General features: G+C 45.6%; 4 protein-coding genes across 5 annotated transcripts; 2 read left to right on the top strand and 2 right to left on the bottom strand.

Moving 5' to 3' along the window:
* The first annotated feature begins 8281 nt into the window (after positions 1 to 8281).
* KCNE2 (potassium voltage-gated channel subfamily E regulatory subunit 2) lies at positions 8282 to 20084 on the top strand. The gene is made up of 2 exons (XM_049858067.1): positions 8282 to 8400; positions 19418 to 20084. The coding sequence occupies exons 1-2, from the start codon at positions 8308 to 8310 to the stop codon at positions 19799 to 19801; spliced, it is 477 nt and encodes a 158-aa protein (XP_049714024.1). The 5' UTR covers positions 8282 to 8307; the 3' UTR covers positions 19802 to 20084.
* A 5574-nt stretch (positions 20085 to 25658) lies between these two features.
* On the top strand, positions 25659 to 45211 carry SMIM11 (small integral membrane protein 11). 2 transcript variants are annotated; one of them, XM_049858114.1, is made up of 4 exons: positions 25659 to 25739; positions 32908 to 33008; positions 38813 to 38991; positions 39939 to 45211. In XM_049858114.1, the coding sequence occupies exons 2-3, from the start codon at positions 32997 to 32999 to the stop codon at positions 38975 to 38977; spliced, it is 177 nt and encodes a 58-aa protein (XP_049714071.1). In that variant the 5' UTR covers positions 25659 to 25739; positions 32908 to 32996; the 3' UTR covers positions 38978 to 38991; positions 39939 to 45211. The 2 variants fall into 2 exon arrangements, with proteins under 2 accessions (XP_049714071.1, XP_049714070.1); XM_049858113.1 differs by lacking the exon at positions 25659 to 25739 and adding an exon at positions 32640 to 32761.
* Positions 45212 to 51601: 6390 nt separating this feature from the next.
* C18H21orf140 (chromosome 18 C21orf140 homolog) lies at positions 51602 to 52357 on the bottom strand. The gene has a single exon (XM_049858188.1). The coding sequence runs from the start codon at positions 52355 to 52357 to the stop codon at positions 51602 to 51604; it is 756 nt and encodes a 251-aa protein (XP_049714145.1).
* Positions 52358 to 59404: 7047 nt separating this feature from the next.
* Positions 59405 to 66016, bottom strand: SMIM34 (small integral membrane protein 34). The gene is made up of 4 exons (XM_049858488.1): positions 66000 to 66016; positions 64273 to 64495; positions 63910 to 63967; positions 59405 to 59880 (listed from the first exon to the last, which is right to left on the bottom strand). Exons 1-4 carry the CDS (start codon positions 66014 to 66016, stop codon positions 59405 to 59407), a joined length of 774 nt encoding a protein of 257 aa, XP_049714445.1.
* Between the last annotated feature and the right edge of the window lie 4684 nt (positions 66017 to 70700).

Raw genomic sequence — 70700 nt, 5'->3', positions numbered from 1 at the left:
TAATGGTAGTAGATCTCTCTCTTCTCTGTTCGATTTTCTCTTATATCTCAAAAGAGATTGACTCAAGATACAGCCCAATCCTGTAGATTGAGTCCTGCCTCATTAACATAACTGCCTCTAATCCTGCCTCATTAACATACCAAAAAACCAAACCCATTGCGGTCAAGTCGATTCCAACTCACAGTGACCCTATGAGACAGAGTAGAACTGCCCCATAGGGTCTTCCTTATTCAATGTCTAGCTTTCACATGCACATGAGGTGAGAGAAAACACCAGGGCTTGGATCAGGAACATCCTCATTCCCGAAGTGACATCTTTGCTTTTCAATACTTTAAAGAGGTCTTTCGTAGCAGATTTCCCCAATGCAGTATGTCATTTGATTTCTTGACTGCTGCTTTCATAGATGTTGATTGTGGATCCAAGTACAATGAAATCCTTCACAACTTCAATCTTTTCTCCATTTATCATGATGTTGCTCATTGGTCCAGTGAGGATTTTTGTTTTCTTTATGTTGTGGTGTAATCCACACTGAAGGCTGTGGTCTTTGATCTTCATCAGTAAATTCTTCAAGTCCTCTTCGCTTTCAGCAAGCAAGTTTTCGTCATCTGCGTATCACAGGTTGTTAACGAGTCTCCCTCCAATCCTGATGCTGCATTCTTTTTCATACAGTTCAGCTCCTTGGATTATTTGCTCAGCATATACATTGAGTAAGTACGGTGAAAGGATACAACCCTTATGCACATCTTTCTTGACTTTCTCCAAGTTGGAGGAACTTATTCAAGCAAAATGACAGAGCCTTCCCTTTGAAATCAGATTTTTGGGCAGATAAAGTTTACTTTTTTATTATTTGCCCAACGTTTTTTCATTTTAACTAATTCGTGAAGCAGCGGTCGTTCAGCAGTAGAATCCTCGCCTTCCATGCAGGACACCTGGGCTCTATTCCTGGCAATGCACCTGTCTTAGTCATCTAGTGCTGCTATAACAGAAATACCACAAGGGCATGGCTTTGACAAAGAGAAGTATATTCTCTCACAGTCTAGTAGGTTACAAGTCCAAATTCAGGGTGTCAGCTCCAGGAGAAGACTTTCTCTCTCTGTCGGCTCCGGAGGAAGGTCCTTGTCCTCAATCTTCCCCTGGTTGAGGAGCTTCTCAGGTTCAGGGACCCTATGTCCAAAGGACATGCTCTGCTCCTGGTGCTGCCTTCTTGGTGGTATGAGGTCCCCATTCTCTGCTTGCTTCCCTTTCCTTTTATCTCTTAAGAGGTAAAAGGTAGTGCAGTCCACACCCCAGGGAAATTCCCTTTACATTAGATCAGGAATGTGACCTGGTAAGGGTGTTACAATCCCACCTCAATCCTCTTTAACATAAAATTACAATCACAAAATGGAGGACAACCACAGAATACTGGGAATCACGGTCTAGCCAAGCTGATGCACACATTTTTGGGAGGACATATTTCAACCCATGACAGCACCTGAAGTGCAGCCACCACCCGTCTGTCAGTGGAGGCTTGCATGTTGCTGTGATGCTGAACAGGCTTCAGCAGAGCTTCCAGACTAAGACAGACTAGGAAGAAAGGCCTGGAGATCTACTTCTGAAATGCAGCCAATGAAGGCCTTGTGGTTAGCAATGGTCTGATCCAAAGTCAGTCATGGGAATGGTGCAGAACCAGGCAGCACTTAGTTCTGTTGTTATGGGGTCATCATGAGTCCCGTGGGGCTGACTTGATGGCAGCTGACAACAGCACAACTCATTTTTAAGGAAACATTACATTTTGCATGAAAAATAGAGATCATTTTTATATTTTGCTGATATGAACAAAACGCATTTGTAATGCAATAAAGTGAAATTGATTTCAAATTTGTGAGTCTATGTTTATGCGCATTTTCCTGCAGACTGTTTATTAGCCTGCTTCAAGCTCTCAGAGGAACTCAGGACTTCAAAATGGGTAAGAACCACCAGCTCAGATCTGTATTCTGGGAAACAGCAGGGTGAGGGCCAGTGGTCCTGAGTATGCTTTGCACAAAGAGACACTTGCAATATTCAAATTATATTAAAGACTTAAAAACTTCTACGGCAGAAGAAAGGAGCCCTGGTGACACAATGGTTAAGCGCTCAGCTGCTAAATGAAAGGTTGGCAGTTCAAACCCACCCAGTAGCTGTATGGGAGAAAGTCCTGGTCATCTGCTTCCGTAAAGATGAGTCTAGAAAACTCTACGGAGCTGATCTACTCTGTCGCACGGGCTTACCTCCTCGGCCCCCAACAATAGTAAAGGAGCTTCTTTAAAAGTCAAAGTCACCAAGTTGATTTGACTCCAGAATCCTTGCTTCCAGTATTGCTTCTTAGCCTTCCTCTAAACATGGTAGGAAACGCTGCTCTAGAACGTTCTCCACCTCTGGATTAAGCCAGACTTCAGGGAAGTGTCTTGTAAAACTGCTTCTACTGAACCGCACGTTGGCTTTGCAGCACCAGTCAATTTGCAGGGACTTCACAAGAAACAGGTCAGTCTCTTGTTCCCAAATGGCAGGTGTTCAGGTCCCCTCTTCTTCACGAAAGAGGGAGAGAAGCATTCCAGCCAAGGAGAAGGGTGAAGAGAATTCTCATGATGGTGGTGGCGAGCAACACAAGATGACAGCTCTGTAGCAGGTCTGGCAGTAACGGTTCCAGGACAGAGAAGATGGAACCTCTAAGATGTCTCTCAGGAAAAAAAGGAAACTGATAGACTATTTGACAAGTTTGACCACATAGAAAATTACATTAAAAGGCATGTAACACAGTCATTGATGGGTGTGCAAATAAGTTAAAAACAGCTAAGTAAAAAAATTTTCAGTGAAATAATTATTAACCTCAAGAAAAAGAAAACCTCATATGGGAGGGAAAATGTAATTACAGTTCAAGACTTTGTACATCACAGAACACTATATAATCATAAGAATGTAAATTCTAAAATGGAGCCTAGCCCTAAATTTTGATGTAACTGTATTGGGAGTCCAACACCTGTCTGTCAGTTTGTTGTACTGAGGTGGCTTGAGTGTTGCTGTGATGCTGGAAGCTATGCGACCAGTATTTCAAACACCAGCAGGGTCACCCGTGGTGGACAGGTTTCAGCAGAGCTTCCAGACTAAGACAGACTAGGAAGAAAGTCCTAACAATCTACTTCTGAAAATCAGCCAATGAAAACCCTATGGATCACAACAGAATATTGTTTGATATGGTTCTGGAAGATGAGCCCCCAGGCTGGAAGGCAACATGGACTCAAGCATGATCATAAGGGTGGTGAGCAGCGTTTCATTCTGTTGTGCATTGGGGTCACCATGAATCAGAGCCAATCCAATGGCCACAACAATATTGGAAGCATGTGGGAAGGGAAGAGGGTGCACATACAGAGAGCTGAAATCCTCACCCGCCATAACAGGAAGTCAATAAATGAAGCCTGAGCTTCAGGGTAGATCCTAGCAGGACCACCTTTAGGTAAGGCCTTAATTGCCTGGGGCTTTCTTAACAAACTACCAAAAAGTGGGTGGCTTTAAAGAACAAAAGTTCACCTTCTCACAGTTCTGGAGCATAAGAGTTCAAATTCAGGGTGTCAGCAGGGCCATGCTCACCCTGTCTGCTCTAAAAGGGGGTGCTTCCTTGTCCCTCCCAGCATCTGGTAGACGCAGGCATCCTTTGACTATTAGAGACAACTCACAGGGAGCCTGTCTTCCGTCTGTGTGACGCTGTCTTTTGTTCTTATCTGTTATAAGACATGACTCAGAGGGGAGTAGGCCCCACACTATTTCTGTATGAGCTCCTTAACTGATAACATCTTTAGGAAAAAAAAAAGAAAACCTCTTTCCAAAGTGACATGCACAGGTACAGAGATCAGGACTCCAACATTATCTTTTGGGAGACGCAATTCAATTCATAACTTTGCGCGTTCCCCATTATCTGTCTTTAGCAGTCGTGTTCTGTTTAAGGCATCTTGTTAGCCTGTAGGTTTTGTATCCACAGCAGTGTCCAAAGCTCAGAGCTGTGAGATAGAAAGGCAGACTCGATACTAAACAAAGCCTCCTCTAGCTCTTCTCTTCTCAAAGAGTCTTGGTTTTTGTTAATGCTGGGTGTGGGAATCAATAATATCCAATTTTAAATCCAAATGCAGACTCAGCTCCCCAGGTTTTAAAAACATGTGTCACGTGTAGGCAGAGGAGCTCTTTAAGGGCGTGGGCTACAAACGATTTTCAGAGAGAACACTTGCTTTTATGTTCCTTGTTTTGCGGGAAGACGCTGTCTTGCTCTGTTGTTAGGGAACCATTCAGAATGAACCTATTGAAAGCCTTTTGGGAGATCAGACAGCTGACGCCAGTCAGGGGGAAACATCAAACAACTTCCCTCCCTTCTGTTTTCTTCTAAGAAAGCCAGAATGCTTCTTAGAAGTGAGGATGGAGAGACTTTGTCTCACGCATTTTGGGCATGTTCTCAGGAGGGACCACTCCCTGGAGAAGGACACCATGCTTGGTAAAGTAGAGGGTCAGAGAAAAAGAGGAAGACCCTCAGAGAGATGGATTGACACAGTGGCTGCAACAATGGGCTCAAGCATAGCAGTGATTGTGAGGATGGTACAGGACCAGGCGGTACGGTCGCTATGAGTCGGAACTGACTTGACAGCACCTAACAACAACAACATTTTCTTCTTCCCCACTCTGAAACTGATGCTTGGATCCTATTTCCACTCTGCTTCTGCGTCCATTTCTTCAAGTCTCCATCGCATTCAAGCTGTGTGAATTGTGTAGTGGAGGCATGGGCAAGAGTTGTCTAAAAATAAACCATTAAGGAGCTACTCTTCACCTGGTTCTAGAATGCTCTTTCCCTTGGTGAAGTCTGGCCAAGCTCTGTTTTTCACTGCCATGTCCTCTTATTTCTTTTAAGAATAAAAAAAAAAAAGCCAAGGTTAACATGTATGGGGCATTTACTACACGCTAGGTTCTGTACGAAGTGCTTCATTTAGCTTCTGTGACGACCCAGTGAGGTAGGTATTCTTTTTATCTCCATCTTACAGATCAGGGAGGGTAAAGGTCCAACTGATTTGTTCATTGTTTTGGTAGTTTCGCAGTATATTCAATATTCTTTGCCAACACCACCTTTTGATTCTTCTTCTAGCTTCCTTTTTCATTATCCACCTTTCACATACATACGAAGTAACTGAAAAGGCCCTGGCTTGGATCAGACACACCTTAGTCATCAAAGTGACATCTTGTCTTTTTAAAACTTGAAGATGCCTTCTGCTGCAGATTTGCACAACGTAATGTGTCATTTGATTTCTTGACTGCTGCTTCCATTGGCATTGGTTGTTGGTCCACAAAAAAATCAGTCTTAGAAGAAATACAACCAGAATGTTCCTTAGAAGTGAGAATGGCAACACTTCAACTTGCCTACTTTAGACACATCATCAAAAAAGACCAATTGCTAGAAAAGGACATCACGCTTGGCAAAGTAGAGGGCCAGCAAAGACGAAACTCTCGGTGCGATGGGCTGACACAATAACCGCAGCAGCGGACTCTAGCACACTAGCGATTGCGAAGATGGCGCAGGACTGGACCACATCTTGTTCTGTTATACGTAAGGTCACCACGAGTCAGAGCTGACTCGGTGGCAGCTAACACGGGTCCACGGATCAGAGACGGTAAGTCATTTGCTCAAGGTCATGCAGCGGAACAGGTACCCAACCGAGGCCGTTAGCATATAAAGCCCTTCTCTTAGCCTCCATGATAGACTGCCTCCCTGTTCTGCCTTTAATTACCAAAGTATAGACTTTCGGACTGTTTCGATTCTCCTCGCTTGAACGCTAGAAGAATTCAAGACGCAAAGTTAAACATCAAGAGCTGGTTTTTTGTCAGCTGCTGTCGAGTCAGTTCTGACTCACAGTGACCCATGTATAACAGAACAAAACACTGCCCGGTCTTGCACCATCCTCACAATCATTGCTATATTTGAGCCCATTGTTGCAGCCACTGTGTCAGTCCATCTCGTTGAGGGCCTTCTTCTTTTTCACTGACCCTCTACGTTACCAAGCATGATGTCCTTCTCCAGGGACTGATCCCTCCTGATAACATGTCCATTGAATGTGAGGGCTGCTGTAGAAGTGAGGAAAAAGATTGACGTCTGTTCCTTGTTTCTACCAGCAGGTGGCGTAGTTCCCCAGTGGAATTTCCCAGGGAGCCATTTGGCTCTGTCTTGCTTCCCTCTCTCTGGAGGTACTTTCTGCCCAATTGGACCATCAAACTATTCCTTTCACATTGGGTTTGACTTGTCTTGTTCACTGAGGCCTGTTCACAAGACGAATAGTGTAATAAGAAGTGGGTACAGATTTATAAAGATCTGTGTTTCTTTAAACCAGTTGCCTAAACTATTATTGGTTTTAAGAAGGCTTCAGGAAATATTTTTGTTTTAAGGTTTAAAGATTATCTCAAGGCCACAGTTTCAGGGGTCCATCTAGCATCCATGAATTGAGAAAATCTGGATTTCATGAGAATTTTAAATTCTTTTCTACATTTTTCCCCCTTTTGATCAAGATTCTGCTACAGAATCTTTGATCAAAATGTTCTGTAACAGTAGCTAGGCATCTCCAGTTCTCCTGGTCCCAAAGCGGGCAATTGTTCATGGAGGCACTCCACAGGGTCTTCAGTGTCTGATTTTTCTGAAATAGATTGCCGGGTCTTTCTTCTGTGGTGACTCTATGTTTGGACCACCAACTTTTCAGTTAGCAGCCAAGTGCTTAAGTATTTGTACCACCCAGGGACTCCTTGTATCTCTTTAGAACACACTTTACTATAATTTGTAAATAATTTTAAGTCCTAACCATCTTCCCCCTGCTGTCCAATGTACTTCAAACCACACTGTTGAGAGCACCATTTAATGAGAAAACCCAATTGTAAATCAAAGTTAACCTTCCTTTGTAGCTACAACAGAAGCTTCAGAGTAATGGCCGGTTCTGCGAGCCGTGAGTGATTTTGGTTGGGTGCAGCCTCTGCAGTGGCCATTCAGATGGGATTCAAATTCTGGGTCTACCTCTATGTAGTCCTGACCTCTTGATCTCTCTGTGCCTGGGTTTTCTCAACTGTGAAGTTCATAGTACCTTCTACATTGAGTTGTGGCAGCGATTACTTGATGTTAATATATAAAAGCACCTGGCAAAGAATCCAGCATGTGACAAGTACCTCATGCCTGTTAGCTCTGATTAGCCCCCGTTCCACCCAATTCCAAGGACTCCAACCATGATAGAAAAGGGTCTTTGAGCAAATAGACTTTGTTCTCTTCATAGGTCTTTACAGACCTTGTTGGACTTGCTTCCATCTCCTCTATATGGTAGCTTGTGGCCAGTTTCCATTTTACAAGACAACGTTGGTGTAAAGCTTATGGAGAGGTCATCAGAACAGAGGCGTGTGCCGGGAATCATACCGGCCTCAACGGACAGCAGCCATGCAGAAACGGCTGAGTTCACCTCTGGGCGGACAGAGTTCCAGCGGGGGATAGTGCCTGTCCAGTGAGGCTGCCCTGCTGGGAAGACTTTTCCTGAGGAGACATGCTCCTTGTGCCCTGGCTGGAACTGGTATCATGGGGCCTGTGATGGTTAATGTTATGTGTCAACTCAGCTGGGCCGTGATTCTCAGAAGTATGGCAGATATTATGTAATCATCCTCCATTTTGTGATCTGATGTGAGCAGTCAGTCGAAAGGGAACCTTCCTGTGTCCAATATATATGGATGTTCTTGCAAATCTCGCTCTCTCTCAATCCAGCATCAGACTCGTCATCCTCTGATCCCTGGTTCCTGGGACGTGATCCAGCAGCCTGCTGCCTGCCCTACCAGTTTTGGGGTTCTCCAGCTCCTGCAGCCCTGTGATCCAGCAGCCTGCCATCTGACCTGCCGATTTTGGGTTCGTCAGCCCTGGCAACCACATGAGTCAGGAGAAGCCTCCAGCCTGATGTCTGACCCACGGATTTGGGACTAGCCAACTTCTACAACTGTGTGAGCCATTTCCTTGAAATAAATCTCTCTCTATATATTTATATATACTCCTCACTGGTTTTTATCCTCTAGAGAACCCAGCCTAAGACAGGGCCCAACACAGGCTGCCTCTGTCCAATGCCAGAGTCCAAGCAGGCGCACCCCACCAGGCCCCAAGGTTACTTCTAACTGCCAATCAGTATTTAACTTTCCACTAAGATTAGATTAAACGTTTGTGTTCATAAAAGCCTAGAGCTGCAGACTGCGGTTAGCAACGGTTTAGTTGGCCCCAGGCTGAAGGTGCCCAGCAGGCTGAGATTTATGTACAGTCCTGAAGAGCTTGCTAGCACCAAGGAGAAAACTTCCACACAGCCTGGCTTTGTAGCAAGGAATTTCATACTGCTGACACACCAAGTAAGTTCTAACTGCAAGTTCCTTTGTCTTCCTTCCTCCCCTCCCCCCCCCTTTTTTTTTTTGAGAACATAAGTAACAAATTTATTTTCATTTTCCAGAAAATCATAAAAGGAGTGATTCTGTGATTTGCCTGGTGTATTGCCTAGGGCCCCCTACCTTTTTTTTTCTTGGTATTGTTTTTCTTACTTCTTTCTTCAGTAACTGGCTTTGGATGAAAAATTTGGAAGTTTTTTAAATGAGATAGTCATGCTAAATGTAAGTAATCATATCTTTTTCTATTGATTAAAAAAATGAAAGACTTTTCTGCCTTTTATAGGCCTAGGTGATTTCAACGATCCATTGTCTTTCAAGGAAAAGAGAACTTTGGGCTTTGGGATCAAAAGGGTGTCACTCTCCCTAGGGTCCAAATTACCCTTGCCATGAATTATGGACATTTGTGACAGGGACAGCTGGAATTAGGGGATCACTCTGTAGCCTGGTATCTTAGTTATCTAGTGCTGCTATAACAGAAATACTACAAGTGGTGGCTTTAACAAAGAGAAATTTATTCTCTCAGAGTCTAGTAGGTTACAAGTCCAAATTCAGGGCGTCAGCTCCAGGGGAAGGCTTTCTCTCTCTGTCGTCTCTGGAGCAAGATCCTTGTCATCAATCTTCCCCTGGTCGAGGAGCTTCTCCTCACAGGAACCCCAGGTCCTAAGGACACACTCTGCTCCTGGTGCTGCTTTCTTGATGGTATGAGGTCCCCCGTCTTTGCTCACTTCCCTTTCCTTTTTATCTCTTGAGAGATAAAAGGTGGTGCAGGCCATATCCAGTGAAACTCCCTTTGCTTTGAATCAGAGATGTGACCTGGGTAAGGGTGGTGTTACAATCCTATCCTAATCTTCTTTAACATAAAGTTACAATCACAAAATGGAGGATAACCACACAATACTGTGAATTATGGCCTAACGAAGTCAACGCATGTTTTGGGGGGACACAACTCAATCCATGACACCTGGTGAGGGGGCACAACGAATTGAGGTGTGTGAGTTCAAGCCATAGCCTTGGTCTTTTTTCTTTTGCTCTGTTGAGACTCCCAGCCACAGGCCATGGAAACGGGGTGGGGTTCGGGGATATTAATCAGGGTGTATGAAATCTGCTGGGCAGAGCTGGGCACTGCCCTGGGCGACAAGGCTGTAGTCCCTGCATAGCAGCCAACCCGTGAGCCAGGGCAGATGACTTGAGCTCTCTGGGCTATCGCTGCTGCACCCGTCAAGGAAGCCAGCCAGCCTAATAATCTTTAGGGGCCCATCCAGTTATTTGCCTGAGCAAGAGCCGTGGGTTGAAACTGTAGCCCCGTATGTAGGTTGAACCACAGAAAATTGCCACTATTTGACCATTTTAACCTACACGAATGGCAATTTCATAAGCTTCAACAGAACGTAAATCATAGTTGGCTAAGCACAGTTAAAGGACCCCTGGTGGCGCAGTGGTTAAGCCCTGTGCTCCTAACTGCAAGGTCAGCAGTTCGAATCCACCAGCTGCTCCTCAGAAGAAAGATGTGTCAGTCTGCTTCCATAAAGATTACAGCTTTGGGAACCCTATGGAGCAGTTCTACACTGTCCTGTAGGGTTGCTGTGAGTCGGAATCGACTCCATGGCAACGGGTTTCTTGTTTTTGGTAAGTACAACTAAAAGAGGCATCAGTGGTTCAGTGGTAGAATTCTTGCCTTTCATGCTAGAGACCTGGGTTCAATTCCTGGGCAGTACCCTTCGTGCACAGCCACCGCCCATCTGTGCAGGTGTTGCTGGGATGCCGAACAGGTTCCAGTGGAGCTTCCAGACTAAGATGGACTAAGAAGAAAGGCCTGGCAATCTACTTCCAAAAGCCAATGAAAACCCTATGGCTCACAGCAAAACATTGTCCTATCCACAACCGATCATGAACCAGGCAGCAGTTCTTTCTGTTGTGTTTGGGGTTGCTCTGAGTCAGGGACCAACTCAATGTCAGCTAACAACAGCCAAAAGTACAACTAAAACAAATGTCTATTATGGTATTGTGCTTAAAACGGGGATCTGTTTGTATACCAGATACAGTCAGTGTCTATCAGTTAAATAGTTGTTCTGGGAGTCAGAAATCTCAATCAACTAAATCTAAAACGTATGCTTTAAATATGTTTTAGCATAAGGTTCTTTAAGGAGATTTCTATAATGCTGTAATTCATTTTTCTCCTGGGGTTATGGGACAGAAAGCTGGCTGGTCAACCATGTCTTATACATCAGAGTATTCAATTCCTCTTGGATCCAGCCTTCTCAGCCTGGCAACGGTCAACGCTTAGCTATGTAATCCACATTGGCTTTTTCATCTTTATGATTAAATCTTATCAGAAAAGTACGTCCTGATCTGATTAGCAGTAGGGCTTTGTCCAGGTTAGAAGAGCTGAACAAATAAATATTAGGACTGGCCACTTAGCTCTAAAGATTGTTGGCCGCTGCCATGCCTACACCTTAAAACAAACCCAAAGAGCTGCAGAGGAACTCAGCAGCAGCTCCCTAATCCCAGAGACATTGGTTAGCATAGGTTCTTGGGCGGACTTCAGACTATTCCCTGAAACTGAATAGAGAGCTTGTCTGTGCGTGTGTACACTTTCCTGGGAAAAATGAAATAAAATAGTTTTATTTTTCATGGTACCTATGAAGCGTCTTCCCCGAATAAGCTAAAATCACTGTCCTGATAGTTTCCAGCTGAGCTCTGCAGTACACAGGAGAGGAACTTTCATTCATTCGTCAAACATTCAGGAAAAATATTCGCGTGCCTGTTGCTGGGTCCCTGGGAATTCAGAGACAAGCAACCTAATCCCCACCCTCCAGCGTCTCACACTCTCGTGTAATTATGATTTAAATTACCTGTTACCTCCATTTTACATACTGGAAAGCCGATGTCTAGAGGGAAATTTTTTTTTTTTTTTAATCCCTCTAGACATCGGCTCTCCTGTATGTAAAATGGAGGTAACAATGCAGTTTCCTAGAGTGGTTTTGAGAATCACATGAATGAACACACGGTATAAATGATTAATTGGAGAAAGGTAGGGTAGTTCGCAGAGGGAGCAGAAAAAGAAGGTCTGCAGCCCAGACTTGGGGGGGTTCCGAGGGAAAGCAACGGACAAGGTGACCAACCTGTGTTTCTACAACTGGAAGAGAATGCCACCCGGAGACTGGAGACACTGAGCCCCTTTGTCCTTTGCAGGGCAATTCAGAAAAAAATCGTTTGGAAGATTCAGGTGATTTTAGTGCTCTCTCCTCTCTCCTCTGGCCCCATGTCCCCCTTGTCGTTGTTACATTTTTAGTTGCTGTTAAGTCGGCGACTCCATGTGTGCAGAGTAGAACTGTGCTCCATACAGTTCTCAAGGCCGTGACCTTTCAGAAGCAGGTAGCCAGGTCTATCTGTGTGGGTGCCTCTGCGTGGGCACTGCAGAAGCAGGTAGCCAGGCCTGTCTTCTGGGGTGCCTCTGGGTGGGTACTGCAGAAGCAGGTAGCCAGGCCTGTCTTCCGGGGTGCCTCTGCGTGGGTACTGTAGAAGCAGGTAGCCAGGCCTGTCTTCCGGAGTGCCTCTGCGTGGGCACTGCAGAAGCAGGTAGCCAGGCCTGTCTTCTGGGGTGCCTCTGCGTGGGCACTGCAGAAGCAGGTAGCCAGGTCTGTCTTCCAGAGTGCCTCTGCGTGGGCACTGCAGAAGCAGGTAGCCAGGCCTGTCTTCCGGGGTGCCTCTGCGTGGGCACTGCAGAAGCAGGTAGCCAGGCCTGTCTTCCGGGGTGCCTCTGCATGGGTACTGTAGAAGCAGGTAGCCAGGCCTGTCTTCTGGGGTGCCTCTGGGTGGGTACTGCAGAAGCAGGTAGCCAGGCCTGTCTTCCGGGGTGCCTCTGCATGGGTACTGTAGAAGCAGGTAGCCAGGCCTGTCTTCTGGGGTGCCTCTGCGTGGATAGTGCAGAAGCAGGTAGCCAGGTCTGTCTTCTGGAGTGCCTCTGCGTGGGTACTGCAGAAGCAGGTAGCCAGGCCTGTCTTCTGGGGTGCCTCTGCATGGATAGTGCAGAAGCAGGTAGCCAGGTCTGTCTTCCGGAGTGCCTCTGCGTGGGTACTGCAGAAGCAGGTAGCCAGGCCTGTCTTCTGGGGTGCCTCTGCATGGATAGTGCAGAAGCAGGTAGCCAGGTCTGTCTTCCGGGGTGCCTCTGCGTGGGTACTGCAGAAGCAGGTAGCCAGGCCTGTCTTCCGGGGTGCCTCTGTGTGGGCACTGCAGAAGCAGGTAGCCAGGCCTGTCTTCCGGGGTGCCTCTGCATGGGTACTGTAGAAGCAGGTAGCCAGGCCTGTCTTCTGGGGTGCCTCTGGGTGGGTACTGCAGAAGCAGGTAGCCAGGCCTGTCTTCCGGGGTGCCTCTGCATGGGTACTGTAGAAGCAGGTAGCCAGGCCTGTCTTCTGGGGTGCCTCTGCGTGGATAGTGCAGAAGCAGGTAGCCAGGTCTGTCTTCCGGAGTGCCTCTGCGTGGGTACTGCAGAAGCAGGTAGCCAGGCCTGTCTTCTGGGGTGCCTCTGCATGGATAGTGCAGAAGCAGGTAGCCAGGTCTGTCTTCCGGAGTGCCTCTGCGTGGGCACTGCAGAAGCAGGTAGCCAGGCCTGTCTTCCAGGGTGCCTCTGGGTGGGTACTGCAGAAGCAGGTAGCCAGGCCTGTCTTCCGGGGTGCCTCTGCATGGGTACTGTAGAAGCAGGTAGCCAGGCCTGTCTTCTGGGGTGCCTCTGGGTGGGTACTGCAGAAGCAGGTAGCCAGGCCTGTCTTCCGGGGTGCCTCTGCATGGGTACTGTAGAAGCAGGTAGCCAGGCCTGTCTTCTGGGGTGCCTCTGCGTGGATAGTGCAGAAGCAGGTAGCCAGGTCTGTCTTCCGGAGTGCCTCTGCATGGGTACTGCAGAAGCAGGTAGCCAGGCCTGTCTTCTGGGGTGCCTCTGCATGGATAGTGCAGAAGCAGGTAGCCAGGTCTGTCTTCCGGAGTGCCTCTGCGTGGGCACTGCAGAAGCAGGTAGCCAGGCCTGTCTTCCGGGGTGCCTCTGCATGGGCACTGCAGAAGCAGGTAGCCAGGCCTGTCTTCCGGGGTGCCTCTGCATGGGTACTGTAGAAGCAGGTAGCCAGGCCTGTCTTCCGGGGTGCCTCTGGGTGGGTACTGCAGAAGCAGGTAGCCAGGCCTGTCTTCTGGGGTGCCTCTGGGTGGGCACTGCAGAAGCAGGTAGCCAGGCCTGTCTTCCGGGGTGCCTCCGCGTGGGCACTGCAGAAGCAGGTAGCCAGGCCTGTCTTCCGGGGTGCCTCCGCGTGGGCACTGCAGAAGCAGGTAGCCAGGCCTGCCTTCCGGGGTGCCTCTGCGTGGGTAGTGCAGAAGCAGGTAGCCAGGCCTGTCTTCCGGGGTGCCTCTGCATGGGTACGAACCTCCAACCTTTCAGCTAGTAGTCAAACATTTCACCATTTGTGCCACCCAGTCCTGCACTATCTTCATGAGAGTGGGTGTGTTTGAGTCCATTGTGCGGCCATTGTGTCAGTCCATCTCATGGAGGGTTTCCCTCATTTCCCTGACCCTCTACCTTAGCAAAAATGAAGTCCTTTTCTAAAGATTGGTCTTTTCTCGAGGACATGTCCAAAGTCTCACCATCCTTGCTTCTAAGGAGCGTTCTGATTGTATTTCTTCTAAGATTGATTTGGTTGTTCTTCTGGCAGTCTGCAATATATTCGATATTTTTCACCAACACCATAATTTAAATGTGTCAATTCTTCTTCAATCTTTTTTTTTATTGCTTAGCTTTCCCAGGCATGTGACGTGATTAAAAATACCCTGGCTTGGATCAGATGTGCGGTAGTCATCAAAGCTATATCTTTGCTATTTAGAACTTTAAAGAGGTCTTTTGTGGCAGATTTGAATCCTCCCTTAATATTGAACTGACCCATTCCCATTCCAGCTCTGGAATCTTAAGGCTTTCCTTGAGGCACCCTGCTCCCCAAATGGCTGTGCTAAACATTAACACACACCTTTCCTAGGCCCCTTTCTCTTAAAGCTCTGTAGGAAGGAACTAACCATTAAACATTTCTTATGAGTCAGGCACTGGCCCGGATTATTCACGTGTGGTAAAAAGCTAACTTTGATGAAAATATTCACAGAAAGATGTTGACAGTGAGTGTAGCTATATTAGTTTCCTATGGCTGCCCTTACAAATTACCACAAACTGGTTGGCTTAAAACCACAGAAATACATTCTTTCATAGTTCTGGAGGCTAGAAGTTCAAAGCCGAGGTGTCAGCAGGGCTGTGCTTGCTCTTAAGCTTCTAGGAAAGAATCTGTCCCAGGCCTCTCTTAGCTTCTGATGTAGACAGCAATCCATGGTGTGCAATATTTTCTTTGTTTATCATGACGCTGCTTATTTGTCTAGTTGTGAGGATTTTTGTTTTCTTTATGTTAAGGTGTAATCCCTACTGAAGGCTGTAGGCTTTGATCTTCATCAGTAAGTCCTTCTCCTCTTCACTTTCAGCAAGCAAGTTTGTGTCAGCTCCATATCCCAGGTTGTTAATGAGCCTTCCTCCAATCCTGATGCCACATTCTTCTTCGTATAGTCCAACAGGTTATTTGCTCAGCATACAGATTGAATAAGTATGGTGAAAGGATACAACCCTGACGCACACCTTTCCTGACTTTAATCCATGCAGTATCCCCTTGTTCTGTCTGAACTGCCTCTTGGTCTACATACTGGTTCTGTGTGAGCACAATTAAGTGTTCTGAAATTCCCATTCTTCACAATGTTATCTGTAATTTTTTATGATCCACACAATCAAATGCCTTTGCAAAGTCAATAAAACACAGGTAAACATCTTTTTGGTGTTCTGTGCTTTCAGCCATGATCCATCTGATATCAGCAATGATATCCCTCATTCCATATCCTCTTCGGAATTCGGCTTGAATTTCTGGCAGTTCCCTGAAGATGTACCACTGCAACTACCTTTGAGTTCTCTTCAGCATAATTTTACTTGCATGTGATATTAATGATACTGTTCGATAATGTCTGCATGCCATTGGATCAACTTTCTTTGGAATAGGCACGTATATGGATCTCTTCCAGTTGGCTGGCCAGGTAGCTGTCTTTAAAATTTCTTGGCATAGATGAGTTGAGTGCTTCCAGCATTGCATGCATTTGTTGAAACATCTCAATTCATGTTCCGTGAATTCCTAGAGCCTTGTTTTTCACCAATGGCTTCAGTACAGATTGGACTTCTTCTTTCAATACCATTGGTTCTGGATCATATGCTACCTCCTGAAACAGCTGAATGTCAACTAATTCCTTTTGGTACAGTGACTGTGTGTATTCCTTCTATCCATGTGAATATTAATGACATTTTTTGATAATTCCACAGTAGGACAAACTGACAGACCAGTGGTGGTCCACAGGTGTAGGAGTTAGGATTCCAACACATATTTTGGAGGGACACAATTCAATCCATGACAGACACTGTTTCCAAATAAGGTCACGTTCACAACTAGGGTGGGGGGCACAATTCAGTCTATAAGTGGCCTATCCTGTTGCCTTTCCCATATAACATTAGGACTTTTATTTCCTTCACACAGAGGGAATTCCAAGCACAGCAGCACAGTCAGGAAGGAGATAAATGGGAGGGAGGGTGAGTAAAGGACCTAAATTCACTCTGGAGTTTGCAAGCTACTGTTTCTTTGGGGAACCCAGATACAGGGTAGGCTTCATGTGGCTCAGTTCATACATGAATTTGCTTCCCAGAAGCACTGTCCAACAACCAAAAAAAAAAAAAACTAAAATAATCCTAACCTTGACAGCCCCTCAGAAAGAACATTAAAGGGAGACTAATTCTCTGGGTGGTCCAAAGAGTTAGCATGCTTGGCTGCTAAGCCAAATGTTGGAGGTTCAAGTCCATGCAAGTTGCCGTGGAGGAAAGGCCTGGTGATCTAATTCCAAAAACCCAGCCATTGAAAACCCTGTGGAGCACAGTTTACTCTGACACACATTGGCTCAGCATGAGTCAGAATCGACTTTTGGCAACTGAAATTCTCTACCCAGAAGAAGCCCTTTTCTTCCCCTTCTCCATTTTCTTCTGCTCAACAGTTGCTCAGGACCTCCCATGTACCCAGCATCCCTCAACACCCACTCCTATGATTTCTATGCATCCCATGGCTGGCCCTTTATTTTGTAAACTTAACTTTAAAGGTTCTTTTTTAGTTGTCTCCATGTTCTACCCATTTTCCGATTTGTCTTTTACAAAAAGAAGCTGAATTCTCTCTAGAGGGTGCCCAGGAGTGCAGAAGAGCTGGCAAAACCAGTTTTATTATTGGCTGAAGATGTGAAGAAGGGTTGGAAGGGCAGAAGTTGAGAACCTCACATGTGAAGTGATCCTGCCCAATCACATTTTTAAGAGTACACCTGACATAGCTTGGGGCTGTGTGCAAGGGTGTCATTTGATGGGTGAAACACCTCTGCCCCCCTCCACCCAAATGAGTAGACCTAGTCTACTCAGAGGGTTCAGGAGCCAGTGGCAAAGTCTAGAATAGGATTAAATCCAGTCAAGCTACACTCTTTCATAACGAACTGTATTATTTTAAGGAGAGAAAAGCATATCTCTGTGACATTGCTTGGGAAATGTGTTTGGTGTGTGCTTTGGGACAATCTTGTCTATTTCTGAAATTTCTCTCCAATCCACTAGGTTTCATGGAGGGTAGATTCTAGAACGCCTTGAATAATAGGATTTGAAACATCAGATTGAGGAGAATATATTATCTTTATTTAAATCCATTCTTACTGGAGAAAATGTTGGGAAGGCGTATTTTGTGGGAGAAAGAACTCTAAGTTTATTTGTGCCCCTTTCCTGTGGGAAGATTGGAAATCTCTTTTCCCACAGGAGGAGAGGGAAGATACACGTGAGAGAGAAGGTGTATTAGTCTTATAGGGCTGCTACAACAAAATACCACAAACTGGGTGGCTTAAAATAACAGAAATGTATTTTCTCACAGTTCTGGAGACTAGAAGTCCTAAATCGTGGTGTCAACAGGGCCATGCTCCCTCTGAAGGCTCTAGGGGAGGATCCTTCCTTGCCTTCCCCAGCTTCTGGTGGTTGCCGGCAAACCTGGGCATTCCTTGGCTTGTGGATGCATCACTCCAATCTCTGCCTCCATCCTCACATGTTGCCTGTTTCTGTATCTCTTTGTCGTTTTATAAGGACCAGTCATGGGATTAGGACCCACGCTATTCTAGTATGACCTCATGTTAACATAACTGATAACACCTTCAAAGATCCTATTTCCAAGCTAGGCTACATTCACAGGTACTGGGACAAAATTCATCCATAACAGAAGGGGGCATTGCATTCAGAATGGTAGTAGCAAACCCACTGTTTTGTCATTTGGGTTTTTATTGACTGGGAAGACCTATAGCTTCCTTCTAATCATAGGTTTATTCACTGGCTATATTCCATTCAGTTTGGTTTACTCTTAGTTTTCTGCTCCATGTTCTGAGCTCCCTTATCACTTTGTTTGTGCCCGTTACAACTCTTTGCCCATTGCATTGTCATTTTTTTGCTTCTTTCCCACTAAACTGAGATTCTCACAGGCAGACTTCCCAGGCAGTATTCATCATCTCTTCATTTCCTATGCCTAGCATAGTGCCTGGCACGTTAATTCATTCACCAAACATCCACTGAGTGCCTAGTATGTGTGAGTGTCAGCCATTAGTGATATGGACCTGCCTTCAAAGAGATTACAGTCTAGCAGGAAAGATGAGACCATACACCAAACCAAAAACCCAACCCATTGTCATCAAGTCAATTCCAACTCATAGTGACCCTATAGGACAGAGTAGAACTCCCCCATAGGGTTGCCAAGGAGCAGCTGGTGGGTTCAGACTGTCAACATTTTTGGTTATCAGCTGAGCTTTTAACCACTGTGGCACCAGGGCTCCCAGACCATACATACCAAAAACAGTGCCATCGAGTTGATTCTGACTAATAGCGGCCCTATCGGACAGAGTAGAACTGCCCCATAGAGTTTCCAAGGAGCGCCTGGCGGATTCGAACTGCTGACCCTTTGGTTAGCAGCTGTAGCACTTTACCACTACACCACCAGGGTTTCCAGACCATACATAAAAAAAAAAAAAAAAACCAGGGTTTCAAGACCATACATACACACACATAAATAAAGGGCTCTGGGTAGCGCAAACATTTGCACTCAACTTCTAACCGAAAAGTTGGCTTGAACTCACCCAGTGGTACCTCAGAAGAAAGGTCTGACCACCTTCTTCTGTAAAGATAACAAGAAAACCCTGTAGAGCAGTCCTACTCTGTAACACGTGGGGGTGTCATGAGTCAGAATTGACTTGACGACAACGGGTTTTACATATACAGGTAGTCCCCGGATTATGACATATTTGAGTTATGATGAATCACACTTTCCACCATCCGTGGGGTTTTTTTTTTGTAATCTTATTATCAGTAATATGTGGTACATACAGTGTTGCAGTGCGTAATTTGCTGATGTTATCATTCTTAGATGTAGTGTTTCCAGCCCCCAAAGACAAAGATCAGATTTATAAAGACACTGATATTAAAGGCAGTAATAATGAAAACTGAAAAAAAAGAGAGAGAGAGATTGGACTTACATCAGCATCGATGTACGATGGAGTAGTCGTCAGAGCAGAGCCCCATCACAGGTCAGGGACTACCTATATATAAAATAAAACTGACATTGTATTATACATAGTTTTATGTTCTCTATTAAAATTTTATTGCAAAACGTAACATGCACGCAAAAAAGACATGAAAATGTGTATGATCAGTTTAAAGAATAGCAAAGTATGTATCCAGTCAATCATCAGCCAGGCTAAGAAGAAATACTATTACTTTCCCCCTCAAGCCCCTCTCCCTCCCTTCCTTAAGGTAGCCAAAGGAGGGAAGGATCTGTATTCTTAACATGGTTCGTCTATTTTATCGTTTAATTTTTAATTGCAGCAAGAGGGAAACATGCCTTCCTTATCCAATCTGACGCAGACCCTGGAAGATGCCTTCAAAAGGATTTTTACTACTTACATGGACGGCTGGCGCAGGAACACCACAGCCGAACAAGAGGCTCTGCAAGCCAGGGTCGATGCTGAGAACTTCTACTATGTCATCCTGTACCTCATGGTGATGATTGGGATGTTCTCTTTCATCATTGTAGCCATTCTGGTGAGCACGGTGAAATCCAAGAGACAAGAGCACTCCCATGACCCCTACCACCAGTACATTGTGGACGACTGGGGCGAAAAGTACAAAAGCCAAATTCTGAATCTAGAAAATTCGAGGGCCACCATCCACGAGAACATTGGTGCAACAGGGTTCACAACGTCTCCTTGAGAAGCAAGAAAGACCCAAAGCCAACATCTGACATCCAAGTGTGAAGAGATGCCAATGTAATGAAGGAAATCTAAATTGCTATTGCTTATAAGAAAGTAAGTTCCTTGCTCTCTGTTGAGAGTTTTCGTGGGGACCATGTGGTAGGTCAACTAAAAGAGATATTTCAATCTCAGTGATTTATGCTTGCCCCTGGGAGCAATGTTTCATGCTGAAGACCTCTCTTACTTTCTGTGCAATGTACATGTCATTTTAATCAATGTCAATAATGAAAATAAAGTCAAATGTGAAGTAAAGTGCCTAGGATACAGTGATTTACAAATCATTAAATCTTGTTTCTCATGAAACATTATTGTTTCTGTGACTAAGTCAGTTTTACACAAAACCCAACTGTTTTATCCAGAAGTCAAGGTTCGAAATCCATCAGTTGCTCACCAAATTGATATGGGAGCATTTATTTATTAATTCATTAATTCAGACCCCGAAGTGAGGAGTGAACAGAACCATGGGGTTACTTTAGATGTTATTGTTTTCCCAGCATTTCACTTATTTGGGAGTCTTATCTTAAAACAGAGCAAAAATTTCATAAGGGAAATACTCCCCAGCAGAGAAGTAGAATATTTAAGAACTACCCAACACAATAGCCCTGGTGGCATAGTGGCTAACAGCTCGGCTACTGATCAAAAGGTCAGCAGTTCAAGCCCACCAGCCACTCCTTGGAAACTCTATGGGGCAGTTCTACACTGTCCTCCTATAGGGTTGCTATGAGTTGGAATCAACTCAATGGCAACGGGTTTGTTTTTTCTGTTTACTCAGCACTACGGAGTCCCTGGGTGGTTCAAATGGCTAGCCTAAAGGTTGGAGGATTGGGTTCACCCAGAGGCACCTCACAAGAAAGGCCTGGTGATCTACTTTGAAAAATCAGCCATTCAAAACTCTATGGAGCACAATTCTACTCTGACTCTCATGGGGTCACCTTGAGGCAAAGTCAACTCCATGGCAACTAGTTACTGGTTATCCAACACAACAGAACCATAGCTTTCCATAACTTTTAAACTTCTGCAGAAAACTAACCTTTTAAAGCCCTTGCTATTATAGGAGGAAATAGCACTGCTTTATAACATCTTATTTTTTTCACTCATTTTATTTCCTACTATTTACAATTACTCATTTTCATTTATGTTTGAAGAGCCTAATGGTATAGGAGTCTGAATTGCTGATGTCTGCTGAAAAACTAGAGAATGAGTAATTGCTTAATACTTTGCACCTTGGGGTTCATGATGTCATAGAATGTCAGGACTGGAAGGCAACTCAGAGATTATCCTCTTCTTGTCACACCACTTCATTTACAGACGATGGAACTGCAGTCCACAAAGGTTAGATGATTTCACTCGCTAATTCAAACAAGCAACGTTTATCCACTTGAGTCACTGGCCTAGGCCCTAGGAATACAGAGAGGAATGAGATGCCCTGTACTGGAGGGGCTCACCTAGTAGAGAAGGAGTCAGATATGTAGACAATATGACAATAAAATGTGGCAAGGTTTTAACAGAGATCAACATGAAGTGGGCCAGCCACGGCAGGGACAGGAGGGCAGACCTCAGGCCAAGGTCTCCTCTGTTAGGGCAGCTGAGAGTAGGAAGTCAATGGTGAAAGATAGATGTATGGGGCTGTAGCATCAAGCAGCATTCATGCTTCCTTGTTTATCCTTTCTCACATCCCCCACCCCTCTCTCAGGGTAGAGCAATTGTGAGCAGGACCTCAAGCTCCAGGAAACTAAGAAATAAAACAAACAAGGTGCTCTTCTTCAAAGCATGCTTGTAGGACTCCTTATACCAACTACAAGACCTGCTTCTTTAGAGTTATAGAGTGAGAGATATACAAGGTATCTGTTTCCTAATGGCAGGCTTGCAATTAGGCTAATGGATGCATTAAATACACGCTGGGGAAGTCAATCATATTCCAAGAGGAGAGGTGGCAAGAGTGGCTTCCTTCCTCAGATCATTGTTGTTGTTTTTTGCTGCCACTGAGTGGGCTCCCAACTCATTGGGACCCCATATACTATGGAACAAAACACTACCCAGTCCTATGCCATCCCCCATGATCAGCTGGGGATTGAGCTGTTGTGATCCATAAGATTTTCATTAGCTGGTATTTAGAAGAAGATTGCCAGGCCTTTCTTTCTAGCCTGTCTTAGTCTGGAAGCTGAAACCTGTTCAGCATCACAGCAACACACAAGCCTCCACTGACGGATGGATGGGGGCTGTCCACGAGGTGCGTTGGCTGGGAATTGTACCTGGGTTTCCTGCATGGAAGACACGAGTTCTACCAATAAACACCAATGCCTCCAACTACCACTTTCTTCTCATTAAAGCATACCTCAGAAGCTGTTTGAAAAGAAATTTACTGTGGTGGCTGCCCTGATAGGCTCTAGATCCAGACTGTTGTTGTTGTTAGGTGTCATTTAGCTGACTCTGACTCAAAGGCGACCCTGTGTACTACAGAACAAAACACTGGCCGGTACTGCTACGTCCTCACAATCTTTGCAATGTTTGAGACCATTCTTGTGGCCACGGTGTCAGTTCATTTCATTGAGGGTCTGCCTCTTTTTTGCTGACCCTTTACTCTACCAAGTATGATGTCCTTCTCCAGCGATTGGTCCCTCCTAATAACATCTCCAAAGTAAGTGAGACTGAGTCTCGCCATCCTCATTTCTAAGCAGCATTCTGGCTGTGCTTCTTCCAAGGCAGATTTGTTTGTTCTTCTGGCAGTCCATGGTATATTCAATATTCTTCACCAACAAAATAATTCAAAGGCATCAGTTCTTCTTCGGTCTTCCTATTCATTGTACAGCTTTTAAATGCATGTGAAACGATTGAAAATCTCCTGGCTTGGCTCAGGCACATCTTAGTCCTCAAAACGACATCTTTGCTTTTGAACACTTGAAAGAGGTCTTTTGCAGCAGATTTGCCTGATGTAGTATGTCTTTTGATTTCTTGACTGCTGCTTTCATGGGCTTTGATTATGGATCCAAGTAAAATGAAATCCTTGACAACTTCAATCTTTGCTGCCTTTATCGTGATGCTGCTTATTAGTCAGTTGTGAGGACTTTTGTTTTCTTTATGTTGAGGTGTAATCCATACTAAAGGCTGTAGTCTTTGATCTTTGACAGTAAGTGCTTCAAGTCCTCTTCACTTCAGCAAGCAAGGCTGTGTCATCGGCATATTGCAGGTTGTTAATGAGTCTTCCTCCAATCCTGATACCATGTTCTTCTTCTTACAGTCCAGTTTCCCAGATTATTTGCTCAGTATTGTATACAGATTGAATAAGTATGGTGAAAGGTTAAAATCCTGACGTACACCCTTTCCTGATTTTGAATCACGCAGTATTCCCTCGGTTGAATGACTGCCTCTTGGTCTATGTATAGGTTCCTCATGAGCACACTTAAGTGCTCTGGGATTCCCATTCTTCACAATGTTATCATAATTTGTTATGACCCACACAGTCGAATGCCTTTGCATGGTCAATAAAACACAGGTAAACATCTTTCTGGTATTCTCTGTTTTCAGCCAAGATCTATCTGGCATCAGCAATGATATCCCACATTCGAAGTCTTCTGAATCTGGCTTGAATTTCTGGTAGTTTCATGTAGATGTACTGCTGCAACCATTTTTGAATTATCATCAGCAAAATTTTGCTTGTGTGTGATATTAATGACATTGTTTGATAATTTTGTCATTCTATTAGGATCACCTTTCTTTAGAATGGGCACAAATATGTATCTCTTCCAGTCAGTTGACCAGGTAGCTGTCTTCCAAATTTGTTGGCATAGATGGGTGTGTGCTTCCAGCACTGCATCTGTTTGTTGAAACTTCTCAAGTGATATTCCAACAACTCCTTGTTTTTTGCCAATGCCTTCAGTGCATCTTGGATTTTTTCCTTCGGTACCATCAGTTCTTGATCATATGCTGCCTCCTGAAATGGTTGAACATCGACCAATTCTTTTTGGTAGAGTGATGGGGTATTCCTTCCATCATCTCTTAATGCTTCGTGCATTGTTCGATATTTTGCCCATAGAATTCTTCAATATTGCAACTCAGGGCTTGAATTTTTCTTCAGTTCTTTCGGCTTGAGAAAAGCCAAGTGTGTTCCTCCATTTTTGTTTTCTAACTGCAGGTCCTTTATAGCGTTGTGTCAAATATTAAAAAAAAAAAATCTGGACTGTAAAGAGATTTTATTCAAAAGGATTACTCCAAGTGAGGGAGGAGGACTACTGCAAAAGAGGAGGTGGACTATTGCTATAGAGAGAATGCGCTGAACCTAAGATCCAGAAAGTGTCTCAAAACCAAAACCAAATATGTAGTTGTTGATTCACTTCTGACTCATGGCAACCCCACATGTCTCAGAGTAGAACTACTTTCTGTAGGGTTTTGGATAGCTGTAATCTTAGGTAGACCACCAGCCCTTTTTTCCATGATCCTCCTGGGTATATTCAAACTGCCAACCTTTCAGTTAGTAGGCCAGCACAAACCATTTGCACTATGCAGGGACCTCAATGGTTAGACAAAAAGAGTTTTTTCTTGTACAGAGGAGTGGACAGGTTAGAAAGAACAGGGTGTGGGGAAGTCGGATGAAAGTGTGGTGTGATCAGTCTATTTTTCAAGAAGAACTCTTATGGGGGGGTGATATACTGGCTCAGACTCAGGATGGGCCAAAGTTCAGGGACCAAGGGGAAGGGAATAGCTTAACCAAAGTTTGGTTAATACACTTTTGTTCCAAATGATTAGTGGGGACAAGCAGTTCAACTAATACTTTGTGAGGCCAAAAACGGGATATCTGGAGGGTCTTTGTCTGGCCTTGTCCTAGGCAAACCCGGGGGGACATCCTCCAGTTTTACCTAAGTCATGGGGAAAGGTGATTCTTTTCAATAAGCCTTTTTCTGGAACATAAAAAGTGTTGGGGGTAGCAGAAATTTCTTTAAGTTGTTTTCCAGGGTCACAGGACACAGGTAAAAGACAACATTGTCTTTTGTTATGAGACTTAAATTAGACAATAACCTCAAAGTGCTTAGAACAAAGCTGTTTTTGTTAACTTTCTCCAGGAAAGCTTTCCTTACTAACAGTACCTTGCACCCAGTTTGGTCTCTCCTCTGCCTTCCCCTAACATTTTGTACTATCACCACAAAAAGACACAATGGGCTTGGGAATCAGATCGCCTGGGTTCAAATCCCAATTCTGCCATTGCCCCTTAATCCTTGGTTTTCTTGGTCGAGTCAATCTCTCCGCGCCTCAGTTGCCTCATCTATAGAAGGGTGAGCCAGCCCGTACAAAGAGCTAAGTGAACATTCTACCTCGTTATCCTTGCATGTGTGTGCCCAGTCTGTGCTCAAACTCTGCACGTGTTTACTGTTTGCTGAATGAATGAATCTGGGACCCTAGGACTGGGGCACCTTACCGTTATCTCATAGGAAACGGTATGCATTTTAAAGAGAAGATGAATGCTAAATTTGGAGACTTCTCGTGGGGACCCATTGCTTTCGGCCGCAGACAGCAGTGAGGTGGCATTTAGGGAATGTGAGGCTACCGGGGGCACACGGGCCGCTCAGGCTGCCATTCTCCTCCACCTCAGATGACGTCCAGAACGTGAACAAGCCCGGAGGCTCACCCTCAGGCCGGAGGGCCCCGCCCCCGCTGTTGCCTCTCGGTGGCCGCCAGGGGCTCGCTGCGCCGGCGCGCGAAGCGGTGCATTTCGGGAGATGTAGTTCACCGCAGGATTGTGGGAATCGCGGTGTACGCCCGCCCTGCAGGGGAGGTTGCGCCGCTGGAGCTGTAAGTGTGCGACGTCCGGGTCGGCAGAAGTTTGTCCGGAGCCCGAAGCTCTTTGGGGGCGCTGGGGAGTCCAGCAACTGCTCCTCTGTTCGCGTTTTCTTTCCGGGACCCCGGTCAGCCGGCCCTCGGCTCCGCGGCCCCTCCCCGGGTGGGGACCGTAGGGTGGCGGCCGCCCCTCCTGGCAATCCAGGCGCCGCGAGTCGAGGGCCCGGCGCTGGGGGCGGCGAGCTTAGCCTGGGACGTGGGCCTGGCTGGGCCCAGGGTTGGTTGCGGCCAGAAGGTGTTGGTCCCAAGGGAGATGGGTGAAAGTTCTGGTAGGCTTGCTCCGGGGAAGTGTGGGGGCAGCGATGAGCGCCCTTGGCCTTGATCCCGGTGTCTGGGCGAGACACCTGTTCCTTCCCGAGTGTCCGGGTGGGAGACAATCCTTGTTCCTACTCTGGGATTACCTAGCAGGAGCTGAGCCCCAGCGACTCGCCCAGGGTTGCACAGTGAACTTGGGTACCCATGTTGCCCTACCAGCGCGTGGGGTTCCTGCAAGTGGGGACGCGGAAACCATGCGATCTGCTCCTCAGCGGACCCCTGAGCGCTGAGATGGGGAGTGGTGGCAGCAGAAGTGGAGTGGGCTTGGTTTTCAGAAGGTTAAGTCCCCTAGCAGAGCAGAGAGAGAACTTCATTGCTGGTCGGTTGTGTCTAGCCCTGGGAACCAAAGCTGAGGGGAGAGTGGGGCCCAGAGGGCGGCCGGGTGATGCCGAAGGTTCACCTGGAACTTCCCTCCCCTGACCCACCACTATTTCAGACGATTGGGTGAAGGGTTGGGGTGGAAATGTTGGAAACTAGGAATGAAATCAGCTCCTGGAAGTTCAGACAGAGGCAGGGCCTAGTAAGTCCTGAGATGAACTTAGAAACCGAGAGACAGACTGACCCTTGAGTATGTTAGTTGTGCCAGGAAGAAAACTTGGAGTGTGGGCAACACATTGTCCATATTGCTTTAATTGGCTTGACCAAAATAGCGGGTAACTTTTTTTTGTTCCTGGGACAAACCTGGTAAAGGAAATATCAGACTATTTTTGCAATAAAGGGAATATAAATATTTGGAGTTGGATCTAAGCCATTTGTTATTTTTGAGCTTTAACCTAAGACTGGATAGTTCCAGGGAAAATTTGAAATAAACTTTATGCCCCTCAAAAATGTCCCAGTCTTGTTGGGTTTTGCAGTTTCAGCTCTCAGATAGCAGCTGCCTTCCCTTTCTAATACTGGGTCAGGTGTACACATGATAGCAGTGCTAAGAGCCTCTTTAGCTATATTTAGGTTCCTTAGCTCTCATTTGGGAAACCCTGGTGGCATAGTGGTTAAGTGCTACAGCTGCTAACCAAGAGGTTGGCAGTTCAAATCCCCCAGGCGCTCCCTGGAAACTCTGTGGGGCAGTTCTGCTCTGTCCTATGGGGTTGCTGTGAGTCGGAATCGACTCGACCGCAGTGGGTGGGTTTTAGCTCTCATTTGCAGAAGGCCTGCAGAGTGCTAGGAAATTGGCTCACTTGAGGCTTGTAATTTAAGAGCAGTGGGGAAAAGTTGTAATTCTGAGGGGGCGGGGGTGTGGTAAGCCAGGTTGATCAGGGTGGTTCTCCCTCTCCACCTCACATTGTCACCCCAACCCCTCCACAACTATTGCAGGTTAACTTAAGTGCATTTCTGGGAAACCCTGGTGGCAAAGTGGTTAAGTGCTCAGGCTACTAACCAAAAGGTTGGGCAGTTTGAATCCACCAAGCACTCTTTGGAAACTCTGTGAGGCACTTCTACTCTGTCCTATAGGGTCACTATGAGTTGGAATTGACTGGATGGCAATGAGTTTGTTTTTTAGTACATTTTAAGTACATTTCTAAAGAGTTTACATCTTTTCACTTTGGGTATGAAGTTGAGGCTGCCGCTGCTGCATCTTACACTCAGGTTCGGTGACATCAGAGAGGAGGATAAGTTGTGAATTACAGAGGTGCACAGGCATTGTTTGGATTTTGATTTTTTAAATGAGAACACTGATTCGGAGAGGTTAAAGACTTGCCCTAGGTCACATGCCTGGCCCCTGATGGCAAGAAAAGAGTTCAGATTTCCAGTTCTGGTCCTCGGGAGTTCTTTCCGTCATGCCCTGCTGTCTTGAAATGACTGCATTTTGCCTTGGATGCAACTTGTTAATGTCCTTCAGCTTGGCATGCCCGTAAGTGGAAGGAGAACTATTGATTCTATAGTTGATATTTATTTAGTGCTTTCCATGTGTTGAGCATAATGCTTGATATTTACAGTCCAGTCTCTGAAGGAGAATTTACAAATGAGGGAGCTGAGGCATAGTCCAAGTGACTTGTCCAAGGTCACACTGCCAGTGAAGGTAGTACATGTTTGCCAGAGGTCCAGACCACTGGGTGTTCTCTTTATTTCCTCCTGTAAGCTCAAGTGCTTGGTTGCTAACAAAAAAGTCAGTAGTTTCAACCCGCCAGCTGCTCCATGAAAGAAAGATGTGACAGCAGCTTCCAAAAAGATTTATAGCCTTGGCAGCGTGGCAGGGGTTTGGGGACCATGGTTTCAAGGGACATCTAAGTCAATTGGCATAATAAAATCTATTAAGAAAACATTCTGCATCCCACTTTGGAGAGTGGTGTCTGGGATCTTAAATGCTAGCAAGCGGCCATCTAACACGCATCAATTGGTCTCAACCCACCTGGAGCAAAGGAGAATGAAGAACACCAAAGTCCCAAGGTAATTATGAACCCAAGAGACAGAAAGGGCCACATAAACTAGAGACTATATCAGCCTGAGACCAGAAGAACTAGATGGTACCCAGCTAAAACTGATGACCGCCCTGACAGGGAACACAGTAGAGAACCCCTGAGGGAGCAGGAGAGCAGTGGGATGCACACCCCAAATTCTTGTAAAAAGACCAGACTTAATGGTCTGACTGAGACTAGAAGGACCCCGGTGGTCATGGTCCTCAGACCTTCTGTTGGCCCAAGACAGGACCCATTCCCAAAGCCAACTCTTCAGAGAGGGATTGGACTGGACAATGGGATAGAATATGATACTGGTGAAGAATGAGCTCCTTGGATCAAGCAGATGCATGAGACTATGTTGGCATAACCTGTCTGGAGGGGAGATAAGAGGGCAGAGTAAGTCAGAAGCTGGTCGAATGGACACGAAAATAGGGAGTGGAGGAAAGGAGTGTGCTGTCTCAATAGGGGGAGAGCAATTAGGAGTATATAGCAAGGTGTATATAAATTTTTGTATGAGAGACTGACTCGATTTGTGAACTTTTACTTAAAGCACAATTAAAAAAAAAAAAAAGCTTTATAGCCTTGGAAACCCTATGGGGCGGTTCTACTCTGTCCTATAGGGTAGTTATGAGTTGGAATCAATTCGATGGCAGTGGGTTTGGTTTTTATGTTGGGCTTGTCCTTGACCTTGGGAATCAATATTTTGCATACATCCATGCATTAGGTATGTAATTTTGGCCTAAAAAATTGTGAGGAACAGCCAAATTCCCTTGTTGTATTTGTATATTGTTGTTGTTAGTTGCACCAAGTTGATTCTGACTCATGGCGAGCCCATGCATTAGAGCAGAACTGCTCCATAGGGTTTTCTTGGCTGTTATCTTAATGCAAGCAGATTGCCAGGCCTTTTCTTCTACAGTACTACTGGGTGGGTTCAAACTGCCAGCCTTTAGGTTAGCAGTGCAGTGCAAACTATACCCCATCTCTTAAAGTAGGAATCATAAAAATACAATTTACATGGCCTTAAATACTTTATTTAATTTACTGTACTAGCTAATCCCTAGGAGCCCCAGTGGCACAGTGGTTAGGAACTCAGTTGCCAACCAAAAGGTCGGCAGTTTGAATCTACCAGCCACTCCTTGGAAACACCATTGGGTGGTTCTACTCTGTCCTGTAGGGTCGCTTTGAGTCGAAATCAACTTGACAGCAACGGGTTGGTTTTGGTTTTGGTTTGGCTAATCCCTAAGATTATTAGGGATTACTCAAAGTGAAAATTTTAGCAACAGGTTTTAACGTGTTAGAAACGTATTTTTCCAGTGCAGGTCAGAATCTGCTGCTACTTAAAAACAAATTGTTTGTACATGAAGGTAATGAACACTTTCAGTCATGATCACGTTTAAATGGATTTATGGTTTAAATTCCTATCGTTAGTTTATCTGACTTTGAAAAAGTCATGGGGAAAAGTTGGCTATCTTGTACCTACTACCAGCTTGTTTTCAAGATACCGTAACCTTGGATAGGTGAGATATGAACATTTTATATAAATACAATGCTTTCTTAGTTGAAAGGTTTTATAAAACATCTTTCCTGAAGTTCATTCTAAAGACTTGTGAAATATTCTGCTGTTTTCTTAATTCTAATTGTAAATACATTTAAAGAAAAGTGTTCCCATGATTTTCAAATATAAAACTATCAGTGTGCATCAGTGTAATACTAAGGTTAAGGTCCTGGATTCAGACTGGATAGGTTCAAATCCCAGTCCCACCTGTGTGACCCTGGACACATTACTTAAACTTTCTATTTCCTCTTATATAACGTGAAGACCCTAAATTATATGGGGTTGTTGTGAGGACTGAGTGAGTTCCCCCATCTAAAGCGCTTGAACACAGCCTGGCATGGGAACCGTAAACTGGTTATTATGCTGTAAGTCATTGAATTTCAGACAAAGGTCACAGAGACCATTTAGTTGACACCCTTTCTTCATTTGTGGATGGGATGGAGTCCCAAGAGAGAAGTTATTTACTCGAGTGTGTAGGTTCTTCATCCAGAGCTCAAGTCTTCAATTCTTGGGGCTTGTGTTATATTCGAAAAACAATGACATCCAGTGCCGCAAAGCAAATCTGCTAAGTCTCCCTCACATTTGAGAAGAAATTCTAGATCTGAACTGCTTTCTTGGGACTTTTTTTTTTTTTTTTCCTCCTATTTAAAAAAAAACAAGATTAGCTTAATTAACATTCAGAGGACATGATGAACAGAAAAACACATCTCTACAATCAGCTCTTGTTCAGAGAGATGGTGAGGGTTGGAGGACAGTCTGGACTTGGTCTCTGTGGGGTGAAGAATTGCTTTACCCAATAATTTGGTCTTTGTCCGTGGTTCCTGGAGGGTAAACCCTTGGAATGTCCCAAGTGATTGGAGTGTCTGTTATTCAGGAAGGATTCCATGCTACACTTAGTAGCTTATGCTAATGAAGTGACTCAGGGTGTTGTTAGGTACTGTCGAGTTGGTTCCGACCCATAGTGACCCTATGCACAACAGAACGAAACACTGCCCGGTCCCGAGCCATCATTACAATGGTTGTTATGCTCGAGCTCATTGTTGCAGCTACTGTGTCAATCCACCTAGTTGAGGGTCGTCCTCTTTTCCACTGACCCTGTACTCTGCCAAGCATGATGTCCTTCTCCAGGGCCTGATCCCTCCTGACAACATGTCCAAAGTATGTAAGGTGCAGTTTTGCTGTCCTTGCCTCCAAGGAGCATTCTGGTTGTACTTCTTCTAAGACAGAATTGTTCATTCTTTTGGCAGTCCATGGAATATTCCAATATTCTTCACCGACACCACAATTCAAAGGCATCAATTCTTCTTCAGTCTTCCTTATTCATTGTCCAGCTTTCACACACATATGATGCAATTGAAAATACCATGGCTTGGGTTACGCGCACTTTAGTCTTCAAGGTGACATCTTTGCTCTTCAACACTTTAAAGGGGTCCTTTGCAGCAGATTTACCCAATGCAATGTGTCTTTTGATTTCTTGACTGCTGCTGCCATGGGTATTGATTGTGGATCCAGGTAAAATGAAATCCTTGACAACTTCAGTCTTTTCTCCGTTTATCATGATGTTGCTCATTGGTCCAGTTGTGAGGATTTTTGTTTTCTTTATGTTGAGGTGTAATCCATACCGAAGGCTGTGGTCTTTGATCTTCATTAGTAAGTGCTTCAAGTCCTCTTCACTTTCAGCAAGCAAGATTTTGTCATCTGCATAATGCAGGTTGTTAATAAGTCTTCCTCCAATCCTGATGCCCCATTCTTCTTCATATAGCCCAGCTTCTGGTATTATTTGCTCAGCATACAGATTGAATAGGTATGGTGAAAGAATACAACCCTGATGCATACCTTTCCTGACTTTAAACAGTATCCCCTTGTTCTGTCTGAACAACTGCCTCTTGATCTATGTAAAGGTTCCTCATGAACACAATTAAGTGTTCTGGAATTCCTGTTCTTCTCAATGTTATCCATAATATGTTATGATCCACACAGTTGAATACCTTTGCATAGTCCATAAAACACTGGTAAACATCCTTCTGGTATTCTCAGCTTTCAGCCAGACTCAGGGTGTGGGGCCTAGAGAACCTACCATGTGATACCCACCTGACTTCTGGGAGGGGAGCTAGAGATTGGGGTTAATCATATGGGTAATGATTCGATCAGTCCTGTCTCTGTAATGAAACCAGAGTAAAACCTCTGGACACTGAAGTTCAGATGAGCTTCCTGGTTGGTGATAGACATCGATGCAGCTGGACAGTAGTAGATTCGTCCCCTTGGGACATGGAAGCTCCGTGTTAGGGACCCTCCCAGACCTTGCCTTTATGTCTCTTCTTTATTCTGGTTCTGATTTGTATCTTTTGTAATAAAACTGTAGTAATAAGTTGTTGTTGTTTTTTTTTTTTTAATAAGTATAGTGCTTTCCTGAGCTCTGCGTGTCATTCTAGTGAATTGTCAGACCTGAGAGGATAATGGGAACCTCCATATTTGTAGCCAGCAGGTTAGAAGTGCAGGTGTCCCAGGACACCTGAGCTTCTGGCTGGTGTCTGAAGTCTTGGTCAGACTTTGCAATCTGGGGGATTGTACCTTTTAACATGTGAGATCTGACCTAACTTCAAGTGGTTAGGGTCAGAAGAACTGCATTGCAGCCAGGGTGGGAACAGAATTGAACTGGTTTTAGGGCCCTTCTGTCTGCAGATGAATGGAGTGGGAGCATGTATGTCCTATTAGAGCAGCACTGCCGCCTCCACATCGGGGCCGCACTCCATCCCAGGGGAAGAGCTGCCCAGGAGGTCTTCCTGCTCAACAAGAGCCCGGCCAGTCTCAGAACTTGCCCTAGGTAGCCTTGTTCATGACCCTGAACCTGCCTCTATGGAGCTTGCTTTTTTGTGCCCATGTGCTCCCTCTCTCCATCAAGGAGAAGCCTTCCTAAGGGGGTCTGCTCCACGAAACCCAAGTGGACCTCTGTGTCTTTTTTCCCCCCAGAACAGCAAGACCTGACCGTCCAGCCCCCCCATCCTCCTGATGTCGGTGTGGGCCTGCGCTGTCCAGGTGTGAATCGCAGTTGCTCCAGCATGAACTGGAAGGTGAGAAATGGCTAGGTTTTTCTCCTCCCTTCATTGTAAAAATTCAAAATAACAGTCCTGTAGAGGAAGAATGACTTAAAAAAAAAAAAAAAAAAACCCAAGAGATTAAAGCAGGAGTCATAATAACATTTAATATTTTAAGCTAAAACATATAAATGTACATTTATTCACCAGACTCTTGGGGGCAGGCCAGGCCTTTTCCTTGACCTGTCTGCCTCACCTCTCCTGCAAAAACCACGCCTTTACAGCATCACCTACAATTTCACATTTTGGTTTCTTTAAAAGAGGGTTAAGATCTTACAGCACCATCTACATACAAAATCTTTCCAGATTTTTATGCATTTTTCCCTAACCTTCTACAGTTGTCTTGCCAGCAACATTTCTTTTTTCAACTTAGTTTTCATGGAAACGACCTTTTCTTTACACTGTCATATTTCATAAGTGTTGTTGTGTTTAAATAAATTATTATAGTGTCAAGTACAACTTAAATAAACTGGTTGGGGAATAAACACAACCAACCCCTGTAAAGGGTTTTATTGCAGCCAGGAAAGCGCCCCTTTAAATCCTTGAGGTCAGTGGGATGAGGCAGAGGTTGGTGAATAGAACAGCGTCAAACTTGGTGTTTATCGTAGGCACTTTGGAAAAGTACAAAACCAAATAAAAATTTTGCAGTCCCAAAATCCAAAGATGATTACTATTAACAATTTTTTAAATATTTATTAAAATATTGTTTTCTGCCAGTATTTTTTAAAATACAAGTGTGTGTTTTCAAACTTGGGATCCTACTGTATGCATTTTTTCAATTACAAGCTTTTCTTTTCCAAAATATCCATTGCCTGTCTATTGCAAGGAGTGGTGAAAAAAGTCTGGGAGCAGGACCAGGGAGCTACAAGAGTGCCCACCCGGGAGTCCTTGAAGGGGGCTGTGGGGACTTTCTCCAGGAAGAGCCTGGTTTTAAGTTAAGGAGGTAAAGTAAATATTCCGTGAAGAGGCTGAAAATGTAGGAGAATTTGTTTGCCGTGCATTGGGGCTCCAGAGCTTACAGTGGAAAAGAGAGGGCAGGGAGAAGATGGAAGAAGGAGGAAGCAGAAAGCAGTGTGGCAGTGACATCCCAGGAAGGGCTTTTACCCTCTGCCGTAGCTAAAGTCAGTAGGGATGAGGGAAAAAAAAAACCCATTGCGGTAGTAGAGTTGTCCCATAGAGTTTCCATAGAGCTGCTGGTGGATTCGAACTGCTGACCTTTTCATTAGCAGCCAGGGCTCCAGAGATGAGAGGCAGTTACCAATAAATGAGTCCATTACTGCATCAGAAACAACTCTGCATAGATCTTCCCAGCTTGAGGTCGATGCAGCACTCTGGGCCCCAGGGAGGAACCTCGGGTTCAAAAATAGGCGCCTTCCACATAGTGTCAGGAAGGGAAGGCATCTCCTCATGCCCTGACTGTAGAGGGCCCAGTGAGTGGAGGGGACTGTGTGGCCCAGTGCATCCCGTGGCCTTCCCTCCCTGGCACGGTAGCGTGCGGCTGCCAGTGAAGGTCACGATGCTGCGTGTGCATCAGCGGAATGTGGACTCATGATTTCAGAAGTGAACCATTCTCATTACACAGCTATTGGGGTTTTGTTAAAAAAAAAAAACAGTGAAGCTCTAGTCCACCCCAACAATCTTTACTAATTTACCTCCTTAAAGGTTTGCATGTTTTCAGAGATGTAAGGAGTCCCTGGTGGTGCAAACAGTGAAGGCGCTCGGCTCCTAACCGAAAGGTCGGTGGTTGAAGTCCACCCGAGGGTGACTCAGAAGAAAGACCTGGCAATCTACTTCTGAAAAACCAGCCACTGAAAACCCTGTGAAGCAGAGTTCTACTCTGACACACACGGGTCGCCCTGAGTCGGAACTGGTGGTAACCGGCTAAGGGGTTGGCTAGACTGAAATCAGGGGAGAGAGTTAACACAGCTGAAGCTTAGTGCCCGAGGAGGGGGGCCTGAAGCTCTGGCTTTGACCCCTTGGTGTCCTTGACCTCTGCTGCCTTGCTCTGCCCCATTCCCTCCCAGGCTTGCAGCTTCTCCTCTTACCTCCTCCTCCCTGCTACCTTTAAAAGGAACGTAAATACTGAGACCACTTACCTGCATCCATTTGTCCATGTTTCCATTTCAATGGGTTTTTAACTTCTGGCTGAGGTGATACATTCCTGTAGTTTTTAAAGCTAAGTTTCAGATTTAGATCACAGGGAACCATGGCTATAACCTGAGCTCGTTTGTAAGATGACTCCAGAGACTCTTCTGTACAGTCTTAGAAAATTGGAAGAAAAGTAACTTTTCTCAGTATAAGCCAAGCTCAAAAACTCACCTAGAAATCCTAGTGAACATAAAACAGAGGTCTGTATCTCCAAACTGTTGACTTTTGCTTCTAAGGAGGTAAGATATAACAACATTAAATATTCCTTCTTAGTTGGTTTGCATGCATGGAGTCATGCCTACACCTCCCTAAAGATGCAAACCTTCAAGAAAGTAGATAAACTAGGGGGTTATCTGGGGAGAGCAGGGGCAGGGTTGGTAAGCCATAGGTCAGAGTGAGGAAGAGTCTGGAAACCAAATCAATATTATAAGCTTCTTATACTCTTATAATCAAGAGTAAGTTTCCCTTTTGTGACTTTTTCAGTCTTGTACACCATTGCCAGACTAGTTTCTCGTAGGTGCACGTGTTGTCTTTATTATTTACTGTTAAACCAATTTACTAGTCGATGGCACTAGAAAAAAAAAAATAAACGACTACCTAGTTAGTGTTCTCATTGTTTTAACTAAGTGTAAACAATTTAAATATTTGGGTCCCCGCTCCCCATATCTGTTATATCACATTACAACCTTCCTCAAATACCAGATACCTATAAGTAATCCAGTTGTAGTGATCCCAGTTGCCTTTGGTAAACTCACTGGCCAAGCCGTGGTGTCTGCGGAGCAGCACATAGATCACAATGTAGAGTCTAATCCTGAAAGCTTCAGGCTTTGGAGCAGTCAGCTGCCTCAGGTATCGTCTCGCCAATTACTGCTTTTCCCGAATTTATGTTTTCTCAGCCCGTAAAATCAAGACAGACGCCTACCTCCTGCCTCATGGGGACGTCGTGAGGCTTAAAGGGAATGATCTATGTAAGGCACTTAGCAAGCAGTGAGTTCCCAGTAGGGGGTGACTGCTGCTGTGGCATCAGAACGTGAAACCTATACCCAGGTCTGCTTTAAAGAATTCGAATAAAATCATAGAAACAGAACTGTACATAAACTGTGATTTCATTAGGCCCATTTCATTGAAAATCAGCAGAAAGAAGAGTGAATGTTACATTCCAGCTCAGGCCTCATCACAAATTAGCTCTGCGGGCGGGGTTGGTGTCTGAACCTCCATGGACTCCACTTGCCTTGTCTGTAAAATAAGGTGATAGAATAGGCAGTCTTTAAAACCCTTCCCATCCCTCTAGTTCTCTGGGTCTTGTCATCAGCTAAGTACTCACTAACCAGTTTCAGATCAACTTTAGTTTAGGAACCTATTACAGGGAGGTACGAATTTACTACCCAAGGCAGAATTTCATTGTACTGGTTATTACATGTAATAAGTGATGCTTGGCAGTTCAACCCGACGATTTCACTGGGATGAATCTTACCCAGTCCTCTAAAATAACGCTCGTTCGACAAAAGCATGCCATTTCATTTTATATGTGAAGGAATTTTTAAATGACAAAAAAGGCTCATAATTATCACTTAGGTCATACTAATCACATTTATAAGGAGTCCTGGTGGTGCGGTGGTTAAGTGCTCGGCTGCTAACTGAAAGGTTGGTGGTCTGAACCAGCAGCCGGTCTGTGGGAGGAAGATACGGCAGCCTCCTTCTGTAAAGATTTCAGCCTTGGAAACCCTATGGGGCAGTTCTACTCTACCCTACAGAGTCGCTATGAGTTGGATTCAACTCGACACCAGTGGATTTTTAGGGTTTTTTTGTTTGTTTATTTAATCATGTTTATGAAACTGATACAGTATTTGCCTTAAGATGCTACCATGATACACAGAATTACATAATAAAACCTTCTAGTGCAAACACTGAATAATTGAAATTCAGTGGTTAATCCCAGACTTCATTTTAGTGAGTGGGTTAAATTTTCTGTCCACTAGGATGTTGCAGGAACAGTTAATAGTAGCTAAGTTTAATGTTTTGAGCTTTATTGTATTTTATTTACTACACTTATTTTATTTATCATACTTATTTTGGAAACCCTGGTGGCATAGCGGATAAATGCTACAGCTGCTAACCAAAAGGTCAGCAGTTCATATCTATCAGGCGCTCCTTGAAAACTCTATGGGGCAGTTCTACTCTGTCCTGTAGGGTCATTATGAGTTGGAATCAACTCATTGGCAACCGTTTTTTTTTTTAAATACTTATTTTACCTTTAAGTGCCAGGGCTAATGTGTAGCTGGAACCAAGAGGAAATCGTAGTTAATGTACTAAAGGTGAACAGAGCCCAAGAGGAAATCACAGTGTACTAAAGCTAGACAGAGGCCAAGAGGAAATCCTAGTTAGCGTACTAAAGCCGAAGAGAACCCAAGAAGAAATAGTAGTTAGTGTACTAAAGCCGAACAGAACCCAAGAAGAAATAGTAGTTAGTGTACTAAAGCCGAACAGAACCCAAGAAGAAATTGTAGTTAGTGTACTAAAGCCGAACAGAACCCACAAGGAAATCGTAGTTAGTGTTCTAAAGCCGAACAGAACCCACAAGGAAATCGGAGTTAGTGTTCTAAAGCTGGACAGAGCCCAGTAGGAAATCAGAGTTAGTGTTCTAAAGCTGGACAGAGCCCAAGAGGAAATCGTAGTTAGTGTACTAAAGCTGGACAGAACCCACAAGGAAATCGTAGTTAGTGTTCTAAAGCTGGACAGAACCCACAAGGAAATCGTAGTTAGTGTTCTAAAGCTGGACAGAACCCACAAGGAAATCGTAGTTAGTGTTCTAAAGCTGGACAGAGCCCAGTAGGAAATCAGAATTAGTGTACTAAAGCTGGACAGAACCCAAGAGGAAATCCTAGTCGGTGTTCTAAAGCTGGACAGAGCTTAGCAGGAAATCGTAGTTAGTGTACTAAAGCTGGAGAGAGCCCAGGAGGAAATCATAGTTAGTGTACGAGAAATCTGGAGAGAGCCCAAGAGGAATGTCTAGTCCAGCTTGGCCTTGCAGATGAACAGAAGCTCAGAGAGGTCAGGTGACTGACCTGAGTCACACAGTCAGTCGGTGGTACAGCCCAAGCTGTAACCCGGGCCCTCTGCTTACCAAAAAATCGAAGGTTTGAGTCCACCCAGAGTCATCTCACAAGAAAGTCCGGCAATCTGCTTCTGAAAACTCAGCCATTGGAAACCCTGTGGAGCACAGTTCCACTCTGACACACACAGGGTTGCCGTGGGTTGGAATCCACTCCATGGCAACTGTTTGTTTTTTCTTTTCCTGCCTCCTGGTTCCTTTCATTGAACCACACTGCAGCCTCAGAAGCAGAGGCCTAAGTGATGGGCAAATTGGCTGGTGAGATTGTGAAAGTCCAGAGTTTCTATGTCTGTAGTGGACTCGTGGTGCTGTCTGTGAAGCCGGCATCCGGGGCGTGATGAAGGGCTGAGCTGAATCTAGACAGCCGCATGCGTCAGGGACCTTGTCTGTCTTGGTCAGCAGTGTGGCCCTGGCACCAAGCCCAGAGCCTCTTACGTGACAGGTGCTCAGTAAACATTTGCTGAATGAAGAAACATTCTACCGAGGATAGAACACTTAGAATGGTGTTTTCTTCTCTAAGGTCCTTGATCACGTGCCACTGCTGCTGTATATCTTAGCAGCAAAAACGTTAATACTCTGCCTGGCATTTGCTGGAGTCAAAGTTTACCAGAGGAGAAGGCTGGAAGCAAAGCTACGCAGACTGGAGACCGAAAAGAAGCAGCAGCCAGACAAGAAAGACAACTAAGGGGGAAACCAAAGGTATCGTGGCTGGGCGAATGTGAAATAGACAGGGCATTGGAGCAGGCCAGTCAACGGCTGTGAGTGTTCAGAGAACTGCAGATTCCTGGGTATGAAGGGCTGAGTGAGGGCTCGTAAAGCAGCTCTGCATGAGGTGTGCACACCCTGACCCTTGTGCCCCGTCTGCTGATGAGACTCCAGTCTAGCCTACTCCCCTCCACTAAAATGCCATTTCCAGGGCTCACGCGCCGTTAGCCCCCTCCTCTGCTCTAAAGCCTGCGGTGGTCCACCATGATGGGGAGCAGTGGTTCTTAATAGGTGTGGGTCACAGGACTTTTTCTGAGAATCTAATAAAAGCTATAGACCTTCTACCCAGAGAAGCACATGCTAGAAACACGTACAGTTGTGCATAGAATTTTAGGAGGGGATGGAGAGTCACAGGGCATTTGAAGTCCCTGCCTGCACTCGAGATTAAGAAACCCTGTTATCTTCAAGGTAAAGTGCAACTCTTTGGTATGGCATATAAATTCCTTCCCAATCTGTCCTAACCCAGATCACTTTTGCCACCTCTTCTGCCCACTTTCCATGTTCAGGCAGACCATTCCTTGACCACCCTGGTGATGCAGTGGATAAGATTTTGGTGCTAACCAAAAGACTGGTAGGTTGAATCCACCAGCTGCTCCTTGGAAACCCTTTGGGGAAGTTGTACTCTGTCCTATAGGGTCGCTATGAGTCGGAATCAACTCGACTTCAATGGGTTTGATTTGGCCTTTGCTTGTGAGTCTGCTTGCCTAGAAGGAAGGAAACTTTTGACACTAAAAATACATGTTTATTAACAGATAACACTTGAGTAGTTCCTTTCTGTTAAGTCTAAATGGCTGAACATAAGGGTTAATGTTGAGTAAGCAAAATATTAGGTATTATTTTATCAAACATTTCTTACTTATCCCTTTGGTCCTCCTTTCTAGACTTTGTATTTTAAATGTCAGCTTTGGCGGACTCCAGCTGAGAAGAAAGAAGACTTAATTATCAAATGATGCATCAGAAGATAAACTCCCAACCTTTACCATAAAATAATGTGAATTTTTATATGCTTTTAAAAGAACCAATATTTTGTTTACTAAAATAAAATGCCTTTGTAAAAAGGGCGTCTCTGGTTTCTGGAAGAAGCCAAAGTGACTTTGTTGTAGGACCTGAGCAGAGGCCTTTCCCTGACGACCGGACAGCAGCTGAGGCCGTGGAGCATCGGCTAGGCATGGACCAGTAACATGCAATTTGCCTCCAAAAATGGAGGGCGCCTAGAGACTGAAGAAAGAAGCAGACAACTCCAGTGTGGCCGCAAAGGAGTTTATTAGGGAGACTTAGATATGAGGCCAAGTTCTGGGCTGCCTCAGGAACAGAGCTGATCTCCACACCCCACGGAAGGGCGGAGGTTTTATAGCAGTGCTGGACAATGGTGGCTACATGCTAAGGACTTACATGAGGTTTCTTTTTTATGGTAGCAAACTGTAGTGAACCAGCGGACCACATGAGGGTGCTTATGGTTGGCCTCGCAAAGCCTGTTTCCCCTTCAGTTCACCCCTCGAGGCCGGCTCTTACAATCTGGCACGCTCCCCCACTTTTGCTGTAGTGTGAGAGACCTCGTTCCCTCCCCACCAGGAACAGATATAGAAGTGGGGTTGGCCAGGTGCCACATGGCGCCTGGCATATGCAAGAGACAGTTCCTGTGTGTCCAGAACCGGGGGAAGGCTTCCCCAGTAAGTACAAGGAACTTCAAGGGAGAAGGTGACCCAATTCCCAGCCTCCTTATCAGAGAATGTTCTGGCTCCAAGGCCTTTACTTAGGCAGCCTGGATAGGAGGCGAAGGGACAGACCATGCCCCCAACAGGCATGGGATCCTGGGTGTCAGAGCCTCTGCCCCTAGCCCTCACCCACACTGTGCATCTCCTATGCTGCCCTCCTGTACCCCATTTCTTCTCCTTCCCCCCATTATAGTGACTGTGGCCTTGTGTCTGTGCTTTCCTTTTGAGAGTAGAGGGTGGCTGTGCTCTAGTCCAGGAGGCTGGAAGTGCCAACTGCTGAGAGTTGACTCCTACCCAGATCTGTGCAGTCCTATAGGGAGGAATGACAGGGTGAAAACTGTTGAGGACCGCTGGCCATGATGGGTGTGTTAATCTAGGGCTGCCGTAACAAAGTGCTGTAAACTAGGTGGCTTCTAAGAACGGAAACTTTTTCTCTGATGGTTCTAGAGGCCAGAAGTCCACACACAGATTGTCGGCAGGGCCGTGCTCTCTGAGAAGCTCTAGGGGAAGATCCTTCCTTGTGTCTCTCATCTTCTGGTAGCCCCAAGCATTCCTTGGCTTGTGGCTGCAACATCACTGTCATCACATGGCTGTCTTCCCTCTGTCTCTCTGTGTCTTTTATAAGGACACCACTCACTGGGTTAGGACCCACGCCAGTCCAGTGTGACCTCATGGTAACTGATAACAACTGCAAAGACCCTATTTCCAAACAAGGTCATGTTCACAAGTACCAGACATTGAAACTTCAACCTAAAATCTTGAGGGACACAATTCAATCCATAACAGTGAGTTCTAAGGCTCAACTCACTTGGTTGTGGCCTGCTGTGGAAGAATAAGAGGAGCTCTGGGGTGTGTTTGTCCTCTCCCCATCAGTGTGCTTGATGGGCTGTGCTGACCGCAAATCTAGGAAGAGATGACGGGAGTCAAGGATAGGAGAATGTTTCAGATTTGAGAAGTGGGAATAAGATTTTTTAATCAGCACCTAACAGGTTGAGATCTCTTAAAAAAGGTTAATGTTCTCACTTCTCTCAAGTTTCCAGACTGGATGAGGAACGAGGAAGCAGTAACCAAAGAAAATATGGTTGGGTGTTTGGTCTTGTTGCTGGTGGGCCACATGGAGAACTTGCAAAGCTTATTAAATGAAATTTAATAGATGTTCCACCCCAGCCCAGTTTGATAGAACTTAGGGGCCCTGGTGGTGCAACCCTTAAGCACTTGGCTGCTAACTCAAAGACTGGCAGTTCGAACTGACCCAGCAGCTCCACTGGCGAAACCCTATGGAGCAGTTCTGCTCTGTCACATGGGGTCACTAGGAATCAAAATTAACTTCACGGCACCCAACAACAATAACAATGTGAGGATAAAAAGAATTATATCTTTCTTACATTTTCCTGGGACCCCTGGATGCTCTTAACTACAGTTTAGAAAGCTGGAAAGAATTTATAGGAACAAAGTTTTACATGCGAGATAGACCCTGACCCTACAAGCTACAAATCCCAAAATAGTCAAGAGGAACTTTACTTCAGCCCACTTCAGCCTCCCACCCTGTGGGACCACTCCTTCAACCTTGGCCTGGGAGCCTTGGCACACCCCTTGCCCCCCCGTGGGCTGGGGCCTTACAGAGCATATGAAGGAGCAGAGGTGTAGGGTCCTTGGATTGCTGCTACCTGGCCTCCTTTTATCCCTTGTCATGCCAGATAGGACCCAGAACTGACCCTGGGACATGGCCTACCCCACTGCTTTGTCAGAGCACCCTCTACAGCTTGGCGGTTGTCCCCCGCCCCCCACCCCGCCCTACCTGATCTGCACTGGAGCTCCAGGGGCTTGGCCTCTGCTTCTCTGTTTACTTCTCACTCCACAGCACTAGGGCATCACCTGCTTCCAGCAGGCCTGGCTTCAAACCCACTACTACCTCTGGGCACCATTTTCTCCCACGTGCACACTGTTAGGGATTGAATTGTGTCTCCCAAATTACGTGTTGTAAATCTTAACCTGCCCTGGTGGTATGGTGGTTAAGTGGTTAGGAGTTTAGCTTAACCAAAAGATCAGCAGTTTGAATTCATCACCCACTCCTTTGAAACCCTGTGGGGGCAGCTCTACTCTGTCCTAAGTCAGAATCCACTTGATGGCAATGGGTTTTTTTGTTTGTTTGTTTTATACCTGTAAGGGAAGTCCTGGTGGCTCAGTGGTTAAAGCAATTGACTGCTAACCAGAAGATTGGTGGTTCAAAACCACCTGTGTTTCCTTGGGAGAAAGATGTGGTAGTCTGCTTCCATAGAGATTTACAGCCTTGGAAAACTCTATGGGGTCGCTATAAGTCTGAATCGACTCAACGGCAATGGGTATTGGTTATACCTGTGGACTGGACTGCATACAACAACAACATACCTGTAGGTATAATCCCATTTGGGAACACCGTTTTCTTATGTTAATAAGGCCATTATCAGTGTAGGTGGTGTCTTAAACCAATCACTTTTAGGATATAAAAGAGTAGATTGGGCACAGAAGAAAGCAGACTTGGGGGAAACCCACACTACTGAAGACAACGAGGGAGACCAGTCTCCAAGCCCAGGAACTCCAAGGGTGTCGGGCTAGAGAGGCTGAGACAAGGCCTTTCCCTCAGAGAGGGACTTCCTCTAGAGCCGGGTTCCTGATTTCAGACTTCAAGCCTTCTAAGCTCTGAGAAAATAGATTTCTGTCCATCAGGGCACCGACGTGTGGTATTTCTGCTATAGCAGCACCAAGAAGACACACAGCAACCATACACTTTATAAATCCAACAGGACTTTTCACGGAGAATCTAAATATTCCTAACTAATAGATGTCCATGTTTATTTCAAACATAGGGTTTTTTAGCCTATGGGATTTAAAGCTCAGTTTTAGAATCTGTAGAACACTGGCCTTGTTATCTTCTTGGAAAATTTGGCAGAGGATGACTTAGAGATGGACAAAACTGATGGCCCATGTAGTGGTCTCTGTAGTGTTGGTTTTGTTAATTATTTTTCAAATATCCTGTTGTACCACTAGGAGGAGATGATGAATCACTGATTGGAGTTATTGATATCGTTCCACTCCATCTACAGGAAGTCAGCGAATCTGTAGTTTGATTTTAAATAATTGGTTGGATGCATGCTCGCCTGGGCAATTGATGCAGGTGGATTGATAGATTGGTCAAGCCCACAACTAGCAACTGGACCACGGCCATTCAGCAACTATCTGGACCATAATTGAAACAAACATGTAAGACCATGGCGAGTAGTGGAAAAAGCATCCATGTTCTCTACCCACAAGAGAACCTCAGGGTCCCTCACACTGATCCTATTTAATCTTATTCCTAACATGTTTATTGGTTTTCAAGTCTATTGCACATTAGAAACAAAAAGGAAGACAGGCCATTGGCAGCAGAAGTACCACAGAGCCAGGGAGATGGTCCTTATAAAACAGACCAGCCTGGGAGCTCAGTGTGGAATCACCAAGCACCAGACCGTGCTGGGTCCAACAGTGCCACCATGAGAATACCAAGAACACTATGATGTTATGTTCATAATGACTCTACCTCATTCAGACAAGGTTAAACTGTTTATACGGTCTGCTGAACGAGGCAAAGGCACACACAATGTATTTCAGAAACCAAATAGTTCAAGCAAAAACCTGGGGTGTTTTAAAGGGGGTTATCCCCCTAGGCTGCCTTCACACTGTCATATTTCTGTATGGGAAACAGCTATTTAAATAACTTATGCCTGAAGGTTTCCAGATGGCTGAGCTTTGCTGGGACTTCGTCTCACCCTAATTTGATTACACTAACTTTGGTTGGGCTTTGTGTAGCACCCCACTCTGTGTGGGGCACCAAGGGCACAAAGTGGGTCCCTCTCGGGCCCTGACCTTTAGGGGCTCATGCTCTACCACCAGGAACAGACGGGATGAGAAGGGCATGAGGAGCTTCCCTGGGGCCAGAGACTGGCCCCTCAGTGCTGGGCTCACAGAAGGCAGGGGTGTCACTAGGGGGGCGCAAGGGCATGGACCACACCGGCTGACACTATCAGAGGGGATGATGCCAAAATGACTGTCTATAACATTTTTGTGCAGTGTTTCAGCAGAAATTTATTATTTTTTATAAAAATATCCCTGTAGTTATAACAACAAAAACATTCTTCATAAGCCCAGCTTACATGTATCAGCATACCTACTAGGCTAAAACTCTATGCTGGATTTACTTTTTGAACCTTCTAAAGCACTCCGGTCAGAGCTGTCATTATTACCCAATTACAGTGATGCTTCGAATCAGTGGTTTCGTCTGCACACGCTACAAGCATGTGCTGTTGTTTTTGTTGTAGCCAGTATTTTTATAGTCCCTGATTTTGTCACATTCTCTGGTGTTTTAGCTACAATATTGTGGCAATTAGTATTTGTGAACCTGTATCAATAACTTTTTTGAGAACAAAGTAGTAATTAAAGGAAAAGAAGGAGAAAAGTTTGTAAAAAGGCTCCTCTTAGGCTGGGTTCTCTAGAGAAGCAAAACCAATAAAGTGTAAAATATATGTATAGAGAGATTTATATCAAAGAAACAGCTCACACGATTGTAGAGGCTGGAAGGTCCCAAGTCCGTGGATTAGGAAGGATAGAGGCTTCTCCCGATTCACATAGCTGCAAAGGAGGGAATCCAAGATCGGCTGGTCAGAAAGCAGGGCTCTTGCTCACAGGCTATGAATATCGACGAATAGCAAGATGGGCAGGCAAGACTGCAAGGCTTTTTCTGATTCACATAGCTGCAGGGGCTGGCGACCCCGAGATCAGCAGGCTGGAGACCAGGGTTTTACTCACAGGCTGTGAAAATCGATGAATCCCTAGGTCCACAGATAAGCTGCTATCTCAAGTCCCAAGAACCTGAGGTCAGATGAACCGGAGGCAGCCACAGGATCCAGAGCAAGCAAAATGCCAGAATGTCCGTCTGCTTATATTCAAGTGCAGACCATACCCCCAAGGAAACTCCCTTTCAACTGGTTGTCTACTCACAGCAGATCCTATCACAGGAGTGATCACATAAAAACACTGAGAATCATTGCACAGTCAAGTTGATACACAATCTTAACCATCACGGGCTCCCTCTCAGTTACCAATACTGTTGAACTAATAATGTTGTAATTCGATATAAAAAGATATTACAAAACAATTTTGTTGTTAGTATTCAAATAATTAAGAAAAATTACATTTAACCAATTTTTAAATATATTTGTCACATATTATTCTATGATTAAAACTGATAATAAACTTACAGGTATATCCATGGAGGAGGTGACACCATGAGTTATCCCACTGGGTGACACCACCAAGAAGGTGCTCAAGTGTTTGCTAAGTGGATGACTAGGAACACCAAAAGGAAGGGAGAAGCAAGTGCGGTCAAGACTTCTAGTTGCCCCTCCCCTCATTCCTCCTCCCTAATGGAAGAATCCTGGTTTCTATCTGGTCACGTTGCCACCCAAAATAAAAGACTACATTTCCCAGCTTCCTTTGTGACTAAGTCTGGCCAATCAGATTTAAGTGAAGTATTGCCTGGCACTTCCCAGAAGACTCCTCAGAAAGGAGGGGATGTGCTCTTTGTCCCCCTTTCTTTCTCCTTGCTGCCTAGAATGTTAATACAACAGCTTGTTCAGCAACTGTTTTGGACTAGGAGGTGACCTTGAGGATGGAACCAAGTCTAAGATGTTTGTTGTTGTTAGGTGCCATCAAGTCAGTTCCAACTCATAGCAACCCCACGTACAATAGAACTAAACACCACCCAGCCCTGTACCATCCTCACAATCGCCGTTATGCTTGAGCCCGCTGTTGCAGCCACTGTGTGAAGCCATCTCATTGAGGGTCTTCCTCTTTTTCGCTGGCCCTCTACTTTACCAAGCACGATGTCCTTCCCCAGGTACTGGTCACTCCTGATAACATATCCAAAATACGTGAGAGGAAGTGTCACTATTCTTGCTTCTAAGGAGCATTCTGGCTATACTTCTTCCAAGACAGATTTGTTTGTTCTCTGGCAGTCCATGGTATATTTGAGAGTATTCACCAACACCATAATTCAAAGGCACAAATCCTCCTTCAGTATTCTTCACTCATTGTCCAGCTAGATACAAACCAACCAACCAAACCTTTGCCATTGAGTCTACTCCGACTCATAGCGACCATATGGGACAGAGTAGAACTGCCCCATAGGGTTTCCAAGGAGCCAGCGGCTGGTGGAATTGGACTGCCAACCTTTTGGTTAGCAGCCCAATGCTTAACCGATGAAGTAAAAATAAAAGGACTCTGAGCTCCTGTTGGATCATTGTACCATCCTGAACTGCCCACGTTATGACTCGGTACCTTCTATTTTGTTTAAATCACTGTGATGCAGTCTCCACTACTCGGTCCAACCTAATCCCCTCTGGCACAGGGAGCCAGCGAGAGCTGTGTGAGAGGCTTTGTGATGGGAAGACTTGGATTCTGGGCCTGACACTGCTGTCCATACAGTTGTGCACACACGGAGTGAGCAGTTACTGCCCCGGCCTTGTCTTCATTTACAAAATAAGCTTAATGACCGTGCAAGGCGGCTGTCTCAACTGATGAGGTCAAGTATGTAAAAATAGATTGATTATGGTAAAAATCACAAATGGAAGGAGTGTTTGTCACCTAGGTGGGCAACCCAGCCCTCAGTGGGCCAGGCGGGGTCTTATCTCCACATCCCTCACTGTTCTCCCCACTCTTCGCCCAACACACATCCACCCAAACCAAATGGGCCAGGACCCTCCTCAGTACATGAGGCCAGAACCAGCAGGCATCTGGCTCCATTTATTTGCTTCCCTGTGGAACAGTCTAGGGGCGGCACCATTTCCTAATGCACCACCCCTCAGGAGTCCCCTGGTCTACAGAAGCGTGGGGATGTGGCTGCTGGTGATGGTGAGGGCCAGGGATGTGGGGTGTTGCTCCCTCAGCACAGCCGTGCAGCAGAAGAACTGTGCCACCACCGTCATGAGCTGCCTTCCAGGGGGCTTGCCTACAGAAGTGTAGCTCAACCCTGTGTTGCTGTGTACTGTCACCCACAATTTATTTCATACGGCTTGCAAAATGTGGCTGTTCCCAAAGAGATCCTGGGCTGTTCTCACCATCCACCGTGTCCCACCCCCACCAGAAGAAGCCTCTTACCATCGTTAATTCTTCCCTAACTTATTGCAGATGGTCTTAAAAGAAATGCCAGAGAACAAAGTCTCCTTTGATCAAAGTATCTTAAGCTGTGTCTACTCTTATTATATCCCAGTGATAAAAAGAAAAACATTTCCCTCCAAGGGTGAAAAGGAAACAAGTGAGCAGTATTAGGTCTAATTGTGGACACATTTGTGTCGTCCGAGCCTGGTCTATGAGCTTCAGTTTATTGGACACTTACTAGATGCCAGACAGGGTGTAGGGGCCATACAAGGCCTTTAAAGCCCTCAGCCCTATTTTACTAATGAGTTAATTGAGCCTCAGGGAAGTAACTTACCCAAAGTCTCATAGCTAATAAGCTGGAAAATTAAAATTCCAGATAGGCCCAACCCATTCCCAGAGCCCAGTGCACTTTCTGTTACTCTCTACTTCATTATGAATACAATCTTATGTAACTAAATAGCCAATTAAAGGTGGCCCTTTTGAGCCCTCATTCCCCTACTGACTTTTCTAATAACTAAGCCAGGCCTCAAAGGGATAGGCCCCCAAATCCCCTTTAATAGTTTTGATTTTCTAACAAAAGTAGCTCTTGTTGGTTTATCTTGTTTAATAACCTAAAAAATGTTAAATTGTTTTTCACTGTAAAATAATGTCTTTGAAGCATATTCTTCCTCTGACTCAGTTTTGTACTGAAAGACACTTCAGTTGTGGCATCCGGTTGCAGATGGCCTTTTTGCCAGCTGATGTCTGGTTGGATGTTGGACACGGGCCTTAGACCGTGTGAATTATGGGAGTGAAAAAGAGACATCGAGCTTCAATGACCAAGCCTGTCACTGTGATTAGGAACATGGATCTTAGTATCTGGCTGGCCCGACTGGCCTCTCTATGCCTCAGGTTCCCCATCTGTGGACAAATGCCAGAATCTACCTGACCAGGCTGTAATGAGGATTGGATGAGACGCTGACTATAGAGATGCAGCCTGAACTCTGGGTCTGCATCTTAGCTCCTCCACACAGAAGCAAGCTATGTAACCTCTTTGTGCCTCGGTTTCCTCATCTGTAAAATGGAGATGTAGTTTCTACGACATGGGCTGTTGTGAGGATTAAGTGAGCTAAGCACGTGAAGTGCTGGCACGGATGTCTGTCACACATTATGGCTCTTAGCACTTGTCACTACAGGACTCTTGATAGATGAGTGATAGATGTGACACGGAGACAAAGCCCCTTATATCCCAAAACTCAGGCCACCTATACTTGGACCTGCACAGTGCCAGCGCCCTGGAGTGACCAAGGAGTTGGAGTCCTATCACCTGCTCCCAAGGAAATTAAATCCTAAAACAAACGAGACAGGTAGCAAGAAAGATCACACAAATACATTATACACCTGAGAGTTGTTTCACCAAAATAATTCCCACTGGGGAATGTGCTATTTCCACAGTAGAACAAGACTTTCTCTAGCACCTGTGGCAGGCTGAATAAGGGTCCTCAAAGACATCCAGGTCCTAGTCCCTGGAACCTGTGACTGTCACCTTACATGACAAAAGGGACTTTGTAAATGTGATGAAGTTAATAATCTGAACGGGGGAAAGGAACCTGGATTTCCCAGGTGGGCCCTAAACACAATCACAAGGGTCCTTATAAAAGGGAAGTTGAGGGAGATTTGACACAGAAGAGGAGAAAGTAACATGACCACAGCAGATCCTAGAGTGATGCGGCCACAAGCCAAGGAATGAATGCTGGCGGCCACCAGAAGCTGGGAGAGGCAAGGGCAGGTCCTCCCGTTGAGCCTCCAGAGGGAGTGTGGCTCTGCCAACATCTAGATTTCAGCCCAGTGATGCTGATTACGGACTTCTGGTTTCCAGAACCGTGAGACTAAATTCCTGCTGTTCTAAGCCGTCCAGTGTGTGGTGATTTGTTACAGCAGCCACAGGTGACTGGTACAGCCCCCTGGGCTGTAAAGTGGGATTGACAATGACTGAGGCCCTGTGGCTTTGGCTCTGTGTTTTGGATGCATTTCATCCCCAGATAAAACGCACACCAGGATTCCTTTGTTAACAACAACAACAACAAAAGTGCTGCAGAAATCCACTGCTCTGTTGCTGAAAAGCATTCCGCATCTATTTTCATCTGACAAAGTACTCCTGAGTAATACAGAGGGGCTCAGGAGGGAAATGGCAGGAGGACCAGCAGAGACCACCTACGACTATGATGCTTTCTGTACACGGGTATAGAGAGCCTGGCCCCACAACCCTTAAATAGTTAAGTCTGTTGGGAGTTGGGTAGAAATTTTCCTGAGTTAATTTTTATACACCCCAGAATGATGACTCCTATTGTAAAATTACTGCCAGAACATATATAAATGACAGTGGATTTCCGATATGTTTAATGGGAGCCAGGCCTTTTTTATAAAATCTTTACAACCCATTATTAGCAGCATCCCCAAGCTTGAATGTGGTGCTATTTTACCAGCTCCATGCAGCTGGGCTATCTCAGGGCCCCGAGATTCAATGCTATGGCAAAGCCTAATGCCCTCCTATTGGGATTCTTGGAGTCAGGATGGGAAAAGATTGAATGAGTGGGTTCTACAGATCCCCCCCGCTTCCTTTGTTCTGCCTATTCACCTACCAAAGAGGGGTCTTGAGCCAATAATCATCATATCATTTCAAGTTCATCTTTGGGACCACCAGCTGACCTTGGAGGGTCTGGATGGGATACTGCCTTCTCAAACGCCTCTTTCTTACCCTCACCACCTTGCTTATAAGCCCCGGGAAGGAAAGAGCCTCATTTCGCCACAGTCTGGACAATGACTATTACCAATGGCAAGCTGGCTCCTGTGGATGATTTTGGTGGGCTGAAACTGGTTGGTACTCTGACATTTTTCTTGATAGCAAGTTTGATTTGTTTTCATGCCCACACATATAATGTACAACTTGACTTATGAAAATAGCAAGGAGGGCTGCAGGGTAGTAAAAACTCACGAAAAGGTTTACACACAAAAAGAAACAATCTTTTATGGTTACCAGGGAGGGGGAGAGGTGGGGATGGAAAAACACTTAATAGACAATAGATAAGTGGTAACTTTGGTGAAGGGTAAGACAGTACACAATACTGGGGAAGCCAGCACAACCTGCACAAGGCAAGGTCATGAAAGCTCTATAGATACATCCAAACTCCCTGAGGGGCCAAATTACTGGGCTGAAGGTTATTCTACTCTTTTTGTAACTCAGAAATGATTAGGTTTGGGACCCACCCTACTCTGGTATGACCCCATTAACATAACAAAACACTGTTTCAAAAAAGGGTCATTATTTATAGATATGGGGGTTAGGATTTCAACACATATTTTGGGGGTACATAATGTGCTCTTCAACCCACCCCACCACCATCCTCATTTGAGCTAGATTAACCCTAATTTACCATTGACATAGCCCTCAAAGTGGTTTAAGGAGAGTCCAGACCCCTCATTTACTGACAAGCTTTAATGATTCCTCCAGTAAACTCAAAGCACTTTGCTAACATCTTCAAAACCTCTTAATCCCCACAACATCCCTGTGAGGTTGTCATTGAAGTATCTTTGGCTGAAGTGGTCTGGATTGTAGCTCAACAGAGTTGACAAAGACTGGACACATAGCAGAGTCTCACTATTGGTTGGAGGAATCACCCTTAAGAAAATTTACCAAGATAGTAGTTTTCCCATCTTCTCACTTTGTTAGTTATTGTTTTCCACTTGCCTGGGCTTATCCTTTCAATCCCTTTGCTAATCAAGTCACTGAAAAGTATACACTGGTAAGAACAGATGCTGTCAATGGACTGCAAACAAAACTGTTTTCTGTTATTGATGATAAACCATTTCAGGGAAGACCAAGCTGAGTCTAAAGGGTTCAGGTAATTGTACGGGAAAGGCAGAGAGAGCAGCTCATGGCCACAGGACTTGGCTACTTCGGGGCAACACACGATGCTTGTTAAGTTAATGACTGATGGGGCACAGGACTGGTCCTCAGGCTCTTTGTCTTCCTCGGGCCTCATCTCACCGTACTGTCTTTTCTCTTTGACCACGATGGCACACTTCCCGTAGGCCTTCTTTACTACAGCACAGAACTCAAAGAAGAGGCTGTCTTCCTGCCTGATGCATAACTCATCTCGAAGGAACATCCGGTATTTCCAGGGCACCCATCCTTGACTACCACCAGCATGCACAATACACCAAGTTGGATTTTGCATGAAATATCTATCACCAAAATCCTCCCCAGTTACAAGACTTTCCGGAATATCAGTTTCCCCAAAAAATACAGTCTTAAACCCATCATATTGCAGGGTTCTCAGGGTCTTCAAATACTGGAGGCATTGCTTCCTCTTGATGCTATCAAATTGATTCCTGATAATAATGTTTCTCAAAAGAGGGTTTGCAAAGTGGAGCATGATGGCTCCTAAGTGTTTTTCAAGGCTTGCGCATCTACATCTGCAGAGGTTGGCAAGGGGGGGATGCTGACCTCATAAAGGGCTTTCTTACAGCTGTGCCAGCCCCATAGTTCCACTCGGATTTCACAGCATCATGGAACACAAGTTCAGAACAACTCTTTTCTGGCCCCTGTGAGACTAGGACAGGCAATTCTATCCCTAAACACTGTTGTTACTTGGATGTCACTTCTGCAGTAGGTCTGGGACAGAGGTTGGCAGTCTTCGAGGAGTGATGAGTTGTTTCTGACCCCATTCCATTCAGTTCATTAAGATGGGGAGGAAGATTACATTCATTCACCCATTAAAAAATATTTATTAAGCACCTACTATATATATATTTTTTATGCATCAGGCATTGCGCCACGCACCAAGGGCACAGTCGTGACGGGTCCAGGTAGGTCAGGACATGTGTGTGGTGTGTGTCTGTGTATGCACCAAATTTGTGCCAGCTGCCTGCCCACTTTTCCTATTAGCAGAGGGTTTTCCAGATGTTAGAAGGGGGGTCAAATCTCAGCTTCAACCCTCATCAGCCTCAGTTTCCTTGTCTGTACAGTGGGGTGAATACCTGTGTGCGAGTACCACAGTGAGGACAAATGAGGCAGCTTACATAATCTGCTGGTACAGAGCTTAGTAGATGGCTGCTATCACTGAGAGAGGCGGGCTGGGAGGGCAGATACTCCGAGAGTCTGGCACTGCACTGGGGAGAAAAGGAAAAGTGATGGGAGGGGAGAACAAAAAAGTCAAGATGGGACCAACGTCGAAATGAAATCAATTGTCCTCATTGTGGCAAAAATGGAAAACGTCCCTTCCCTCCCTTTTCTCCTTTCTTCTGTTTCTCTTTAATCTGTCTCTATTTCATCGATAAATATTGAGTGTCTCCCAGGTCCTGGTCTGTGTAAATCTTTGAAAGAGTTCATACCCTCAAGGAAGGCACTATCTTGTGGGTGAGAAGAGTCAGGGAGTGGTCTCAATATGAGCGGGTAGGACGGTAGGGTGTAGGGAAGCCCTAGATGTGGGCCCATGACAGACCATGTGTTTTAGTCATCTAGTGCTGCCATAACAGAAATACCACAGGTAAATGGCTTTAACAAAGAGAATTTGATTTTCTTACAGTCTAGTAGGTTTTTTTGTTTTTTTTTTTTAGTAGGTTACAAGTCCAAATTCAGTTTGTCAGCTCCAGGGGACAGCTTCCTCTCTCTGTCAGCTCTGGAAAAAGGTCCTTGTCCTCAACTTTCTCAAGGTTGAGGAGCTTCTCAGGCGCAGGGACCCCAGGTTGAAAGGACGTGCTCTGCTCCTGGTGCTGCTTTCTTGGTGGTGTGGGGTCCCCAACTCTGTTTGCTTCCATTTCCTTTTCTCTCCTGAGAGATAAAAGGAGGTGCAGGCCACATCCCAGGGAAACTCCCTTTACCTTGGATCAGGGAGGTGACCCGAGTCAGGGTGGTGGTACAATCCCACCCTAATACTCTCGACATAAAATTACAATTACAAAATGGAGGACAACCACACAATACTGGAAATCATGGCCTAACCAAGTTGATACACACATTTTTGGGGGACATAATTCAATCCATGACACCGTGTGATGGCAGCCTCCGGGAGAAGGAAATGGAGCGGATCCCAGCATGAATGGAGATGGGCTGGCAGTGGGGAGGAGCTTGCATTACAGCTGAGATAAAGCTTCTAGGGGTTCCTGACCTCCCTCAAGATGACGTGGGGAATGTAATATGGGAGCTGAGGAAAGACTGAGCTACACAGGCTGCAACAAACATGCAGCCTATGTTGGTTCCAGAGGACTAACCAACCCAACCCAACCCAAACTAGCTGCAGTTAATTCGACTCCAACTCATGGGAACCCCATGTGTGTCAGAGTAGAACTGTGCTCCATAGGGTTTTCAATGGCTGATTGTTTTGAGAAGTAGATCACCAGGCCTTTCTTCCAAGGCACCTCTGGATGGACTTGAACCTCCAACCTTTCAGCTAGCAGCCAAATGCATTAACCATTGCACCACCACCCAGGGACTCCGTATGTTTGTAGGGAGTGTGCAAAGGTGTATGTGAACTTGTGTATGTACACGTGTCTATGAGTGAGTGTGTGGTGGGGCCTGTGTTGCGTGTGTGACTTTGTGTGCACATGCACACACACACGTGTGAATTTTAAAATGCCTGGATCTGTTTGTGTTCTGGAAGGGCTTCCTGGTTTCTCAGCACTGAGAGCAGCACTTACAGAGAAGTCCTCCTCAGTCCCGGCAGAGCCACACCACTTCCTTCTGGGCCGGGCGCCAGTGCCCACGTTCTTCCCAGCCCTCGCTGCGGGGAATTAGTCAATTACACAACTGTCAGGGGAATTACCCGGTTATCTCCAGGTTTCCTCACCTCACTTCTTGCCTCTTTTGGTGGAGGCACAACTCCCATCTCCGGCTTCTTCTAGGCCCTTGCCTGGGAGAACAGAAAGCCACCCCGCGGAGCTTAAAGCTTGTTCACGACTGCTGGGAACAGCCATCCCCAACCTGGCACATCCAGGAGCCATCTGGAGCTTTACAAAATTGCCTATGTCTGAGCCCCAGGCTCCGAGGTTCTGATTGAAGTGGTCTGGGGTGAGGTCTGGGCATCATGATTTTTACAAGCTTCCCGATGGCTCCAAGGTGAAGCCAAGATTAGAACCACCGCCTTAGAGAGGCTCCCTCGGCCTGATGGAGAGCTAGGTGCAGGCCTCAGGGTGGGCAGCAGAGGCTGTCTCAGGTGTAGCAGGTGCGGCAGTGCCCTGGGGGCCACTTGAGGCCTGGAGTGGGGCGTCACTGAGCAGTTTCTATTAACCCTGTAAGGCCCGAGGGCCTTCCTCAAGCACGATAGACAGAGCGAGGGGCACCAGAGGGGAGCGCCTGCCCTCAGGCGGAAGTCCAAGGGGGTGCCAGACGAGGCGTGGAATGACATTCCGAGGCGCCACAAATATGAAAGGCACCTGACTGCGGCAGCCAGCCAAGAGCGGGGAAGGTGTTTCTGCTGAAACGTTGCTGCTATCATCAGTGTCTCTTCATCTTGAAGTTGGGGGGACAGGGGCGCATCGTAGAGATTGCCCTGGGGGCTGTTACCCCGCGGGGCCCCTGCAGGGGCGCTATTTTCCTAAGTGCGCCTCTGGCTAGCAGGCGCCTCGGAGGAGGTATTTCTTTTCTGCATGGAAAGGTATATTTAGACCCCCAATAAATGCAAACAGATTCGAAGCAGGAAATGGAATTGAGCTTCCCTGTGCTGCCCATGGTGGCCCCGTGAACCCCACGGGCACGGTTTGGTTCAACCCTGCGGCAGCCATTGCTGCGGGTCCTCCAGTTCCAGGCACGCGGTTGATCACGCTTCCCTGCCCCCTAGTGGCTGGGAGGAATCATGCGTGGCGGGCGGGAGCGGCGTGTGTCCTTCCAGGCTGGATGGAGGAGACCGTCCGGAGCTCTTCCCTCCGCCCCGGCGCTGCGGTGGTCCGCGCTGGGCTGCCCTGCAGCTTGGGTCCTACGGTGAGGGCTGTGCCGGTGCAGAGCAGGTGCCCTCGCTGGCCTGCTGTGCGCATGTGCTGTGAGAGAAAGAACCCTGGTTGTTTCACCGCTGAGGTTTGGGGGCGGTTGGTGTGTCTGCTGCTGTTGTGGCCCACCCTGACTTAAAGAAAGACCCACATTTTATACACGAGGCTCCAGGTCCCTCTGTTCCAACAGACTGGTGGTGGTGGTGGTGTTAGGTGCCGTCAAGTCAATTCCGACTATTAGTAGAACTACCCCATAGGGTTTTCCAGGCTGTAATCATTATAAAAGGAGCCCTGGTGGTGCAGTGGTTAAGTGCTCGGCTGCTAATCGTAAGGCCAGCAGTTCGAACCCCCCCAGCTACTCCACGGGAGAAAGTTGGGGCAGTCGCCTTCCATAAAGATTACAGCCTTGGAAGCCCTATGGGGCAGTTATAACTCGTGCTATAGGGTGGCCAGGATGTGTAGGTTGGAATCCACTCGACAACAATGGATTTGGGGTTTTTCTTGGTTTAATGTTTATGGGAGCAGATCTCCAGGTCTTTCTTGCCAGGAGTTCCTGGATGGGTTTGAATCTTTCCGTTAGCAGCTGAGTGCTCAACCACTGCGCCATGAGGGCTCCTCAACAAACTGTTAGTCTAACTATGTCTATGTAGGAAATAAATGGAGGGAGGGGTTCACCACACCCCATACAATTGTTCAAGAAGTCAGGACTCCAGGCCCTCAGTGACACCTTGGTCACCTGTCCACATAAGTATCCAGTGGCCACACAGCCAGGAAGTGGCCAAGATGGGATTCAGACCTTGGTCTCTAACTTCAGTGCAGCACAGAGCTGCAGCTGCCAGCATACCATGTCTCCAGGATGGCAGCCCTCCGCTCCTCACCTTAATAGAAGTAAGAGTGTATTCTGCACAGAGGCTAAATGGAGGCATCACATGGGCTTTGGATCTGATAGTTTTGAACCCCTTGCTAGCCGTGTGATAATATACAAGTTTCTTAACCTCTCTGAGTCTCAGTTCCCTAGTAATTCCCACCTGGTGGAGTTTTCACAGGAAAAAGATGTGGCAGTCTGCTTTCATAAAGATTTTTCAGCCTTGGGAACCCTCTGTCCCATACAGTCCCTATGAGTCAGAATCGACTTGATGGTAATGGGTTTTTCTTGTTTGGTGGAGTTATAAGAGGATTTACCTAGGCTAGCAGGTGTCAAAACACCTAGTACTTGGTACCAGCACCAGTTGCCACTGAGTCGATCCAGACTCATGGTGACCCCCTGTGTGTCAGAGTAGAACTGTCCTCCACAGCGTTTCCAATGGGTGAGTTTTGGGGATTAGATCACCAAGACTTTGTTACGAGGTGCCTCTGTGTGGACTTGAACCTCCAGCTTTTGGTTAACAGCTGAATATGTTAGCTGTTTGCACCTCCCAGGGACTCCTAGTTCTTGGTTCATTTAGCTCATTAAACGTTAGTTTTCTTCCATTAGCGGGCCACGATTGCCTACCCTGCTTCCATCCCCCCTGTTCTTCTCAACAATACTCCGAGCAGCTGTCCACACAGCTCAGGTCCTTTTGCAGGAAGCCAGGCCAACCCCTGTTTCCAGGCTTAAGCCAACTGGCCATCACCATGGCTCAGGGTGTGCACGTGACCTGTGAGGCCGCAGGCAACTTCAGGATTCTTCCTTGGACTTCTGGGGCACTCTGGCCCTGAGGCGGCCAAGCTTATTTCCCGCATTCTTCTTGTTCCAGATCTCCCCTCAGTCCTTCGTGCACAAAGCCTCACCAGCACAGGCTCAGACACGTCTGGCCCCAGCAGGAGACACGGACTGGGCTCAAGCTGGGAACCCTGCTTTATTTCTTTTCTGCTAATTAAACTTCTTAATATAACTCCATGCTAAGCATGTTTGCAAGGCAGGGGTGTGGGAGAAAAGGCCTGTCAGGCTTAGAGAGAGAGCAGCTTCCTTCTGTTCTGTGTACTAGCAGAGATGTGTGTGTGAACGTGCTGGTCTGGGCCAGCGTGGCAGCTTGGTACAGACAGCACATGATGGTCAGGTTTTCAAATGAGCCAGGAAGGACACGGCTGGGGGGCAGACCTCTCAGCACCTCCCTGGAAAATAATAATTACAGTGATAATAATACTATGCTTCAAAGACGTTTAGGATGTGTTCACACATGAAGGCAACACAGAAATCCGTGTGATGGAAACGCTGTGGCTTAATTTGACATTTATGAGTGATATTGGAGACTCAACAACATCGCCCTACTGGTTGGTTTCACTTCATTAAATTTCCAGTGTGTCTAATTATGTCACTACTGCTAATGGTTGATGGCATAAATGTCTTTCTCTGACCTGTTGTGAGGTTTACCAAGCAAATTTTCAGTTCTGTTGTAATGTATTGTCCTGAGTCACCAGTATTTCATTGTAGTTTTCTTACAAAGAGTTCACAAGGATGAATTTCCTTCTGTCACATGCTGATGTGGCTGCCCCTGCCCCCTACCAGGTCTTGGAGGAGTGGTCTAGTTTGTGTTGGGTGTTTACATGCTACAGGCTACACAGAACTCTTTTAAAAGTGACCCATATCCAAACCGCAATTAGACACCACCTCACCCCCATTAGAATGGCAATTATTAAAAAAGAAAGAAAGAAAAACAAGTGTTGGCAAGGTCGTGGAGAAAGTGGAACCCTTATCCATTGCTGGTGGGAATGTAAAATGGTGCAGCCACTGTGGAAAGCGGCTTGGTGGTTCCTCAAAAAGTTGAACAACATAGAGTTACCATAAACCATATGACCCAGTAATTCCAATCCTAGGTGTGTATACAGAAGAAGCGAAGGCAGAAATGCAAACGGAAACCTGTATACCAATGTTCACTGCAGAACTATACACAACAGACCGAAGGTGAAAGAACCAAAATGTCCATCAACAGATGAGTGGGATAAACAAAATGCAGTACATAACCTACAATAGAATATTACACAGCCATAAAGAGATACGAAGTTCTGGAGCAGGCCACAACATGGATAAAGCTTGATAGTATTATGCTGAGTGAAATAAGTTAGTCGCAAAAGGACAAATACTGTATGATCTCACTTACATGACATAAGCGGATATAAGGAAACTGAAGATTATTAGTGGTTATATGGGAAAAAGGGCAATCAGGGGAAGGGAGGTTGCCTCCACGTACACCCCCGGGAGTCTCCTGGGTTCTCCTGAGACCCTTGGGTCTGGATTTTGGAATCCAGCCTGGTCTGCTGCAGACACACGGGCTTTCCCAGGAAAGAGCGAGCATGGCTGGAAGCTGCTGCCCCTGCTCTCTGCCCTTGAAGCACCAGAAGCCTCAGAAGGAAACAGGGGTTGGCTTCCAGTCATCCCTCATCATCAGTGCCCACAGCTCAGGGATGCTGCATTAGCCCCATCAAGGGGTCAACTCTTCTCCCCAGGTCCCAGATAAACCCAAAGCAGCTCACGGCAAGAAGGTTGGGGCTTTCCCTGTGGAGCCAGCTTGTCTTGACTTTCAGGGGATCCCCTGGGTTCCAGCCTGGGGCCCACTGTCTCCATGCGTTGGCCTTGTGCTGGCCTGGTTGGGCTCCGGGGTGGCTCTGTTGTCAACAGTTGGTGCAGAGCGTTGGGCTGCCTTGCTCTGGAGCTCTTTGTTTTTTAGTTTGGAGGTCAAATTTGAGTAATAAATATCTTCCAAGGGCTTATCATTCTTTCCGAGGATATTGCTGGCCAGCCGGAAGAGGAAGATGACCCCGTAGATGCCGATGATGGTCAGGATGTACCAGGCAGCGCTCGTCCCGTCCGGGAGCTTCAAGGCCCGGGTGGAGTTGGTGGTGTTCTTCCCCTGCATGTGGTCCCTCAGTAGGTTCCACGGCAGGGCGCTGGCCGGGTCCGGCTGGGGCTCCCTGAGGAGTCTGTCTGGTCCCTCAGCAGGTGCCACGACAGGGCACTGGCCAGGTCTGGCTGGGCCCTGAGGAGTCCACCTGGTCACTGAGAAACAAAAAACCCCAGATGAGACCCTCCATCCTGGGCGGAGGGCTGCCTGGCCACACCCAGGGGAGTATGGTCCTCATACGAGTGGGAAAAAGGGGGCTGAACAGGGACTTCCTTGGTGGCATCCCAAGAGCCTAACAACATGCATGCCAATATATTTTAAAAAATCAGAAGAGTTCAAAACACCAAGTTCTTGATAGGAGAAGCAACGTCACGTTGTGAGTGGGTGTCGTCGAGTTGATTCTGACTCATAGCAACCCCATGTGACAGAGTAGAACTGCCCCTAGGGTTTTCTAGGCTGTAATCTTTGTGGGAGGAGATTGCCACGTCCTTCTCCCTCGGAACCTCTGGTAGGTTCCAACTGCCGACCTTTTGGTTAGCAGCCAAGAGCTTAACTGTTTGTGCCACCCAGGGACCTCAGAACCAGCTATAACTCTTACTAAAAAACTCTCCCAATAAAACTAAAAGAGCTAAAACCATGTGGTACTGCTGCCTAGACAGGCAGATCAATGGAACAGAATAAAAGCATCATCAGCAGGCCAAATGTGCTGCTGTCAGGTAGATTCTGACCCACAGCGACCCTGCAGGACAGAGTAGAGCTGCTCCATAGGGTTTCCAAGGGGCGCCTGGTGGGTTCCAACTGCCGACCTTTTGGTTAGCAGCAGTAGTTCTTAACCATTGCGCTGCCAGGGCTCCATCAACAGGCCAGGAATTGGAATTTGGTAGATACGAAGGGGCACTTCCGATCATTGTGGAAAAGATGGAGTCTTCAATAAATAACATTGGAACAATATACTGTTGGGTCCACATCTCCCACCTTATGCTCCCCAAAGCCCAGGTAAATAACATTTTAATACAGAAAATTAAACCTTCTAAAAGTACTAGGAAAAAAATGGATGGTGGATTTTTTTTCTTTATTATTTCAGATTGGGAAATGCTTTCTAAGCATAACACAAAAATCCAAAAGCAGAAACAAAACAAAAGCCCACATTGTTAAATTCAACTACATAAAAAAAAAAAAAAGATACTGCATGATTAAAAAAATACTATAAAACCAAAAGACAAATGACAAACTGGAAAATATCACAATTTATGTTATGAATTTTCTTAATAGCCTTTAGCTCTGTAAGAAAAAGCCTAAAAACCCAGTAAAGAAATGTGCAAAGGATAAGAACAAATAGGCCATAGAAAAAGAATTGGACCTCGAACATTAAAAAAAAAAAAAACTTTTCAATTTCACTGAGACTAAGAGAAAAGCCCTGGTGGTACAAATAGTTAAGTACTGGCTGCTAACCGGAAGGTTGGGGGTTTGAACCCACGCAGTGGTTCTGAGGGAGAAAGGCCTGGCAATCTGCTTCCGTAAATATTACGGCAGTTCTACTCTGCGTCCTGGGGTCTCCATGAGTCGAAACAGACTCAAGGGCACCTAACAACAACAACAAGAAAAACGTAAATTAAAACTCCAACAAGATAGCAATTTGTTATCTGTCATGTTTACAAACTCTCAGTGTTTCAGAACACACCGTGTGGCTCTGTCTGTGGGGTGGTAATCAGGGCACTGCCTAATTGCTATGAGAGTGTGAATTCACATTGACAAGATCTATCAACATTACCGCAGTTGTTAAGAGCTCAGCTGCTAACCCAAAGGTCGACGGTTCAAATCCACCAGCTATTTCTTGGAAACCCTATGGGGCAGTTCCACTCTGTCCTATATGAGTCAGAATCTACTTGATAGCAACAAGTTTTTTTTTTATCAACGTAACAAATACACTTACCTTTGACCTGGAGGTCCCTGGGTGGTGCAAACTGTTAACTCTGCTCCGCTGTTAACCAAAAGTTTGGAAGTTCAAGTCCACCCATAGGTGCCTTGGAAGAAAAGCCAGTTGATCTACTTCTGAAAACTCAGCTATTGAAAACCCTGTGGAGCACAGTTTACTCCGACACACATGGGGTCACCATGAGTTGGAAGAGACTCAGTGGCAACTGGTTTTACTTTTCACCCAGCACTTCTACCTCTAGGAATTTACCCTAAAGATACACTAGAACATGTCTGGACTAAAGGTTAGTCCTGCTAAAGGTTAGTCACTGCAGCGTAGCTTGGGAACGGTCTGAATAGCATGTACCGGGAGATGGCTGGGTACATTTTGGAAGGGCCACACAGTGGAACACGATACAACTCTAAAAAGTAATGAGTGTTTTATAGGTCCTAAATGTTAATAAGCAAACAAAACAAAACCTATTGCCGTTGAGTCAATTCTGACTCATAGCAACCCTACAGGACAGAGTAGAACTGCCCCATAGGGTTTCCAAGGAGCAGCTGGTGGATTCAAACTCCAGCCTTTTGGTTAGCAGCTGTAGCTCTTAACCACTGGGCCATCGTGGCTCTAAAAGGGGAAGGAGAGTATATACCATTGAGAGTCCCTGAGTGTCACAAATGGTTAAGCACTTGGCTGCTGACTAAAAGCTTGTCACTTTGCATCCACCCAGAGGCACCTCGGAAGCGAGGCCTGCTGACCTACTTCTGAAAAATGAGCCGTTGAAAACCTTCTGCAGCACAGTTCTACTCTGACCCACATGGGTCATCAGGAGTTGGAATCGACTTGACGGCCAATGTTTTTTTAAAAAATATACGTTATTTGCTCATAGCTCACATATGTATAGAATATATTCGGGAGGGTGCATAAGAAACTAGTACCTGTGATTTCCCCTGGGGAAGAGGACTGGAAGGAGACGTCCTGCCCACCGTGGGCCCTTTTGTGCCTTTGGCACCGTGTATATTTATTCTCAAAAATAACTTTAAAATGAAAGAGTGTAAGTTGTGACTTTTTTGGTCTCCTCGGCGAAGCGCCTCTGGGTAAAGACCTTGTGTGCCCTTCCAAGACCAGAAGATTAAGATCTCAATTGCTGTTTAATTCAAAACTGTTTTCCTAGTTGGGGAGCCCATGAAAAAAGCAAAACAATGAAAACCAAAGTGTCTATAGAGACTTTCCAGTCTTTGAGCCAGCTTTACTGGTTCAAATCCCTATGACTTGCTCTGTGTAAACACAGATATACTCAGATATGCCACGGGATAAACTCCATAGCCCGAGGGTAGGCCAAATGTGCTTCGTAAGTGCTTCCTATCTGATATTTGTGTGTTTTTTTGCTAATTTATTTTACTAATGCAGGACTCAGAGAGGCCAGCATTGTTGTCATATTTAGGCACATAAAGGAGTGAATAATCTCACTACTTTTAGAGGAAGGGGGAACCATTTAATAACTCTACAAACTACATGTGACAAAGTCCAGGGTAACGAACAGACTAAATTACGTGAAATCAATCAGTCATAAGAACAATAAAATAACCATTCATTTCATATCGCTCTCAGTGGAACGGTTTGAGACCTTAAAGTAAGGGAGGAAACCTGTTTCACTGAGTTGATTCCAACTGACCTGATCCCATGTGTGTCAGAACTGTGCTCCATAGGGCTTTCAATGAAGATCTCCAGGCCTTTCTTCCGAGGTGCCTCTGGGTGAACTCAAACTTCCAACCTTTCCATTAGTAGTCCATCACATTAGCCATTTGTACCACCCAGGAACCCCAAGGGAGGAAAACCTCCCATAATTATTAAAAAACAAACCAACCTGACAAGAACACCATGAATCTTGATTAGGATGAGAGAACTTATTTAAACTTGGGACACATGTAAAAACTCATAGAAGTTCCTGTGAATTGTCACAGAATAACGTAACGTGTTCAAATACATATAATACATACCCAAATAATAACTACAGAACATTGACTTATATTTTAAGGCTGGTCATTTTTTCTATAAGAAAGAACCCACCTATCAATGACTGCAATATGTTGTGCTTCACCTTTCTCTTTAAAAAGGTAAGAGTAAGTTAGGTGGTATCTTAATGGATAAACAGGGTGCCGAAGGGCTAAGGCTTTTCGTCAGCACCATTGTGAACTTGTAACTTAACGATGTGAAATCTATCAGTAATCCCACAACCGTCCATCCTTGCACCGTCTCAGATACTTACACGCTGTGAGGTGGTCTTTTCCTTGACTGGTTTCCCTTGGGGAGGCAAGTTTAATCCACTGGCCAGGAAAGCAGAGACGATAAAAGGACAGCCCCTTTCTCCTTGCAGGTGACCAGAGCTGCGCTGCAATGGGGCTGCACTAGGTTGTTAGTGCAGGAAGTAATAAGATTCCCCAAGAATTTTAGGGCAGTGCCAAACAGAAACTTAGCTGAGAAAAAGTGGATGGATTTTCTCATTCAATTAATCCGAGGATCCAAGTCATTTTGTCTTCTACTGGCCTAGAGTTTTAGAAAAAATCTTCTGACTTTGGCTTGTTAGGAAGGTCATTAGTAGAATAATTTTTTTTTTTTTTTTTTGGTGTACTGGGCCAGCAAGCCTCCCTCGCTGCCAGGTCCCATCCAAGCCTGAGGTGGTGGAAGGCTCTCCTCGATGCTGGCTCTCCAGCTTATAACCCGGTTGGTTCCTGAAGTCCCCTGTTCTGCACCTGTCACAGGTGTAGCAGAGGGCCAGGTGTGGAAGAGCCTCATCATCACAGGGCCAGGAAACTCCATGGTCAAGAGTCACCGGCTTCCTCTCAGGCTGTCTCCTAAATGAGGAAACCCAGCAGGAAGGAGCAGGCCCTGAGGGCACACCTGAGGGATGTGGCCCTCGCTTCCTCCTCAGGGCTCAGTGGGCAGTGGGCTCCTCTTGCCCAAAGCCCCGAGTCACAGGCCACTTAGGAACTGGGGTAGATTGCAAAGTGCTGGAATGAGGAAAACAGGAGAGGAAAGATCAGAAGACTGCAGGTTCCCTAATGCAACCATCCTTCCCAACCCCATTTCTCCAGGGTCCTGGCTAATATGACCACGACCTGCCAGCCTCGTGAGGGTTGTCAGTGTTGGGAACTAATCTGATCAAATTTCCATCAGCAGAAAACCAAAAAACAAACCTGTTGTCATCGAGTCGATTCCAACTCATAGCAACCTGATAGAACAGAGTAGAACTGACCCACAGGGTTTCCAAGGAGCGGCTGGTGGATTCAAACTGCTGACCTTCTGGTTAGCAGTGACGTTCTTAACCACTGCTCCACCAGGGCTCCCCCATCAATAGGGAACTGGTTAAATAAATTATAATATAGGCCATACGATTCAGCAATTTCACTCCTAGGTATATACTAAAGAGAAATGAAAACATATATCCACACAAAAACTTGTACCTAAATTGTTCATAGCGGAATTACTCATCATAGCCAAAAGTCACCAGGACAGGAGCCAGGGCTCTGATCCCAGCCTCACTCTGTGACCCTGTAAAATAAGGGCAGGGAGGATTAGTACCGTCTGCTACTCTTTGTTCCCAAGGACTGAAGGAAGCCTAGGGGAAGAGCCACTCCTTGGTGGAGGTGTCTGACTTGGGCAGATTGCTTTGTGTGCCTGCCAACACTGGCCCGCCTCAGAGAGGGAGGCCAAGCCGGGCAGCTGGCATGTAGAGAGGGAAGCTTTGGGGGGTGTGGCATCTGGGAGGTCAGCAGGTTTTAGCATTCAGTTCCAGCAGGATGTTGGCATGGGATGTGGGAAATAATAAGCCCCAGTACAATGCGGAAGCCATTCTGCCCAAAGACAGGATAGTCCAGGCCAAGATGTAAGAAGAGCCCCTACACTTACAGGGTCTCTATGAGTTGGAATTGACTCGAGGGCAATGGGTTTGTTTTTTTGTTGTTTTGTTTTAACAGTATGGAATGGGAATTCCAGGATGGTGGGAATGGTTAAGCGCTTGACTACTAGCTAAAAGGTTGCTGGTTCAAATCTACCTAGAGACTCCTTGGAAGACAGGCCTCGGGATCTGCTTCCAAAAGAAATAAAGATCTGGTTATCCACTTCCAAAAAAATGAGACATTGAAAACCCTATGGAGCACAATTTTACTCTGACACACATGGGATTGCATGAGTTGGAATGGACCCGACAGCAACTGGAAAACTGTATGGAACCACTCTAGGACAGGTTCTTTTCATGCTGTCTGGGTTCTCCCCCCTAGAATCTCTATAGGGAAGGAGTGTTGTTCCCATTTAAAGAGGAGGGGATGTCTGGCATCAAGGTCGTCATCCTCCCACTACCTGACCATCACCTTCATGCTAGACCTAGAGTCTGCTGTCTTAATTACCTTGCGCTGCTCTCACAGAAATGCCACAAGTGGGTGGCTTTAAAGAACGAAATTTATCTTCTCGTGTTTCAAAAGCCTGGAAGTCTGAATTCAGGGAACCACCTCTAGGGGAAGGCTCTCTCTCTCAGGGATGGAGTACCAATAAGCAAGGTAGGCACGGGCTTCTTTGTGCTTACTTACTAATCTGCAGTGCACTTACCTGCTTACTGTAAACTGGGCATACTGTGCTTACTGGCTAGTCTGCCCTTTCTTCTTTATTGACGCTGGGGGAGTATCCTGTCTCCAACCAAAAGGTTGGCAGTTTGAATCCACCAGGTGCTCCCTGGAAACTCTACATGGCAGTTCTATTCTGTCCTATAGGTTTGCCATGAGTCAGAATCAACTCGACAACAAGTTGTTTTTTTTTTTTATTTCAGCTTCTGTAGCCCTGGCGTTCCTCGGTTCCTGGGTGATCTTCCCGTGGTATCTATCTTCCCTGGTTTGTGCCTCTTCAGTGTCTAATCTGACCTTTTTCTAATGCATAAATGATTACATTGACGTGTCCACATGAACATGACAGAGAAAACCCTATTCCCAAATTGGACTTACGTCTACAGGTGTTGGGGTCAGGATTCCAACTCATATTTTTGGGGACACAATTTAGTCCATAATATTTGGTGTGTGAGTTCTCCAGATCACTCATCCTACAGGTTGAATTACAGAGCGATGGAGCCGTCCCTGTTACAGCTGATGCATGTCCTTGACCTTCAAACTCTTGGGAGAAACTAATCTATGGTGTTAAAAGTTAGGATAATGGATACTCTTCAGGTGAGGGGAAGTGATTGGAAGGGGGCACAAGAGGACTCTGGGGTGTTGGTTATGTTCCATTTCACATGTTTGTTCAGTTCACACAAATTTATAGAGCTGTACACTTATTTTGCATGCACTTTTCTGTATGCATGTTCCAAAAAAAACCAAAGCAGTTGCCATCAAGTTGATTCCGATGCATGGTGACCCCATGTGTCTCAGAGTAGAACTGTGCCCCATAGGGTTTTCAATGTCTGTTACCTTTTGAAAGCAGATCACCCGGCCTTTCTAAAACCTCTCCCTGTCGTTTCCTTAACACAGGAAACCCCAACAGGCAGTGAGAAAATAAAGTTTACGGTTTATACGGAAAAATGTAAATGCAGTTTTAAAAGAAAGGGTCTGTATTCTCCCACAACTGTGGCCACAAGATATTATCTGATGAAAAGTGCCTTGTCCCTGGAGGAGGGGGTGGTGTCAAGGTCTCAGTCACTACAGGACCAGGCAGCTGCCTGCCTTCTTCTTAATCAGTGTGGATGACGTCACCTCTTGTCATTCCTGAATGCTTACACAACAGTGAAATGGAACAACCTGTACCACCAAGAGGGCCAGGAATTTTCTCCCGACTGTGTTCCTGCATTGCTCCTGTCTCCTCAGGCCTTCTTGTTCCACCTAAACACAGTCAAGCAAAGCTGCTCAGCCATAAATATTTGCCTGAGCTACAGTTGTGAGAGAAATGACTCCTATAGCCTTTGTCATTGACATTTGACCTTTGACATTGAAGACCTGATTCTCAGAGAGCCATGGCTACTTTTGCCCACTCAAGAGCCAGTCACATTAGAGAGCTTCTAAATTTGGAGCAAAGGATGATGTGAACTTGACTCTCCAAAGAAAAGGAAAGGAAAAGAGAGTCTTTTTAACAAATGATGCTGGCAAAACTGGATGTCCTTCTGCAAAAAAAAAAAAAGAAGAAAGAAACAGGACCCATACCTCACACCGTACACAAAAACTAATTCAAAATGGATCAAAGACCTAAATATAAAACCAGAAACTATAAAAATCATGGAAGAAAAAATAGGGTCAATGCTAGGTGCCCTAAGATACAGCATAAATAGTATACAAACCACATAACTAACAATACACAAACACCAGGAGATAAGTTAGATAACTGGGATCTCCTAAAAATTAAACACTTAGGCTCATCAAAAAGCTTCACCAAAACAGTACCTACAGACTAGGAAAATTTTTTTGGCTATGACATATCCGACAAAGGTCTAATCTCTAAAATCTATAGGAAAATTCAATACCTCTACAACAAAAAGACAAATAATCCAACTAAAAAATGGGCAAAGGGTATGAACAGACACTTTACCAAAAACATTCAAGCAGCTAACAGACACATGAGAAAATGCTAAGGATCACTAGCCATCAGAGAAATGCAAATCAAATCTACAATGAGATACCATCTCACCTGACATTACTAGCATGAATCAAAAAAACCAGAAGATAACAAATGTTGGAGAAGCTGTGGGGAGATTGGAACTCTTATGCCCTGCTGGTGGGAATGCAAAACGGTACAGCCATTTTGGAAAATGTTATGGCACTTCCTTAAAAACCTAGAAATAGAAATATCATACAATCCAGCAATCCCACTCCTAGGAATACATCCTAGAGAAATAAGAGCCGTCACACGAATAGACATATGCACACCCACGTTCATTGCAGCATTATTCACAACAGCAAAAAGGTGAAAACAACCTAAGTGTCAATTGACAGATGAAGGGATAAATAAACTATGGTACATATACATAGTGGAGTTCTATGCAATGATAAAGTTCAACGATCAATCCATGAAACATCTCACGACGTGGATGAATCTGGAAGACATTATGCTGAGTGAAATAAGTCAATCACAAAAGCACAAATACTGTATGAGACCACTATTAGAAAAACTCAAGAAAATAGTTACACTCAGAAAGAAACAATCTTTGGTGGTTACAAGGGTAGGGATGAGTGGGGAGGGAAAACACTAACTAGACAATAGATAAATGGTAACCTTGGTGAAGGGTAAGACAGCAATACTGGGGAAGTCAGCACAATTTGACCAGTAGACACATCATAGACACATCCAAACTCCCTGAAGGACTGCGTTACTGGGCTGAGGGCTGGAAACCACGATCTCGGGGGACATCTAGCTCAATTGACATAACATAGTTTATAAAGAAAATGTTCTACATTCTATTTTGGTGAGTAGTGTCTGGGGTTTTAAAAGCTTGTGAGTGGCCATCTGAGATACATCTACTGGTCCCACCCTGTCTGAAGCAAGGAAGAGTGACGAAAACCTAGGACACAAGGGAAAGATTAGTCCAAAGGACTAAGGGGCCACAACTTCCATGGCCTCCACCAGACTGAGTCCAGCACAACTAGACAGTGCCTGGCTACCACCACTGACTGCTCTGACAGGGACCACAATAGAGAGACCCAGACAGTACTGGAGAAAAATGTGGAACAAAATTCTAATCCACAGAAAAAGACCAGACTTACTGGTCTGACAGAGACTGGAGAAACCCCAAGAGTATGGCCCCCGCACACCCTTTTAACTCAGTACTGAAGTCACTCCTGAGGCTCACCTTCCAGCCAAAGATTAGACAGGCCCATAATACAAGCAATAATGCATCTAGTTCAACCATGTATAGGAGACTCAATGGGCACACCAGCCCAGGGCAAGGGCAAGAAGGCAGGAGGGGACAGGAAAACTGGATGAATGGAAATGGGGAGCCCAAGGTTGAGAAGGTGAGGGTGTTAGCACTTTGCAGGGTTGGTAACCAATGTCACAAAACAATATGTGTATTAATAGTTTAATGAGAAACTAATCTGCTCTGTAAACTTTCACCTAAAACACAATGAAAAACAAAGAAAGAAAGAAAGGGGTGGAACAAAAACAAAAGAAACAGTGCTTTTGCGTTTCAAGGTGTCAGAACTGGCATTTTTAAAAACCTTGATGAGTAAATGCTCATACCCACACTTGCATTCTTTCTGAGCAGAGTTTTCTAGGGTGGCAGACCTTAGCAGCCAGTTCTGACACCTTGCTTGAAAAAAGACATGAAAGATGATGGCGACTTTGTCCTGGAAAGAGCAACCAAGCTCCTTCCTTGCCCTGATCCATCAGCCAAGCCCCCCACCACAGCCTGTCATGGCCAAGAACACAGATTCTGGGTATTTCCACCTCTGTTAGGTGAATAACCTTTAGGTGAATAACCTTCCAGAGGACATTATAAAGATTCTTTTCATCTTACTAAGCTGTACGCCTGAAAAAGGTTGAATTGGCAAAGGTAGTGTTATGTAAATTTTTACAAAAAAAGAGAACAACTGCTGCTGATACTGCTTTTATACAACCAAACACCTCATGGGATTTGTTTTCTTAGTTTAGAGGTTTAGGAATATGGTTTCACAGGACAACCCAGTCAATTGGCCTAATACTGTTTTCGGTATTTCTGCTCTCTCTTAATTTATTGCATAGTGTCTGGGCTCTTTAAAATTTGCAAGCAGGCATCCAAGTTGCAACAGTTGATCTCTATCCACCTGGAGCAGCAGCAGAAGAAAGAGAGTCAGGAATTGGAGGAGGAAATGGAATGTGTGGCTAATTGCTTCCATGAACAACTGTCTCCTTTGCCTTGAGACCAGAAGTATTAGATGGTGCCCAGCTACCATTACGGTAAGTCTTGATCAAACATTCTGTAGCAGAACCCTGATCAAGAGGGAGAAAATGTAGAACAGAATTTCAAATTCTTATGAAATCAAGTCTTTCTGGAGCCACTGAGGCTGGATGAACCCCCAAGACTATTGCCCTGAGATACTCTTTAACCCTGAA

The sequence above is a fragment of the Elephas maximus genome, chromosome 18 (assembly GCF_024166365.1).
Source record: "Elephas maximus indicus isolate mEleMax1 chromosome 18, mEleMax1 primary haplotype, whole genome shotgun sequence".
NCBI lineage: Eukaryota > Metazoa > Chordata > Mammalia > Proboscidea > Elephantidae > Elephas > Elephas maximus.
This window is presented reverse-complemented; position numbering and strand designations above follow the sequence as displayed.

Bases quoted from the DNA above. Each gene is read 5' to 3' on its own strand.
- C18H21orf140 (XM_049858188.1), bottom strand. From the start codon at position 52,357: ATGCTCCACTTTGCAAACCCTCTTTTGAGAAACATTATTATCAGGAAT.
- SMIM34 (XM_049858488.1), bottom strand. The intron at 63,968-64,272 runs GTACACCAAAAA...TTTCCTGGCCAG, and splicing joins GAGGGAGGCTTGCTGGCCCA to TGGATTAAACTTGCCTCCCC. The intron at 59,881-63,909 runs GTAAGTATCTGA...TTTGTTTCTCAG, and splicing joins AAAAGACCACCTCACAGCGT to TGACCAGGTGGACTCCTCAG.
- KCNE2 (XM_049858067.1), top strand. From the start codon at position 8,308: ATGTACAGTCCTGAAGAGCTTGCTAGCACCAAGGAGAAAACTTCCACA. The intron at 8,401-19,417 runs GTAAGTTCTAAC...TTTTAATTGCAG, and splicing joins TCATACTGCTGACACACCAA to CAAGAGGGAAACATGCCTTC.